Raw genomic sequence first — 72,089 nt, 5'->3', positions numbered from 1 at the left:
GGTGTGGCGAGAGCATAGTATATGCTGCGGGAGAGGGCGAAGCCAGGAAAATGCAACTCAAACAGGAGTTGCACAATGTGCAGAGAGAAAATTTGAGCATAAATGACTACCACATGAAAGTGAAGAAAATTGCAGATGCACTTGCTTCCATTGGGTCGCCAGTGGATGATGACGATTTGGTTTCTGTGACCTTGAATGGTCTAGAAAAGGATTATGCACAGTTCCGGACATCCATTGCCGTCCGTGAAAACTTTCCTGATTTTGAGGAGTTGATTGCTCTTCTAATTTCTGAAGAGCAGAGAAATGGGGGTGCATCTTCTTCAGCAAGAACTTCAAAAGAAACTGTCTTCTACTCAAATGCTGGCAGAGGTAGAGGCAGAGGTAGAGGAGGCCGATCTGCAGGCTGTGGTAGAAATCAGAATATGCAGCAAACACAAGAAAACCAGTCCTATGCAGGAGGACGTGGTAACTCTAGAGGCAGGGGGAGCCAAAGAGGCCGTGGTGGATGGCAGAGAAGCCAAAATGCAAACAGCAATGTTGAATGCTACTATTGTGGCAAAATGGGTCATATGGCTAAAGACTGCTACAAAAAGCAGAATGACATTATGAGTGGAAAATTGCAGCAAGGCAATTATGCATCCTCTAGTAGACAGGGCGATGACAGAAATGAGCTTTTGTTTATGGTGCAGCATATGACAAATTCTGTAACAAGTGCAGAAGAAAGCAATGATGTGTGGTATGTTGACTCGGGTGCGTCAAACCACATGACAGGTCATGCTGAATGGATGCAGGATGCAAGAAAAATGGAAAAACCAGGATTTGTGGAGACTGGTGATGATACTGCACATCCTATTGTGCAGATTGGCAAAATTCCTTTGTCTATGCAGGATGGGAAAAAGAAATACTTATCTGATGTATTTCATGTCCCGAACATCACCAAGAACCTGGTTTCTGTTGGTCAGATGGTTGAGCAGGGCTTGCAGGTCAGATTTAATCCTCATGGATGCTTTGTTGAGGATATGAAAAATAATGGTCGCTTGATAGCAAAAGGAAAGAAGAAGGGCAGGATGTTTACGTTGGATGCAGACATGCCTGAATTGAGTGCAGCAATGTTTGCACATGGGACCGGTGTAGTTGCAGATATTGATATCTGGCACAAACGCATTGGTCACGTTAATATACAGTGACTTAAATCAATGCAAGCCCAAAATATTGTTGCAGGATTGCCTAAATTCAAGGTTGCAGAAATGCACAAGGTTTGTGAAGCCTGTCAATTTGGGAAACAGGCAAGGAAACCTTTTCCTAGGCATGTTCAAGAGGGTAAAAAGCCATTGGAATTAATCCACTCTGATGTGTGGACTACAAAAGCTGCATCTATTGGAGGCTGTCACTATTTTGTCACATTTATTGATGACTTCAGCAGAAAACTGTGGGTGTATTTTATGAAAAAGAAAAGTGAAGTGTTTGGGCACTTCAAAGCTTTCAAAGCTATGGTTGGAAAAGAAACAGGCCTGCAAATAAAATGCCTAAGGTCAAATGGAGGGGGAGAGTACCTCTCAAATGAGTTTGCAAGGTTCTTACAGGAGCATGGTATAAAGCAGCAATATTCATGCAGTCACACCCCACAGCAAAATGGAATTGCAGAAAGAAAAAACAGGCATATTGGAGAGGTGTCTCGGGCTATGCTAAATGAAAAAGATCTACCAGATTATTATTGGGCTGAAGCAGTTGCTACAGCAATCTATATAATGAACAGGACTCCCACTGCAGCAATACATGGCATGACACCAGAGGAGATGTATACTGGTAGGAAACCAGATATTTCTCATTTGAAGATTTTTGGTTGCATTGCTTATGTCCATGTGCCAGATGAGTTGAGGTCCAAGTTGGATCCAAAAGCTGAGAAGTGCGTCTTTATTGGTTATTCTCTGCAGCAGAAAGGGTATAGATGCTATAACCCTTCTACACGTAAGTTCACAGTGAGCACAGATGTTGTTTTTGATGAGATGAGCAGCTGGTATAAACCAGTAAATGTGATGATTGATGTAGATGCACAAAATGGTAATGCTGCACAGAATGCACAGCAGTAATCACAAAATATCAGTGGACCTGGAGTGTCTTCTACCAGTGGTTCACATACTTCGCCATGGACAGGCAGATTGAAATCAGGAGAATCCCCTCAAAGCAATGTAGATAGTGGTACGCAGGTATCACGAAAAGGAAAAGAGAAGGTAGATCAGCCCATGTTTGATGTGAATGCAGGTCACTCTTATGTGGATGGTGAATCCAGTGGCTCAGAACAGAGCATTGATGATGAGTTGGGTATTCCTTCTGTTGTTACACCTGGAGTAAGGAAGACCAGGGATGTTTTGAGAGCACCTGGAAGTGAGCCTATTTTGCGCAGGTCTACCAGGGTTAGGTATCCTGTGGATAGGCTGAAATATGATGGATTTACAGCCATTCACTATGCCTATATGGTCAAAGTGATACAGGAACCAGAACCCACTTCTTTTGAGCAAGCCATGGGAAATGAAAAATGGGAGAAAGCCATGGATGAAGAAATGGATGCCTTGGATGCTAATGTTACATGGGAATTGGTGCCTTTGCCTAAAGGCAAGAATGCAATTGGCTGTAAGTGGGTTTATAAGATCAAGCACAATGCAGATGGTTCTGTGAATAGATACAAGGCAAGATTAGTTGTCAAGGGGTATGCACAGACATATGGCATTGATTATAAAGAAACTTTCAGCCCGGTTGCAAGGATGGCAACCGTAAGAGCAGCCATTGCTATGGCTGCATCAAAGGGATGGTCTTTACATCAGCAGATGGATGTAAAGAATGCCTTCTTGCATGGTGATTTGCAAGAAGAGGCCTTTATGGAGCAGCCAGTAGGTTATGTTCATGCTATTCATCCTGAGTTTGTTTGCAGGTTGAAGAAAGCCTTGTATGGCTTGAAGCAAGCACCTAGAGCATGGTCTGACAAGATAGGACAGTATCTTGTCACTATTGGCTTTCAGATTTCCAAGGCAGATTTCTCACTCTATGTGAGAAAAACAGAGAAAGGGATTATGCTGCTGGTCATTTATGTTGATGATTTGATCATCACAGGTGATAGTGATGAAGATATCCTTCATGTGAAAATGCTATTAAGGCAGAAGTTTGAGATGAAGGATTTGGGAGAGCTGCGTTATTTCTTGGGCATTGAGGTGATTAGATCACCAAGTGGGATACAGCTCTTGCAGAGGCAGTATGGATTGGACATGCTGTCCAAATATGGGATGACAGGCTGTAAGCCTATTTCAGTTCCTTTGGAGCAGAATGTGAAGCTGAGCACAGATGCAAGTGAGCTTCTGGAAGACCCTACTATGTACAGACGCATAGTAGGAAGTTTGATTTACATGACTATTACCAGGCCAAATTTGAGCTATGCTGTTGGGTTGGTAAGTCAGTTTATGCAGGCTCCAAGGAAACCGCATTTGGATGCGGCTAGACGCATACTCAGGTATGTGAAGTCCACATTGCAGTATGGACTATTTTATGAGGCTGGGGTTCAGATACAGTTGCATGGATACACTGATGCTGATTGGGCTGGTAGCATTTCTGATAGACGATCTACCAGTGGATATGTGTTCTCTTTTGGTAGTGCTGCAGTCACTTGGAGCAGCAAGAAACAGCCTACAGTTGCCTTGTCGAGCACAGAGGCTGAGTATAGGGGTGCAGCAATGGCTGCATGTGAGGTAGCTTGGTTGCATAAGCTACTCTATGATATGCAGCAGTCTACAGATGGGCCGGTTGTCATTTATTGTGACAACATGAGCAGTATACACTTGGCAAAGAACCCAGTCTTTCATGCCAGAACAAAGCACATTGAGGTGCATTATCACTATGTGCGGGAGAAGGTTTTACTAGGTCTTATTGATCTAGTTTATGTCAGCACAGAGGATCAGGTAGCTGACATATTCATGAAAGCATTGGGCGCAGAGAAGGTGCGCAAGTTCAGAGACCTGCTTGGTGTGCAGGATTTGGGATTGAGCTCGAGGGGAAGTGTTGAGATATCGAGCTCCACTCGAGATATGCCAGGGTGACCGTTGTGTACTTATGTCACCGACTTGTTAGCTGGAGATGTGGTTGGTACACCGCCCACGAATAATAGCTGGATGACAGCTATCCTTATCTACTATAGTTTGTGGCTCAGCTAGTATGCCACCTTAGTTAGTTGAGTTTGGTTTGAGACCCACATATAGGGTTCTTCTATTTCTTTGTACTAGAGTTCTTTTGGCTTACACAACTAAGAAGAGGAAAACTGTTTTCAGCCTCCACCTTTGTGTGTATTCCCCCATTGTGATTGTGAGAAAGCCTCAAGTGAGACTCCTTCCCTCTCTCCCACAATCTTCACACTAGTGCCTCTAAATCCCACAAGCGTTCCATTGTGCAAGCTTCAAGGTTGTCGTTTTTGTCTAGAAGAACCCTGTGGGTGTCAAGATGAAATTCATAAGGCATGATGGCGGCCTCCGGTCCGGCCTCCGGTCCATAAACCAGCTCAAAGGGTGAATACCCACAAAACTCACCTTGTAAGTAGTTTGATAGGCAAATAAAGAGCTGGAAGTATGTCATCCCAATTTTCTAAAGAACTTAGGCAAAAACGATGCATGATCCGGCACATTGTGCGATTTGAGCTCTCAGTTAGAGCATTGGCATGTGGGTAATAGGCAGATGAAAATTTGTGAACTATTTGTAGCAAGTGAACCAATGCAGCAATGGTGTCATTTAGGAAGTGAGACCCTCTATTACTCATCAACTCAACAAGATAGCCAAACCAAGAGATGATCTGGTCATATAGAAATGTGGCTCCTACCTGGGCTATACACTTCTTGACTACCTTGGCTTCGACCCATTTGGTTCCATAGTCGATGGCAAGGAGAGCATACATGTTCCCTCAGCGTGTGGCAAGAGAGATGGGTCCAATGAAATCCAATCCCCAACGATAGAAGGGGTCCACCAGAGTGAATGGTTTGAGAGGAAGGTACTCACGCCTTGTAGGCTTGGGGCCTACTCATTGACATGAATCACATCAAGTCACATGAGCATGGTAGTCGCAGAAGAGGTTGGGCCACCAAAACCCCATACGCATGATCTTCCGAGTAGTAGCATATGAGGCCATATGCCCTCCACCTATGCCAGTATGTGGCTCTTCAAGAATGGATTGTGTCTCATGGGGAATCACACACCGTCTCAAGATCTGGTCCTTCCCGAGCTTGTACAATTGACTTGCAATCAACTTAAAAGGAGCAGCTTGAAGGATCCGCTTGCGTTTCTCTACTAGAGCCAGACCTAGAGGAAAGCTACCTATTGGACAAGAGGTGTACTTATGTTGGCATACCATGGTGGGAAGTAGCCCACCGCAAACAGGCATTCATCAGGTAGTGCCATCACCCCAAACAAGCCCGCATTGGGTAATTCATCGATGATACCATTGGCTGGTTCCTCAGAATGTAACCTAGATAAGTGGTATGCAGGTTGATGTAGTCTTTCAACCCTCACCACAATGTCGAATTCAAATTCTTGAAAAAGAAGAATCCATCTGCTTAACTAGCCACCAAGGCTTATTCAATAAATACTTAAGAGCTTGATGATCACAAACTTGTTGCCCAAGAGGTAGTGACAATACTTGGTCATGGCATAAACCATGCTATCCCTTTTTGGGGTATTGTAATTGCATTTTGCTCCATTGAGTTGTCCACTGATGAAGTAGATGGGCAAATCAATCTTGGTATCTTGGTTAGGTTGAGCTAGTATAGCACCTATTGCCCACCCACTAGCATCCACATGGACATGAAAAATAACATCCCAATCGGGCTACCTGAGGATGGGGGCCTTCACGAGGTGATGCTTCAGATCATCAAAGGCTAGATGTTGCGGGGTGGCCCAAACAAAAGATTGGTCTTGATGTAGGAGTTCTGTCCGTGCAATAGCAATGTTGGCATAGAAACGTATGAACCTTTGGTAATATCCTACATGCCCTAAGGACTTCACCTCTTTGGGTGTACGAGGGATAGGCAATGAGATGATCACCTCTACCTTTGTGGGGTCCATAGTCATGCCCTCAGCAGAAACAATATGACCAAGGAGAACACCTCGGAGTGCGAGAAAGAAACATTTGTTAGGGATCAAACACAAGTGCACTTCTCTGCACTTATTAAAGACCCATCTCAACTTATGTAGATGATCATTTTGTATGGCCAGATCAAGATGGGAGGCCAATTTACCATTAAAAATAGAGAAATCATCCAGAAATACCTCAAGAAACTTGCTAATATTCTCCTGAAAGAGTTTGGTTACTAGTCATTGAAATGTTGCCGGGGCATTACATAATCCAAAGGGCATCATTTGGTAGGTGTATGTTCCCAATTGAGTGAAAAAGGTAGTCTTGGGCTGATCTTGTTCTTTCACTCGTTGTACCTACTATATCCATCCATGAATGAGTATAAAGCATGTCTTGGCACTGTCTCCAACACTCTATCTATGAAGGGAAGGGGGAACCTATCACGTCATGTTGCAGCATTCAAACTCCAATAGTCAACACATATTCTAAGTTTGCCAGTCTCTCTTTTGGGTACAATGACAATTCTGCTAACCCAATCAGAGTAATCCACTAGGTAGATTAATCCTGCTTGGTCCATTTTTTGTATATCTATGTGGACTACCTTGCCATAGTTGGTATTCATGCGGTGTGGACCTTTAATCATAGGGTCTGCATCTGGATATAAGTCGATGCGATGCTCCATGAAATCAGAGGGCACCCCCTTCAGATCCTTGTAGGACCAAGCAAAGACATCCACAAATTCTTTAAAAGGGTTGGTGACTACTGCAGCTAGAAGATAGTCATGTTCCCAGACCCAAGTGGCTAACTTCAAATGCTAGGGTTGGGGTCCTCAGTCCCAATGTTGAGATACCGCTAGTTCCATGTCTCATCAACAAGGACAATGCATTGGGATGTTGAGGTGGTTCACCCATTCTCAGCCCTGTATGTGCTGGAGTATCTTCAAGGGGAAAGTGCCCCTCCACTTCTCTCAACTAAGATGGGGGTTAAGTAGCTATTGGGTTCTCAAGCATGGATTGAGATGTAGAATCAATAGATGTTATAGATGTATGCCTTCAATGCCTCGGTGCCTATTTCAGCATGCCTCAGTAAGGTGAGCCTTCCACCTCATAAGTGGTTCCCGGAAGGTCTTGAACTAAGGGGGGGTCGGTTTCTGATAAGAAAATGTCAAGCAAGGTGAGATCAGCCATGTCCTCATCTCCGTATCCAGTATGCACCCTTGGTCCCCCCAAGACCTCAAGCTGTTGGTGGTGATTCTCCTCAAGTTAAACAATGTCTATGTCACTTTCTTCTAAATCACTATCACCGTCAGTTTCTTCTTCACTACTATTATTGTCTTCTGTATGACCATCATTGTACTCAGCAGTACCATGGTTGTACACCATAGTACCATCATTGTACTCTAGAGTACCATTGGTGGGTTGTGCAATACCAGCCTCATATACAGTAGATCCATCATTGTATCCTATAGTACTATCAACATCATTTTGACAAATGTCCTCCATGTCGGCCACTGGACGATCATCAATGTTCATTGCAATACCATCATTGTCCTCAGTACGATCAGTGGTGTCCACTGTAGTATCCCTAGTGTCCATTCTATTATACATGTGTGGACTATTGCAAATTCCAAAGGGCATCCTTTCGTAAACTAGTTCAGCTAGACCCTGCACATGTCATTCTGGGTGGACTTTTGATACTGCAAGTAGGTGTTCTTCGGGATCTTCTTGTTGGCATAGTTCCACCATGTTGACAGCTAAGGAGCCCAGGGATCCCATCCAATCCAAAATGATATCTTCCTCGTCTTCTTGATTAGCCCGACCGATCCAACAAGTAGCTCAAGCGTTCAAATCCTTCCAAGGGTGTCTCCTCATTGATATCTTGGTCACCACCCATGGGCCAGTCCCCACAAGTCCAATGCTCCTCTTCAGCTTTGGCTTGTTCTTCAAAATCCTCCTCTCCCAATTCTATTGTTATGTGCCTTGCCTGTCCTATGGCCGTATTTAATTCGAGGGATTTGGATCCAAGGGGCAATCGAACTTCATTAGTTGACCAATCTTGAATGGCTTTTGTGGACTGCAACCATGGCCTACCAAGAAGTAGAGGGTAAGTCTGTTCATTTTTTATCATATCAAGGACAACAAAATTAGAGAGAAAAGTTACTCCGCCAATCTTCATGTGAACACCTTTGACTACACCCATTGGTTTTACTCTACGTTGATCAGCCATGCATACTTGAAAGTGAACATCACTTGTCAACTTCAACCCCAGTTTTTGAAGTGTACCTTTTGGCATAATGTTCTTGGCTGCCTTACCATCAAGGAAGATGTCCTTCAGCTCCACTCCATGGATCTCCACAGTGAGCTTGGGACTTTGTTCACAAGTGAGGGCAACGTAGGCAGAGAAGTGGTCCGGTGTAGACCCATGCTGAGCCGGTAATGTCTCTAGTGCTGGCTCACTCAGAGTAGATCCCTTCTATCGACATCCTAGGAGGTGGTTAAGAAATGTAATGGTCTAATGCTTGATTTGGGGGGACAATAGACAAAGTTATTGTAGAGTGAGGTTGGGCTTGAAACTCATAAGATCTTCAAACAGGGAGTAGTGGTGGACACTAGGATTAGCCTTCTGCAACCTCATCCTCCTAGCCTCTGGCCGAGGGTCACAGCTTACACGAGGATGTCGATGTGTCTAAACTATGAGTCATTGTCTCCCGTGGTTTCTCTTCCATCACCCCTTTCTCTTTTGCATGGGTACAAGACTAGGTCTTGTCCCCATCACCCCTTCTCTATTGAGTGATGTTGGGGACAAAGTGGAAGGACCTACTTGTGCCTCATTCTCCCAGTGCTATCTGAGGGTTGTCACTTCTATTGCAAACCTCACAGTTCTGGACTTGTGGGATGGAAATTGAGGTGTGCTACCTTCATCTTTAGAACTTGTTAGAAGATCTCTTGTGACACTCTTTACCACCTCTTGATACCTCAAAGGCATAGAGAGATCACTCAAGGATGAGGCACTTCAAGAGTTAGTGGTTGACCTTAATGGGGTTGTGTGCCCTTCGAGTTTGTTTCTAAATCACTATCAGGACTAAGCATGGGTGGTCTATTTTTGGGTGTACTGTGTGCCTTGGAGGGAGAGAGTGACCTTGGTGGGGGAACACTTGTCGAACTGATTGGTGCTGAGGTCTCCAATGCATTCGGGTCATTCTTACATTTTTCACCTTTTTTTTGTGACCGTGTCATAGCACCCAACACTGCACCAATCAAATGGGGGTTGTTGCCCTCCCTCGCCACTACTACATCAACCATATTCATTTGGGATGCAGGTTCCACTCTTCCATTGGGACAATCTCTAGTGTAGTGGTAATTTGTGTTGCACTGTGTACAAGAGGGTCCCTCGAACAGTTGTGTACAATTATCTTGGTAGTGGCCATACTCGCCACATTTGTAACATGATGGGTCTTCTAAAGTTTTCACCTTTGCCTACACCTCCACGTCCACCTCAGAAACACCCCTTCGACCACGTTGATAAGGGGGTCCATAGCCACCTCCTGACATAGGTGGTTGGTACGGTGCATAGTAAGGCTGAGGATAGAAATAAGGGGCACCAATTGAATTGGGAACAGGAGCTTGGAAAAAAGGGGGTTTTGGAAGCAATGGAGGTGGCATGATAGGAGGAGAGGTGGCTCAAATGCTCGTGCAAGATGGGGAGCAAAAGGTACTGCTACTGGGCCAGAAGTTATGGGTACCATTCTATTGAGTACAACAACTACAGGTTCCCCCGAGGTATACTCTAGAAGAAGCTTCCTTAATCCTTTGAGGTGCCTACACTTAGAGGCATCCTATCCATGGATCTCTCAAAATGTACAAAATGAGGTAGAACTAGGTACCTGACACTTGGAGGGGCACTCCTAGTAACCATGGTTAGAACCCTTGCATTCTATGCACCAAATACCACTTCGAATCTAGGCCTCAAAGGATGACTGGACATCCACATTTATTCTATCTTTCAGGCCTTCTTTGATTTCTTCTAACTCCTTCTTGAGTTGCTTCCATGTAGATGATCCCTCCTCTCTTGGGAGTTGAGTGGTCGTAGTCGTTGAGAAGAGGCAAAACTTAGTTGTGACTGTTCCATCTTGAGCTTCTTTTAGGAAGTCTTGAAGTGAGGCATGTTCATGGAGTTTATCAACCAGCCTTATAGCAATGGTAGGGGCTAATGCTTTCAAAAACCACCCCTTCATGACAACATCATTAGGTGGCACAGACATCTTTGCCACCAAGACCCTCATCCTTGTGTACTTCTTAGAGATGCTTTCTCTAGGCTTCATGGTGTCAGTGGATAACTCTTGGACAATCATGTGTTGGAATTTTTCCAATTTGAAAGTGCATAAGAATTCCTCCCTTAGGTCTGTCCATGTCTAGAATTGGTCAGGGGGAAATTGACTGTACCATACATCCACGGCATCCTCCAATGACGAGGGGAAGATGTGAAGGAATGCATGCTCATTCTCCACACCTTTAGCTCTACATGCTATGAGAAATTTCATCACATGAGCTTCCACACCCTCATGGAGGTGGCCTTTGAGCTTTTAGTTTTCACGTAGACCTTGTTGATTAGCTCGAGAAGTCTAGCTCTATCTACAAGACTAAGAATGGCCATCCCCACTCGAGAGGCTAGAGCAAATGTAAGAGTTCGAGGGAGTCTCGATGGGGCTATAATGAGTGTGGGTCATCCAAAGGAGGAGACTACACCGACAACATCTCCTATGGAGGACCACAATGGGGAAGTCACTATTGATGTAGCCATAGAGGAAGTGTAGACAGATGGTAGTGCATATGTAGAGGGTCTTGGTTTTGTAGAGGGAAAGGGTGAGAACATAGAAGATGTGGGGGTTAAAGAGGATGGGAGAGCATTTGGGAAAGAGAGGGACAGAGTTGAAGTCATGGATGAGTAGGCAGTAGATAAGGAAGGAGGTGGTGGAAAAGGCAGCACCAATGTGGATGGAAAGGGAAATGAAACCATCATGGCAGGTAAAAGCATGGCCGGAGCAAAAGTAACCCCTAGTGGGATAGATGTGGAAGAAATATTAGCTAGGAGCCCAGAGCTATGCATAACAGATGAGGTAGCAGCTTGTCCAGAGGTCGAGAGGCGGGAGCAAATGGAGTCACCACTATGACAGAAGAGGTGGTTGATGAGAAACCTCTTCTTCTCCCTTGTGTTTGTAGTATTTTGAGCTGCATTGGAGTGGAGTCTCACTCTATTGACAATGAAGATCACTTCGTATTACCTGGCTTGAGTCTCTCTTCTCTTTTCTTTCTTTCAAAGCCTTAAAAGTTCTTTCTATTCAGCCACTCATTGCACACACATGGTCCATCCATTTCTTGAGCCACCAAGGGATTTACTTACCCTATTCTAAGCAAAATCTATGAGTGATGGATCGTTGATAAAGGTGGAGTCTTGAGGGAGCATCCTGCTCAAGTGAAATTAGCATGGGTGGAGGGCAGTTTTCATGATATTTTGACCCCTTGTTAGTTTTTTGCTCATAACTTTTCGCTCATTAGTCCAAGATTGATGAAAATTATATCAGCACGAAGCTCCCTTCAAGGCGCATGTTCTTGCATTATTAGACCTTGAATCAAATACTACAAGAAAAAGTTATAAGTCTCTGTGTTTGATAGTCTATTTTCATGATAGTTTGACCCCCTGTTAGTGTTTTGCTCATAACTTTCCGCTCATTAGTCCAATTTTGATGAAACTTATATCAGCGTGAAGCTCTCTTCAAGATGCATGTCTATGTGTTTTGAGACCTTGAATCAAATGCTACAGCAAAAAGTTATGAGTCTCTATGTTTGATAGTCTATTTTCATGATAGTTTTTACCCCCGTCTAATAAACTGCCCATAACTTTTTAGCCCTTCTTTGTTTCTTATGAAATGTATATGACCACGAAGCCCATATCAAGATGCATCTCTATAGGAGTTTGAATATTTTGTATCATGTCTCTATCAAAAGTTATAGGCCTCTATCTAATGATAGTTTACAAAGTGTTTTGAGCTAAGTGTAAAGGTATCTATGAGGGAGGTGCAATGTTTCCTTGGAACCTACCCATCTGACCCAATCAGCCCCTTCAAGCTCCTCGATATATATCAGTTCATGTCATGTTGAGATGCAAGATCTTATTTCAATAACGTATCACTATTCTCTTTGGTGTAGACCAGCTTGCTGAGAGTATGGCCTCTGCTAATCCTTTCCTTCTCCCTATGCTTGAGTACAACATCACTTGGGATGTTACCATCTTCATTCTCATTTAAGGGACGAAAGTATGGTGTGGTATCTGGGCATAAAAGCGTCTTTTTAATGTCCCTTTATCAATGATTAATACCTTTGTCACTCAGTTTAAAAGCAGTAGGAAGTGAAGAGGTGCGTGAAGTTTATTACCCCCAACTTCATGTCACACCAGCTTTGCCTTTCGCAGTGGCAGAGAACGCAGCATACCCATTGCCACCTCCATCTCAACCTTTAAGCCTCAATTCCTCCTCCATAACTAAAGCATAGAACTCCTCAAATGACAATGGTTGGGGTCTCACCTGAGTGTTAAGTGGTGTTACCAGTCCATCAATCCTTGGTGGACATATCCAGAGACATCCTCTAGAGACACCGCTGAGCTAGCTCTTCGCTAGTCATTTGTATCCCAGCACCAGCCATTTGGTCATGTAGATTTTTGATTCGGATTATGAATGCCTCCGCTGTCTCTTTTTCATTAAAGTTCTTAGCTCCGAACTGATTCTCTAGGTTTTGGATCCTTGTCTGACTCCGTGTCTCATACTGACTCTTCAATATGTTCCAGGCCACAGTTGCCTTAGATATATGTTGAATCAAGGTAAAAACACTATCAGTAGTACTTGTATCCAGGGCACATAGAGCATCTTCATTCCTGCATTTCCAAGCTCATAGAAGGTTGGCATTAGGAGCTATCATACTCCTCGGATTTGCTAGGTCAGGGGTTCCTTGTGGTTCTAGGTCAATCCCCAATACTGTCTCCAAAAGCTCATAGGAATCTAGAATAGCAATAATTTTAAACTTCCACAGAGTATAGTTCATACCATCTAGCTTGCCTTCAGTAAAGGCTGGTGGGTGAATCCTCAGCACCTGGATTGTTGGTGTAGCTAGTGCAACTGCAACTGCTGAACTCGAGTCACTTCTTATTGCCATCACTCTGTATGCTATTGAAGCCTCGCCTCTCTTCTACTCTTTGATCCTAAGAGTCATTTAGGCTCTGATACCATGTTAAATTACATAGCGTAGCGAAACAAAATTTGAACAAAGAATAGAGAGTACACAGCAAAAGGAGGATGGGGCATTGAGCATATCTAACAAAAGATAGCACTTAGGCAAAGGAAGCGATCAATGTTGCCGTGCATTATTTGCTCATGTTGCAAAAGTATTCAGATAATTATGCCTTTGATATTCCATTCTACACCAAAGTATGGTTCCATCATTGGCCAATTAATGGTGCGACCTTCATCCAAAGTGTGTGTATTGGCTTCCCATTTTTTATGTCGTGGAATTGCATAGAACTTGGGATGGGTTCTAAAACATGGAGGTGCACATAGGTACTCTTTCAAGAAGATTACATCAAAGAGCTTGGGACGGCACCAATCAGGTTGTGGATTCAACTTGCTTACTAATTCGATGCTAATGAAGGTTGGTAGGGAAGTTGTCTAGGGTCCACCATCCACCTCGAGTTTTCATATGAGGATATTTGCTCCAAAATTCATTGATGGGGTTACTGACAAATGGTATCTCATCAAAATCATACCCATTATTGGAACTTGGCATGGGAGTGTGAATTGGATTATCTGGATTCTGATATTCAAAATCATATACTGTGTCATTTTCTACTGAGATGGAAGCACAAGTAGTGTCGGAGGTGATGGTGGGGCAAGGAGAGAATCTGGGGACATGGGGAAGAAATATGGAAGAGTATTAGTTGTGGAAGGGGGAGCAGAGTGGAGGGGGGGAAGAATTGGGCAAATAGTTTGAGCAGCTTGGTAATCCTGAAGGGTAGGATTAGCAAGGGAAGGAAAAAAGCTAGGTGTGAGGGGTTTGTAAGTTTGTGACTATTGGGTTAGTTGAAAATGGTGAGAGGCATGAGCAAAGAGATGATGGAAGGAATATATGTTAGGATGGAGCTCGGGGAAGGTTAAGAGGGTGGTAGTAGCAAGGGTAAGTGAGGTTATGAGGTTGGTAGAGAGAGTGGCTAGATATGGGAAGTTGGATGTGAGATAGGCCTTGTCATCTTCCGACACTTCTTTTTGTTGGTGCGATGGGATCATCAGCTACATGGGTGGGATGTCAGTTATGTCATGCCTTGCAAATAATAGTGATGGCCTTTATAGCGATGGCAAAAACCAGCAATAACCCTGAGGGGAGGACTACCCATGAGGCATACATATGCAATGAAAGCATCCGTCCTGAGTGCTATAAACCCAGCATGTATAGATAGGCAGAATATTTTTCTCATCTTTGAACAAGTCTTGGCAAATTATGTGTACAGTTTTGGTCCTTATGGAATGTTCCAATTTGATTGTTGTGTATGAGCGGATATGATCTTGATTTGGAGTTTCTTCCATTGGATAAGCACACGTGCATTGAGGTGATCTTCCACTTACAGAGCAGCCACAAGCTCTTGGTACACCACCGTTGTGCATTGTAGTGGGGCTTCATTGGTGTTGTCTTCCATTGCCTCATTGTTGTGCACTAGCAATTGGAGTTCAAGCTTGGAGATGATTATCTTTTGGGAGTGCATCTCCTCCATTTTTTCTTTGTATTTCTGGTAGATGGATGTGTATGGCTCCTTAAGCTTTTTCATTTGCAAGGTGACCTTTGCCTGTTGAGAAATGTCTTTAGTGGTATTGGACCATTGGTCCAAGACTTGTGCTTATGAAGTGTTGGCCTCTTTAGTGGTAGCAAGTTGGTCCTTTAAGATTTTGCATTCTCTTGTAAGCTCATCAATGCTAAAGGCAGGTGCTACCAAAGATTGTTTCATGTCTTCAAGCTTGTCTTTGAAATCCTGAAGCTCTTCTTCGTTGTGAATTAGAGTGAGTCGAGCTTGTGCCACTACCTCCGTCTACTGAGCATGTGCGAAGGTGAAGGAGTTATAGTAGGTCTGTACGATTGCCATTGCTAGTACTATAGCTCTGTCAATTGTGTTTGACTTTGATGGAGGTTAGAGGTCACATCCCTCACTGCCTTCTCTTGAGCTTGGAGTTGGTTCATGCGTACTTCTACCTCCTTCGCATCTATGTATGCCCAAAGTGCCTTGACCTCTATGGTGATTTCTTGGAATTGGTCTTCGATTTATGTTGCACTCTGTTTGTCCAATTCTCTTGCATATTCTTCCTTGGCCAAGCTAGTGAATAGTTCTAATATTTGGATCATTTGGCTAGCTTGATTTTGGAGAATGACAGACGGTGATGAGGACTGGTGATAGTGCTAATACAAGTGGTGCCCATGTAGCCATCCCGATGATTTTGTAGTACTTGTGGGAGGTTGTTCCAATGGTATTTCAATCACTTGTGTACAATAGTCATACTATTGATCTGGCACTAGCTCCCCTTGTGGCTCATCGACTGGCATGGTGTTAATGGGCAGTTCTAGTGATAATGTAGCCTCAAGCTTTGGTGCCGATCTTTCCTTAGGATTTGGTTGCTACTATTGTTGGAGATATATTGGTTGCAATTGTGCACCGAGCTGTAGCATCTTGTGGGGCGATTCCTCAATTCTGACCTCCAGAATAGGTATTTCTTCTAAGGCATCTACACTTGCCAATGTGATAGTAGGAGAAGTTGGTGATGGCTCCCATACTGGTGAGAAGGAAATGTCCAACTCCTCAATTGGTTTTGGTCACTGGGGCAGAGTCATTTCTCATTCTTATAGCTCTTTTTTTATGATTATAGCCAATAAGTGTGGAATTTTACATTTTGATCTGATGAACCATCTAGTTTTTTTATGAAGAAGATAACTAAGTCCTGGATCCAAAGTCCTGGATCTAGTCTTGCTTTAACTTCCTACTCAGCAAAACAAATGTGCAGAGTGGAAGGGATCGATTCTTGACACACTTAACCCACAGGATTGTGGATAAGAATTGTGCTGTTTCTCTGAGGCGATGGTTAAGGATAGTGCAAAGTACTATGCCGTCCCTATGGATCAGTGTGCCCTTGGCGAGAAAGGTTGTACTTTGAGGTTTGCATCAGCAGGCCATGTAGGGTATTTGGCACCTTGTGTTGGGAGTGAGAAAGCCCTTTGAATGACTATACTATCGATGATAATGCTGAATGGGCTTTGATGTACAGTGATCGTATCGTACTTGCCAACTTGTGCATTGTTGGAGTGGTAAGAATGGAGAAAGTCCCTGATGTATGCGGTCATTGTAGGACTATCCTCCAAGGATTTTAGGCTCTCATGCATACTACATAGACCCCTTTGCTCTAAGTAAGATGTTGCTTCGAACATCATGAACATAACCTGGTGGCCGCTTTCATTTCAGGGGGTGGTCTTCCTGCATGATATCTCCACACCAATCTAGAACAACATCTATTTGAAATAGTGTGGCATCTGGTAAGTCATCTTCTACTCCAGTGGCTTCTTCTCCCGACTTGACACGAGACATGTGATCGGCAATGTAGTGTGGGACCTTTGTGGACCACTATTTTGAAGTTGAATTCTTGAAGCAAGAGGATCCATTTGGTTATTCTTCATGTTGTACATGGACGGTTCGCAAGATAAAGTAATGCTTGATGATCGATGTAGAAGACAAAACCATTTGCCAGTAGATAGTACCAAAATTTCTTAACACTATACACCATTACTAGGGCTTCTCTTTTTGTGGTGGTATAGTTGATCTTTGCATCATTGAGTTGTCGATTGACGAAGTAGAATGGGTAGTCTTTCTTATGTTCACCAGGTTGACAAAGCACACTCCCAATTGCATACTTGGACCCATCAGTATGAACATGAAAATCAAAATCCCAATTGGGAGATATAAGGATGGGTGCTGTGATTAGGCGCCACTTTTAAAGCTCAAAGGCTTGGTTGCACTCTTCTGTCCATAAGAATTCCACTAATAATTTGTAAAGTGGTCTAGCTATCATCGCATACTGCAATATAAATCTTCTATAATAGCCGATATGTCCCATAAAGACCTATATACCTTTGGAATTTGTAGGAGGTGGCCATTCCATGATGATTTTGATTTTGATTTTGTCCATGTCAGTTTTGCAATCCCATGTTGAGAAACGATGTGTCCTAAAACAACTCCGTGGGTGACCATGAACTGGTATTTTGTTGGATTTAGGGAGATGCCATACTCCCTGCATTTGATTAGTATTGATTCAAGACATTTAAGGTGGTCTTTTTTGTTCGAATGGATGCACAAATCATCCAAGAACACCTATAAAAACTTATTCAGAAATGACTTGAAAGCTGTGAACATGACTCGCTAGAATGTGGCCAGGGCATTACAAAGGCCGAATGGCATGACTCTCTATGCAAAAATACCCCACTCTATAGAAAATGTTGTTTTTGATTGGTCTTTAGGAGCAATTTGCACTTGGTTATAGCCACTGAAGCCATCCAAGAAGCTATATATTTCGGAACCTGCCACCTTTTCCAACAATGTTTCTGTTAAGGGTAGGGGATAGTGATCCTAATTGTGGCAGCATTTGCATTCTTTAGGTTTACACATATTCTGAGCTTCTTGTTGCATTTAGGCATAAAGAAGATGGGTGAAACCCAATTAGTGTGCTCTATCTCATAGATGAATCTAGCATCTAGGGGCTTTTCCAGCTCGTCAAAAATGGTGCCATACTTAGGATTTGTGCGATAAGGTCCACATGCCTTAGGGTGAGCACCATCCCTTATAGGTATCGTGTATACTGCCACATCTAGTGAAATTCCTTTCATCTCTTTGTATGACCATGATAGGCAATCATGGTATTCCATTAGGAGTGCTTTGAGTTTGGTTTCATCTTCCTGTCGAAGCTGTTTCCCAATGAAAACCATTTTTTCTTCCTCCCCTTCAAGGGCGAGGTTTATTGTGTGAGTTTTTGCTAGTCCCTCATAGATTGGAGTTTCTCCAATGCTATCGTTTTCTTGAAATTCAGATTCTCTTAGTGGTCTTGGCATTGCTATCGGGACACTGCCACTTGTGTAATTCTTGAAGTACTCCAACACTCCTCGAAGATCGGCCTTTGATGGTGTTGAACTAGCCTGACATGTGCCATGTGTACTAGGTGGCATAGTTTCATTTACCAATTTGTTAGGCTCTTTTTGACTTTCTTTTCTGAAGTTTCTTGATCGAGCTTCATCCACACATGTGGCTTATATTTTTGAAACTTCTTACGTTGGGAACTGTGGGGTAACTTTTCCACTGGTAAGGTGTTCCCAAGTAAGGGTTCATTTGTTGCACATACTCCTTCCAATCCCTCAGGGGACCATTCAAGAGGTGGTGGTTTTGATTAAGGGAGCTGGCTTTGCAAGATACAATTTGACGATCCTCGTTTGGACTCATTCGAATTCATTGAAGTGTTCAGCTTTGGATTTTCTACGATTTCCTCCAACTTTCTTGCGGGATCTTCTATTGTTATTCAAATTTGGAGGTTCAATTTTTGGGAGCTCAACTACCATCAGGGCATGAAGAATGGCTAGGTCATTGTCAAAGATTCGATCTTCAATTTCAGCATTCTCAACCTCAGTTTCAAGGTCCCAAGGAAAATCGGAGTCATCAGGGTATGGGTACCTTCTTCAGGTTCACTATCCCACTCCAGGTCAGCCATAAGAATGGCACCTATAGATCGATTAGTTCTTCATGTGTGAGTGGAGGATCTACCTGTAGTACCTTAGCATCTATCTGTGAGAAGATGGGGTCTAATGAATGGCAGTTGTCGATGGTTGCCAACGTTTGTATCCAGTTATTTACATTGCTTTGTGAATCGCCTACTATGGCATGCTGTTGCAGGGGAGCTGATTTGCTTGAGATTGTCATTGAAGATGTGTCGTCCAATGCTCTAGGCACAATTGGCTTTATAGCTCCTTCCCCACATTCACCCTGACTGCGGTGTCATGATTCTAGATTGTCAGTCTATCAGTTCCCTAGTCATGGAGGACTGATGCTTCCCATAACCAAGGACATCCCAATAAGATTTGATACGATTTTTTGGGAAGATCCAAGATTGTGAATTGAAGGGAAAAGTGCACTCCTGCGACCTTTGTGGACATGCCATTCACTATTCCCAAGGGTTTAGCCCATTAATCATCGGTAAGGCATATGTTGAAATTAGCCTTTTGCATTGGTGGGAGACCCCATTCATCGTAGAACTCCTTTGATAGGACATTTACACCTACTCCACCATCTACTATGGCTTGGACTTCATTATATGCCTTGTGGTTTAAAGGCATAGTAATGTTGCGTAGGTCATCTCTCTCAGCCATCCGCGTAGGGATATCTTCGATGTCGTTCATAGGTGGAGGGGGATTTGTGAGTTCAATCCATCCTTTGAAACTCTCCTAGAGATTGGGACAATTCCATAGGAGGATTCTGATGGGAATTGACACAGGGCAACTCAGGATGCTAGAGAGTGCGGCTCCTTCAAGTTGACATGGCAGTACATTATGTTGTGGAGTCTGTTGTTGGAACAAATGCTCGAGTACACTATCAATACTTTGTGGGGCCAAGTCATGGATTGGGTCTTGAGCTTGTTTCTCAGACTCAAATTGAGCTTGTTTCTCAGCCTCAAATTGAGCTTGTTCCTTTTGTACCCATTGTTGAAGTGCCTGAAAATGAGCCTGCTCCACTTTTGCATTTGGGTATGGAGCTTCTTTTATTTGAGGCTCGGGAGCTAATGTGGATGAGCTTGGCTGCTCATTGCTTGGCGGAGGTGGAGGCACTTGTGCTTTCTTTTTAAGAAGTCGCTTTGGTTGGATTGGAATGTTAGGTTCCTTGGTGGCCTCTTTCTACTGGCATGTAATTACATTCATAGGTTGTGATATTATGCTTGCCAGACCCAGGCTTTGATGATCCACCCCAATGATGTCGATTGGGACATCAGGCTTAACCTCTGTTTGTTGTGGGACCTTATTTTTCATGGGACAGTCTATATTCATCATGGCCATCGATGGCGCAAATATGGCACCACAACCTTGGTGGTGGATTTGCTTGTGCATTGATCTTGGCTCTTAGGATCGAGCACTCATTTGCTATATGATCGGCCATGTAGTGTGGACACCAGACATTTTCTCGCCGTGGATAAGTCTGAGGTGGCGGCTAAGACAAGTGAAGCTTTTGTTCCATGGCTTGCAGCATGTCTTCTTTCAGCTTCATGGTCATGGCCTCTAGGAGATCTTCATTTGATGATTCAAGAGTGGACTTGGATTTTCCCTTTTTAGAGTGCTTATCCCATGCATTGGATCTTCCATCATCACTGTTGTTGTCGGAGTCGGTCATTCCATCCTCGATGTCAATGGCTATCGCACGAGCAGCAGTGAACGTTTCATAGCTGCTAATCTTTTTAATATCCTTCTAGAATTTCTTCCTTAGACTTGCAATGAACCAGGCCGTGAGGTACTTTGCATCGGGGCGTGGGTCACATTTGGTGATTAATCTTTTCATCTTGCCCACGTACGTGCGTACATCTTCTCCAACAGCCTTTTGATCTTGCTTAGTTGTAGAGTGGTATCATCTTGTAGCCTCTCCGTTTGAAAGCGCCTTTTGAATTCTATTTAAAGCAGGTCCCATGTGGCTTGCTCTTCCACTAGAAGGTCCAGGTACCATTCATATGGTTCATCAATTAAGGCCATGGGAAACTAGGCGACCTTGGTTTCATTGGATTGATCTCCACCCGCTCGGTATGCGGCATCAAAATGTTGGAGGAATCGGGCTAGATCTCCCCTACCATTATATTGTGGAAGTTCCAATTTTTCCAAGGGGTGACTGCCTTGATTGTTATTATTTTTGCAATTAAAGAAATTGTCAACCTTTGCATCGAGGTCAATATCCCCATCATCATCCCGCAATGGCGTCCAACCATGTTGGGGCATGGAGTTAAAGGAATTTCTTGAATTTTAGGGGGGGAATCAAGGTAGATGATTGTTAGAGGCAGTGGTTGCAATGGAGTTGTATGCAGATTTGGTGAGCATTCGAGTCGGAGGCATTGGCTGGAGCATAACTGCATGCAGATTGGGTGAGAGTTGCAAAGGATGTCTCTACCACCACAAGTGCAGGTGTTGATGTAGTTTTGTTTGGAGGGTTAGAGTGGTGTTAGTGTTGTAGGTACCGTCATGTTAATAATTTGTCTAAGATTGTCCCACATGTGTAGGGAAATGTGCTAGTGCAGACGGATCGTCAATCAGAGGTCATAGTGTAAAGATATGAGCGAATTAGTGTGAAATTGTGTGCAATGGGCTGGGAAAATGCCCCATAGTGTGGTGTTTTCATGTGTGAAATCTTGGTTCAAACCGTGTCCAGTTTAGGTCCCAAACAGATGAGTTACGATGTGTTGAAGTAGGGGTAAAATTGGCCTTTTTTGTGTGTGTGAGGGGGGCTTGGTCTTAAGGTTTGTGAGTGGACTTTAAGTCCAACTGAGGGGTTTGAACCAGGATAATTCTAGTTAGTCTAACTAACCTATTACCCTAATTGTCCACTATCTAGAGTTAGAGTACTAACTGATGGTCAATTAAGATAACCTGAGCAACTGTAACTAGTCTACCTAGGTTATGCTAACCTAACTGTAACTATAACTAATCAGAGTTAGTTAAACTAACTAGGAGAGGGTTAATGCTAACTAAACCTAGTTCCCTAACCCAACATGTCAGATTAACCTATGTTAAACTAACCTAACCTAACCTAACCAGGTTGAAACTAACCTAGGTTAACAATAACCTAACTATAGTTATTTAGATGATTAGGTTCTTTACACATACCTTCGTATGTTTACTCGTTTCTTGAGATGCTAGTCTCCCTAGTAGCAACACCAAATGTTGGCTCTTTCCCACGGCTTCCACAAGAAGAGCAGGGTTTACTCAATATGCAGGTTCCGAGGCTTTTTGTCACCTACAGATATTTTGGGGTTGTCATTTGTAGTATAGGTGTAGCTTAGGATCTCGATTCGTATTCCAATGAGAGACGTAGGCTTCAGTGTAGTAAGCAAGCATTGTGCATGCATGTGTGAAAGGAACGTGCATCATCATGGTTGAGGTAATGAAGGCTTTCGCCTTCATTGGGGGTTGAGCGGTTCAGGAGAAGTTTAAGGGTTAGAGAGAAGTTCAGGGTTTAGAAGGAGGTTCCAAAGTTTAGAAAGAGGTTCCACGGTTTAGAAGAGGTTCAAGGGTTAGAAGGAGGTTCCAACGTTTAGAGAGAGGTTCCAGAGTTTAAAAGAGGTTCTAGGGTTAGAGGGAGGATCCAAGGTTTAGAGTGGAGTACATGGTGGAGAACTTGTCTCCCTCATAGATCATGGAGGTTAAGGGTTGAGGAACTAAGGGTTTAGGGGGAGCATAGGAGTGGGAGAGGAAGAAGGTGTAAGAGCATGGGGGAAGGAAGAGAGAGGAGGGAGGAGGAGGAGGGAGCAGGAGGAGGAGAAGGGAGGAGGAGGGAGGAGAAGGAGGAGGAGGGAGGATGAGAAGGGAGGAGGAGGAGGAGAAGGGAGGAGGAGGAGGGAGGAGGAGAGGGAGAGGATGGGTTGCAAGGTTGGAGGAGAGGGGAGGAGGAGTTGCAAGGTTAGGACATGCTTTTGGACGTGGAGTGCAAGGAAGCATGGATACTTGAGACAATTGCCTGGAATACCAAAGTAGAACTCAACACAATGCCCTAAAGAGTGTGGGCTTCATTCCATTATGGGGTATTTATACAAGTTGGAGAGCTTCTCTCTCTGCATGTAGGAATCCTAAGACATTCTCTCTCTACAGGTAGAACTTGCATATAGAAGTTGCATGTAGGAGTTGCAAGTTGATGTTGCATGTAGAACATGCATGTAGGAATCGCATGTAGCACTTGCATGTTGAGGATTCCTAAGAGAGATTATTCCTAGCCTTATGCAAGTACAAGCAGAGCTTTGCTGCTACTCTACAAACACATTCTGTACTACCTAAGTTCATGTTCGCAGAGCGACAACATCCTACCATGTTTGAACGTCCGGAGTTGTGCATGACGTTTTGTCTTACTTCTCTATATTGAAGTTTTTTTAAAATCCATTTCATTGAGGGCTTTGCTTGGAAGTATTTCAGCCCCATAATGTTGTGGCACCATCTAGAGCTTTATTTTTCAAAGTCATCAAGTCGAGAGGAGTCTAATAATACACCATACAAAACCCCTAAAATGAGGACTATGGCTGAATAGGTTTATAGAAGGGGGATTCTAGGAAAGGCTTCTAAGCTAGAATTGAAATAAAAGTTAATGGTGATGCTAGTAAAGGAATGTGAAGAAAGCCTTAAGGGTCACAAGAAACTTGTCCAAACCCATATTGGTGCAATCACCTTCACCCTAGAGTTGAATGCATCCTTGAGCACTGCTTGTGTAGAACCACTTGTCATTCCATGTGTGAACTCCAATTCAAGACCGTGATGACTTAGGCATGAGTTACTGCCCTGTTCTATTTTGGCTCTGCTGATGGGATTTGTTGTTGATCTTGATTGGTGTATTGACATTCCCTAACGGTTGTAGCTCCTCTTGCCCTTGGGCTGATGTAGTGATTTACTGAGTGTGCGTTGCTGAGGATCTAAAGAGAACTATTTTCACGTAGTCCTATTTTCACCTAGGACTTCCACATGTGAGCAGCGAGGTAGGACTTCCACATGTTATAACTTTATTGCTCTTTACAGGACACACCTAGACCTAGCACTTGGAATTGAGTTCCTATTCACCTAAATGGCCGTGGTACATATTCTATTTTTTCAACTAAATCTAGTGTACAGTTAGTCATTTGTGGTGTGCTCTCTAGCTGTGCCCTCTCTCCTCATCTCCACTCTTCTCCTCTCCCCTCTTCATATTTTTTCATGGTATTAGAGCTCCCTTGCCTTCCGATGAGGCATTGTGATCCGTACAAGAGAGTGTGAGAGATTTAGAGATTGAGAGATTGAGTGTTCTCTTCCGTGAGAGAAAAAATCCATTCATTGAGAGTTGTTTGAGAGAATTTTCGTCGAATTCTTTTTCATTCCGTCAGTGAGAGTTTTCTAATTGAGAGAGAGAGATTTCAGTTCATTTTGAGAGAATTCATTCTCCGAGTGAGAGAGAGAAAGATGGGTATTTGTCTTGCGAGCTTTGTGAGAGTTTTGAGAGAAGGGTCTCTGCCTTTCTTGGTTTCAATGGAGAAATCAAAAGAGAGAGACCTTCTAAGACTCCTTTGAGAGGAGTTAGAGCCCTAACTTGAAGTCTCTCCTTGCCTCACGGATTAGGCAATATCAAAGTCTCTCCCAAGAGAGAGTATGGATTAAGGCAACTTGGACAGCTTTCAACAGCCGTTGTCCATCATTCTGTAGCTCCAACGACTACAAGTTTACTAAGGAAAATAATGTGGGTATATGAAAGAGAAGACGATGGTGTAAAGTTGGCAGCATCAAACAAGAATGGAGCAAAAGGCTACAGTTTACCTCTGCCTCGCAACTACAGAAAACACCATAGTGCCATAGCTTCCAAAGGCAACATCAACAAGCTTTGACTCGATAGCCCACAACCACCATAAACGACGCTCCAACACGGCCTCTCAACACACGGAGATGGAGGCGAGCCCTCTGCCTTGGTCTCTTTTGTAGTGGGGCTGCCTTTCCTTGCAATGGTCATTGACGTCTGGTCCTTCTTACCCTCGATGTGACCGAAGCTTCTGCCAACAATGTCTCTGTCATCCATCGCCAGCAGCTCCAAAGCCCACCTTACACCTGACTTCCACAACACTCTCCACGACCTGCAGCCCACTGATGGGCTCAGCTCTTGCTCTCCAAACCAAATGATTCCATCCCTAGCTCAGTAGCTTCATCAATCGTGAATAAAGGCAAACACGACTCTCCACATGCATTAGCAGTTCAATGTAGCAATCTACACTATCACTGGATCGAAAGCCAAAACAGTAGCAATAGCCTCAACTAGTCAACACTCAGACATCCATCTCCATCCAACTGCGCTCAGCAACTAAGCTCCCCAACGAATAGCTAAAACAGAGCCTCGACCAAGCGACTATTCCTCAACGCCTCCGCCAACGAGCTCCAAGGCATTGTTTCCAAGCCTCTCCAATTCCTTGCAGTCGACAGAAAAGATGATAGAATCTTGAAGATTTCGTAAGAATCTTTCCCAGATTTTGGTTCACTACAACTTGACACGTGGCCTTATCTCCTTATCTGCCATGTTAGCCCCGCTTGCCACATCAGCTGTCTCTCGCGCTTGCCATCTCAGTAGCCTCATGCACTTGCCACATCACCTTATCTACCACATCACCTTGCCAACTCAATAGGCCACATCATCATTGCCACATCACCTTGCTGACATCATCATCAGTGCCACCTCAGCTATCCAATCAGCACTTACCTCTACAGGCACACACAGTGCTGCACAATCACTTCATGTGACCACTCCTGCCACCTCAACACAAGGCTTCACAGGCACACCTCTTGCTAGGCACAGTGCCACATCATCATTGCATGTGACTCACAGTGACACATCATCATTGAGCACATTTGCACTTCTTTTGCCCCTCCACCTAGATCAAGTCATATCTCTTGGTCCCAAAAGAATTTGAGGGTGCTCCAAAAAGGAAAGTCACTCGTTTTTTCGTGCTCTATGCGCTCGTTACATCATGTGCCTATTTCAATGCAAGTTACACTCACATTTGAGCCTCATCGACAAAACCACTTCCTTCATTCACATTTGCCTCTACATCGACGCATCTGACCCAGCACTTAAAAAGAACAAAAGAAAAGGAATTATTTGATGTTCTTTTATCGATCAACAGTTGGTATAGATCTAGATCAGAGTAGACTAGATCGCCATAGAGGGGATGCTTCGAATTTCCCCAAGTTGCCAATCTAAGCCATGCTCAAAATTCCCGACTAGTACCTACTCGGACTCAGTCCATATGCTCACATACGGTTTCACATCATTACATTACCTGAAACCTTATGTTCATCAGTTCATTGAGCAGACTTTAGCATTCAGAGGCATTGCATATTGTTTCAATGGGCAGATAGCATTTGACTTCACACACACATGCCACCATTGTTAAGCCTATTCAGCTATCTCACGACATCGTGCACATCATTTCAGCCTTGTAAAGCCTCTTGGCTATTCCCGGCATCATTGCCACAAGCCTTGTAATACAGATCAAATTTTATATATTGCAATCCTATCTTCACCGACGGTACAAAGATTTCGCTTGGCATAGTTAGTGTATTTGCAGTTGATTCATATAGAGATTTTCACGACACTTTTGAGTACATTTCTTGCACCATGTCTACGACTAGCAACCTCAATCTGGAGGCATCTGCTAGGTTAGACAACTTCAATTATGGTACATGGAAATACCGAATGGAGACCATTCTTGTACTTCAGGACAAATGGGAGTATGTCGATGGGTCTACATGTAGATCATTGGCCGATCCAGCCACAAGTAGCTCTACTCCATCTGTTGTTAAAGCACCAACAACGGGATCTACAACGGCATCTACAACTACACAAATAGTTTTCGCACTAGTAGCAGATCCTACCATTGCCCGAGCTTAGGCAGAATGGGATAAGAAAGACAAGTATGCCTATCACATGATCAAGTAGAATGTGCAAGATGTCATGCTAGGACAGTTCAACACAATCAAGACATCAAAAGAAGCATGGGATATGTTTGCAGCTCTCTACGAGTCCAAGAACACATCCAGGATTCTCACCCTGAGAAACTAGATCAACTAGAGTTTCCACAACAGTAGCGAAACTGGTCATGCTTATGTACTCCGCATAAAAGACTACAACAATCAACTTGCAACAGTAGGAGAGACTATGAACCCTGCAGAAATGGTTCAAGCCGTTATGAATAGACTAGGAGAGGGATACAAAATCTAGTCCAGAGTGTTTCCATACAACGGCAAATTTCGACACTGGAAGAACTTCAGTTAGTTCTACTTAGTGAAGGACTCAGGACTCAAGCTATTCAAGCACATAAAGGTCATTCTAATGATTAGGCATTCACAACTTCACATAAGCAGAGGTAGATCATATTAGAAAAGTAATCATCATCAGCAACAAAATCCAAGTCAGCATCAACATCATCATCATCCTCAGCAACATCAAAATCAGCAAAAGAGGAAATCATTCCAACCGAGGAAGATTCCAAGGACGAGGGAATGCATCCACCAATCTATCAAACATTCAATCCGAGGCAGAGGAAATCATCATGGTGGGCATTCTAGTCACAGTCATTTTGCAAATGAACATGGGAATATGTTTCTTGCAAGCGAGGAAATGCATCAAACTGATACAGTGTACTCAGACGTGTACTCAGACACTGATTTTAATCCCAAATAGGATTTCAGCTATCAAGTTGACCAAGTGGAACAGGATCCTTGGTACATCGATAGCGGTGCATCATCTCACATGACAAATCATCAGGAATGGTTCACAGAAATGAAGCCATTAGAAGGACATAAAAATGTCATCTACATAGCAAACAATACACCGAATCTAGTTCAAGGGACAGGCGTTATCCCTATGAACAATTTCACTGGTATAAAAGGATTAGTGAAAGATGTGCTCTATGTTCCGAAGCTCAGCAAGAACCTTTTGTCAATAGGTCAAATGATGGAACACAATTACAAAGTCATCTTCGATGATGATGAATGCACTATCAGAGACAAATCCAAAAGATGTCAGCTAGTAGCAAAAGGTGTCAAGGAAGGATGCTTATACAAATAACATTAATAGAGGTGCCGTCTATGGATTGAATTTCAAAATCACTTACTTGAAGGTGTACCTGGCCAAGATGCTTTAATGTGTCCTAGGAGATGAGGTTGTGGCCTGCTCACCCATCTACCTTGGGCTGCATTCAGCATGTTGCACCTACTGACGTTAGCTCTACCCAAAGTTGAGATGGAGTGGTATCTATCTCATTAGGATCAAGGTCATTGTCAATTCCTAAGTCGATTTGACTAGGTAGTACCACTCATGGTGTAAAAAGGTGTAATGGAGCTAAGTTCTTCATCATCAAGGTACATCGTCTAAGTGCCCTCAATAGTTGGTGGATCTATTGCCACCAGTGTATGCATCCAATCATGTGCATCTTCTAGTTCTAGTAACAGGGCACACCACAGTTCATCAAGACTCTTCTCACTATCCTCTTTCTCATATTTTTCAACCAGCTTTATTGGCACAGACCTATCGGTGGTATCCAACTTAGCTGTGCAAATAGATTTGCCGACATAGTGTGAGCCTTCCATGTTCGGAGATCAACCCTCACCGATTGCCGATCTTTCCTTAGATAAATGTTGTTGGAGTGCCTCAATCCTACCATACGTAAGAAAGTTCTTCCTAGAATAGCCTCATACCTAGGGTTATTTTGGAAATCCATTACAACAAGGCACACCCAATATGTGAGACTACAGGTTTTTATTTTAATGTCCTTGAGTACTCCTATGGGATGAGCCATGCCTCCATCAGCTAACTTAACTACCAAGGAAGTACTCTCTTAGATGGGGCTTTCCCACTTTTCCCAGCATTGTTTCGTGATGATGCTAACACCTGCTCCTCTGTCTAAGATTGCCATAGCTTTCTTATCATGAAAGGACATGGGTATCACTGCATTCAAGTCATCACTCTCAAAATATTGGCCCAATTTGTTGACTGGCACCCTTGGAAGGTCTTGAGCATGATTGGGGGACTTAACATTATCAGGATTTGTGGGTTGGGGTGTCACTATTTGCCCATTCATCCAATCTGAGGTCTCTCCATAGAATAGGATTACCCCGTAATAATGTTGCGATGGGTATCTTGATCTCAGTGGACAGGAATGAGGCTAATCTTGCGATGTCGCGAGGACCAGTGATAAATTCCATGCCTATCAATTTAGACTCTTCTAAGCCATATAAGGTCATGTTGTCATCCTCCTTTAGTTGTTGCAAGGTAGGGTCTTCTTCAAACATCCGTTGCATTAGGGTGGATCCCTCTATTGAAGGGCATGACACGCCTTCTTCCTCTACCCTTTCAGGTATTTGCAAGGCTTTTGAAGCTCTCATATCTAGGATGAATTGTATCAGTACTCTTGCTTGCCTTGAGACTCTGTTGAAATTCCTCTTGGCACTTGTGTACCAATTTATGCACCTCGCTGAGACCTTGTTTCCCCACCCATGGGTTGGGATATTCACCATGACCCTTAGGTGTTGTGGCTTAGCCATGAATTGAAGCCGTTATCGATGCCTCATTTGCCTCATGCGAGTGGTTGTTGCTATTACCATTTGAGAGAGTATCATCATAGGAAGATGATGTTGGTAGGGAGGTTGTATCTTCATCCGACCCATCTCAGATGATGACCCTGTTTTTCCCCTTCCAAATCTTCATTGCACCCTTGGTGCTTACTCGTGCTGATTTAGTTGCATCTCTAGGTTGTGACATGCTAGCTTTATCCCTTTTGGCTTGTCTGCGAAGCTCTTTACTAAGGGCTTTAGCTTGCAACCTCGTGATTACAGTCAAGGATACTGATGACACTTGGCCTCTCTCAAGGCTTAACAAGTTAAGGCTTGTGGACTTAGATGGCCTTCTCATCGAGCAATCCTTAAAAAGATGGTCCACACCACACCCCGTGCATAATGGCGATGGTGTATTAGATACTGGTGGACACGAGATTGGCTGCTTAGATTGCCCCTTATATGGACACTCATTGGTTGGGTGTCGCCCTTGGCACATATGGCATTGAATGGGTTGTGTCTTGGTCAAGTTTATATATCCCATTTTTTGAGGAATCGGTGCCGTCTAGTAGATCGGAATGTGTTGGTCACCTTGTATAATGTAGTGACTTATAATGCTAGACCGATTTGCATTATCACCATTTTGGGGATAGTTGTGTCCATTGAAGGTAGGTATGGGGTCTCCCCAATCACTAGGTATCTCCACCAATACTTGATTCAGGGGAGTAATTCGTGGAGATGTGGTTGAGGTCCCAATACTGGTGGGGGTAATGGAATATTTTGAGCCCTAAATTGCCCTTGATTGGCTGATGTGGCTCCTTGTATTGCCAATTGTTCCTGATTGGGTGGATTGGGCAGTGCAGGCAATGGTAGATGCGGCCTTTGTTGATACATCGGTTGAGGAATCACCCTAGGATAATGACATTGGGATGTGTCATGATTCCCCAACGAGCACAATGGGCATAGTAGAGTGTTGGCTTGGCTCTAAGACAAGGGCATTTCTGAGTGGGATCATTTCCAGTGCACACCCCACACCATATGTTATCTCTTTGTGGAAAGACATGGGGGTTGCTAGGAGCATCTTTTGGTGCTTCTATATTCCATTGTTGGCTCAACTAGTTTAATACATCTGTAGCCAACTCTTCCATGTTGAACACTTTGGGTGTCATGCTTGCATCCCTAGTTGCTTCTGAGGTTGAAGCTTGTACTATTTGGTACATATCAGAGGAAGCTCCCTCATGTTATCCCGTAAGCGTATCGCTGTCTTGCTGCATAGCTAAAACAATGTGGGATTCATAGCAAACAAATGATCATGCAGCTTAGGATCTCATAGCCCTATGAGGAAGCGTGGCAGAAGCTGCACATCACTCATCCTCTCATGGGGTTCACATCGTGAGTTTAGATGTTTAATCCTTGTGATGTAGTCTCTTAAGGACTTAGTGTCCTTCTGCTTCACCTCATAAAACTGGTTAAGCGGGCTCCACTTGGGACCACTAGGGGGAAACCCCACAATGAAGGATTTATGCAATGTGTCCCAATTTATCTTCTCCTCAGGTTTTAAGGCTCTAAACCATTGTCCAACCTTGCCATCAAGACTCAAGCTAAAAGCATTGACCTTGTCTAGATCCCCAATATCACCAAAGGTCTCACAGATTTGTTCAAATCTCTCAACATGGGAGACTAGGTCTCCTTCTCCTACAAACTTGGGGATTAGCTTAGAGATTATGATAGGCTTGCTCCTTGAGGGATTGGTATCCCATCCTGGAAACATTGGTGGTGGAGCGGCGGCCCCCCTTCCTAGTGCTTGCACTAGGATTCTCATAGCTTCATTTGTAAGGACCATTTGTGATAGAGGAGGAGGTTGTGGAAGGGTGGGCGCGATGTCCCATACATTGGTGGTCCTGATGAAGGGTTCCATGGATTGGATGGCACAAGGTTGGGATGGGAGGATCTAGGCCCACTAGGCATTGGCATTGTGACTTGGGTCAGGTTGGGCCTAGCAGAGGTTGGACTGGAGGTCCTCTAGGCAGTGGTATGTTCCCTGCAGGCATAGGCCTATATGGAGCACTTCTTAAGTAGGGAATATCTCCCATGCTTTGCTACCAAGGAGGCATCACAGGGGATTCTGAGGTGTAGGGCCTTAATTGTGAGCCTTCAAGGTTACTCCTCTGCCCCCTTTGCTCTAGATTTTGAGCCCCTTGTGAGGATGTGGGTCCAAATCCCTCCACCAAGTCTGTCAATCCAAACCTTCCCATGATATTGGAAAAGGTTTCCCTTAATGTAGTTGCTCCTCTAGATGGGGTAGGAGAGTGGAGATCAATGGGGATGGAGTCTAGAGCTACTGAGGCTCTAACATTGTAGGGCTCACCCATATCTCTATCCTGACTCATGGACTCTTTCGAATTGGATAATTCAGCTCGTGGTGGTTCTTGCAATGAGTGAGAACCGACTTTTGAGCATACTGACCCTGAGGATGCTAAGGTAGGTATGGAGATCGACAAGATGGTATTTGAGACATTGCCTTTAGGCTCATGGTGAGCTTGTAGGACTCTTCTTGATCTCAACTGCATGGGTTAGTATGTGCAGTTGATGCCCCAATTCTAGATTAAGTCCTCCTTGATGCAAGGTCAAGGGGCGGTAGCCCCTTGTGGCTTCCCTGGTGGGAAGTTAAAGCGACGACCAGTGGAATAGAGTTAAAGCAACGACCAACGGGATAGAGCTATGGCAACAATCGATGGGATAGAGTTATGGCGACGACCCGTGGGGATAGGGCTAAAGCAACGACCGACGAGATAGCCTTATAGCACTGGGTCAACACAAGTTTGACCGACAGGATAGAGCTATGGCAACGATCCGTGGGGATAGCAAGTCGGCGGGATAGAGCTAAGGCAACGGCCGACGGGATAGCAAGTTAGCGGGATAGAGCTATGGCAACGACCCGTGGGGAAAGGGCTAAAGCAACGACTAGCGGGATAGCCTTATGGCATCGGGTCAATGCAAGTTTGACTGACAGGATAGCTGACTGAGAGTAATTAATTAGGACGGCGGGTTAGGTACTGACATTTGTCAGGTTGACGGGATAGGGGGAGAACTCAACTTGGTATTGAGCCTCTCGTAATTGCGCACAACCTTCGACACTAAGGAAGGAACTCAACTTGGTGATCAGCTCTAGCACACTGAGAGCATGCGTCAATGTGCTGGAGCTCACCACCATATTGAGTTCCCTATCTGCTATCGAATGTTGTGCTCGATTGAGCTCACCTCAGTAACGACTGGTGGAATAGGAAGTCGACAGGATAACGCTAAGGCACTAGGTCAATGCAAGTTTGACCAATGAGATACGGTTATGTCATCGGGTCAACGCAAGTTTGACCGATGGGATACGATTATGGCATCGGTCAGTGGGATAGCGCTATTGCGTCGACCCGTGGGGATAGGAACACGTAGTTTCGCCGACTAGTTTTTGATGATTTGTGAAGATTTGGAAGTTTTTGTTCATGTTTTTTTGTGATGGGGGGATGCAGTTTTACCACACAAAACCACTTTAAAATTCAGCAAGATTCATCATTTTTTGTTGTTTTTTGTGTGTTTAGACCTCATACACTCCTTAGCAATCTTACAAACTATCTTCCTACCAACTCAAAACACTAAAAAGTATAAAAAACAAGCTTCAAATGCTCCAAAATGACATTCAAACCAAAAAAACAGTTTTCCTACTTTTTGTCCAAACCTCTCACTTCCTCCCTCTCTTTTCTCCTACAACTCCACTAACAAGCTCCAAGTTAGGCTTGAAGACTTGTGCAATGGGTAGATATCGAAGGAAGACAAGTGCAAATGCAAAAGCATACCTTCATTCCCCGACAGCAATGCAAAAAATGTTATGGGTCTCAATGGTGACTCATGTGTCGTGAGGATGTTGAAGATATGCTGATAAAGTCTCCACTCCTAGCTACTCCTTATGGGAGCAATGCATAGCACGAATCGTCTGCAAGTGTCACTCAAGTGACCTCTAGATTGTTGCAATGTCTTTCCATGCGAGAAAGAGGGAAGGGGGAGAGGGGAGAAGGAGAGGAGAAGGAGAGGAGAAGGAGAGAGGAAGAGGAGAGTGAAGGGGGATGGAGTGGCAAACACAAGGGCACTACAATGGAAACAAGAGAACACCCAAAACACTCTCTTGGAAGAGAAAAGGGAGCAGTATTCAAACTTGTGCAAACAACAATGAAGACCAAAGTCAACCATTTGGCCTTTTATACAAGTCACCTTTTGAAGGGAGGGCCAACCCTAATCTCTTTATACCACTCTCCCTTCTCATTCTTTTACCATCCTCTTGGGCCCATCTAGCTCCAAGACACCATCCTAGCTCTACGGACTTGCCATTGTCCATCAAATCACATCACTTAACCAACAGTGGCGTATTGTTAACCAATCTATTAACAAGGAGAAAAACTCGCCACCAGGGGCCCATATGTTCATTGAACGCAAATCTGGGCTCATGTGGGAGGTGCATCTAGGAGGAGGGTCAAGCATGGGTTTAGGGGGGGGGGGGATGGTTTGGGTGGTCCCTAGTGTAAGGGAAACAACCAATAGAGGCTCTTGGGAAGCTTATGTGGACCTTTGGCTGATCCTTTCATTACTATCCAGTCATTTAAGCTATAGGTGCAAGGGATCCACTCATCTAATGCATTTCTGGTTTTTGTGGAAGACACAAGAGGTGATATCATTGCATGATCTTGTAACCTTGCTCCTCACCATGCTTGCATAGGTTGCAACCGCAAGAATGGGACTCCTACACATGGCAATGCACCTCCAACAGAGGAACAAAAGAGGGAGAGGGAGAGGGAGAGGGATAGAGCAGCACCAACAGAGGCACAGGAGAGAGAGAGAGAGAGAGAGAGAGAGAGAGAGAGAGGACGGGTGGAAGGTTTACAACAAATGGAAGAGAGAGAGGAGGTGCAACAAGTAGGCCAGAGCAAGAGGGAGAAGAGAAAGAGGAGGAAGAGGGCAAATGCTGAGGGAGGGCAGTCTCAAATATAAAAAATGGAGGGAATGGTAGGCTGGACTAGAATAGTGGGGAAGAAAAACTCACCACTAAGGGCCCACAAGCTCATTGAAAGAAGATTTGGGCTCATGTGTGGGAGGTGCACCTGGGAGGAGGGTCGAAATGGGTGAAGGGGGGGAGAGATTGTTTGGGTGGTCCCTGGTGTAAGGGGAACAACCAATAAGAGCTCTTTACAGGCCTGCCCACCCTCCACCTCAACATAGCATTGCCCCATATCTTCAAGCACTCTCATTGGTACACCTCAAATCCCTCTCTGATCCCTTAAAATTAGGAAACACTAATTGGAGGCCCTTTTTAGACACCATTTCTCCCCTAATGCCTTTGGTTTAATTAGTGATAGGGTGATGATCCATTACCACATCATAAGGCTCTTGAAGGAAGATAAGTACTTTCAACTTATAGGTGGACATACTTCATAAAACATTGATTGAAGTTATCAAGAAAATGTTTTCTTTTTTTTTTCCTTTTAAAAAAAGTAAATGCCAGCTATATTATATATCATAAGGGGGGTCAGTCCCAAAAAAAGACCCTACACAAAAATTGGCTCATATAGAGGAGTAAATCAGCTCCCAAGAGTCATGCAAGATCTTATCTCGAGTAATGCCATACTGACCACTGGGTTGGATAAACGTCTTCTTGCCTTCGAGAATCAGCAATCGGTGAATGTTTATATGTCATTCTAGTTTTATATGGCTTGAAAAGATGAATGTCCCTATGAGACCAATGGGTGGATGGATGGGGTTACCATGTGAGGGGGAGAGGCCATTTGGATGATATGGATGGGGTGAAGGCAAAGAAGAAGAGTCTGTTTGCATACAATTTCTCGCGGGAGGTGGATGGGAAATGATAAGAACGAGGAGTCAAGGACAAGGGGTGAACAGCGAGGGTGAGGAAAACGAGGAAGGGGAGGGAAGCTTAGAATAGAAGGGAAGGTAGAGGGAAAGGAAGAGGAGGACCAAATGTAGAGGAGAGGCTAAATGTGGAGGGAAGGATAGGGAGAAATTGGCGACCATGCAACGTAATTGGAGGCGGCGTGAAGGAGGAATCGCCAAATCGCCAAATCGCCATAGGTCCTCTCAGCTTCATTCGAATCATCCTCGCCACCCTGCACACTGCACTGTCTGTCCATCCCTTCCCACTTTGCAGACACCGCATGATCTCTCCTTCGCCTCTCCATCGCTCTCCCACCTCCTGCCTCCTGCAAAAGCCCCCTGCCACCCCCCCGGCGAGCTCTCCCATGCCGATTAAGGATCGCCCGATGGAACCTGTCTTCTCCAGTACTGCCCGTATCTCCCCCCTTCAATACTCACTACCCCGACTCGCATCCCTCAGGCGCGGTTTTTGGGCGCATTATTGCCACCACGCGTCGTCTCAGATGTCCCTTTACTCTCCGCTGCCGCTGCACCCAGCAACTCCGGCAACGTCAGGCTCTTACCCAGCTCGATGATGTCGTGGGTCCGTCTCTACTAGCGGCCTCACGGCGAAGCGTTCTTTAGAGGCGGCTGCGGTGTCTACTGTGAAGACAATGCAGCGGGAACACTCTTCTAAAGCTCTAAAAGATTTCAAGAATTGACGGCACGTGGCGATAAACTATTCTTGTCTCGATGCGATTCTGTTTTGCGATTTTGGTATTGGTTAACATATGGAGCGTCGCAAGCTGCGCGCGCATTCTCACTGAAAGGCTCTCGGCTTCTTCGGAAAATGAGGTACTCTTGTCCTTGGTATATACATTTACAATTCCCTGCAGGTTCGTTGTGAATCTGGGCGAAAAGCTGATGCGAAAAATGCGCTCAACACTGAATAGGATTTAAGAAGCTGGTAAAATTTTTATCTAAAAAGATCGTGGCCTAGGAAGGAGCACCATACCGATGTGAACTTAATAAAAACTTGGCCGTCATAGCAGCAGCAGACCAGCGCGACAGGAGTGTCTGCAAGACGTATTAGATTATAATCTAACTTCACGTCCAGGGGTCTCCTACGTTAACCATTCCCTAGTCTTGCGTGCAACTCAGTACAGCTGATACGTAGCATAGACGTATCCTTCCGTTTGATAACCTACTCCTGAATTCTGATTGGTTCAAAGCCCCTCTGAAATGTGCATTTGGATCTGAAGCTAATTTCACTAGGCATCTGACGTTCTCCATATGTTTTTAGTTAGACCGTTTCAAATCTCGGTTAGCCATGGAAGAAGAATCTCTCTTGTGAAAATGCATTATTAAGCCAGCCAATTTTCCCTTTATGTCGGCACATAAAATAACTTCTGGGCTGCCTTCGGATTGTATACTTGCGTGTGCACCAGATCATATAATGTGTCTACTTTGTAACCTTCAAGAGGTGCTTTATCCCAGGATTGATAGTGACATCCTAAAAAACCAGCCTCCCATTTCTATTTGTATCGATGACAGCCATAACCAGACCCTCTGCCTCTCTCCATTGACAGTCTGGAGGGAAACGACACCGTGACTCCCATTTCTCTCCATAAAGTAGTAGCGAAAACCGAGGGCTGTTGTTTTCCACATTTTCAAAAGAGCAACCCATTGCATATCCTCGAAACAAATGTGCAAGATTGTCTTAAAAAACAATTTGCATTTGTGGCTCCCATCCAAAGAGTGAACCAAAGCCCATGGTTGATAAAAGTGTTTAGCCATTTAACTAATATATAGTCCAAAAGCCAGGATACTTGAAGGGGTATGAAAGTGTCTCTCTCCAACTCGGCCTTTTCCAAAAGCCAACTCAATTGTCATGCACCATGATCGACTATGTGATCACTACTGTCCACGGACCATGATGCAGTTCTTGCCTTTTGATAGTGAGAAGTGCAGCGTAAATGTGCAGGAGTGGAGAGAGAGAGAGAGCCAACCTCACACACATCAAACGAGAAAGGAGAGAAAGATGAGAAAAACTGCAAGTGATCTCACGCCAAAACCCCACCAACTGCTGGGGAAAAACCTTTGCTATAGACGCTCAATACTGCTCCACAATGAGATGCACAAAACTGCTCAATTGCACCAGACTGAGATGCCAAACAAGGAGTGAGGGGGGGCCTATGTATAGCCCTTCACCCTCCTCCAGTCAGCTCCCTAACAGGGCCGACCCCTACAGCTCGTGGGGGCAGGGCACACAACCCCATAAATGGGCTCCTCCCCCAACCAATGCACAGGCTGGTGGGCTGACCCCACACTCTGCATAACAGGGGCTGCTGTGCAGCCCTATAGAGGCTGCCTGACTGCCCACAAACAGGCCGACTAGGGGGCCGAATCCCTACCCTAGAGGCCAACTGCCACAAGGCCCTATAAGGGCTGCGTACCCAGCCATAAGGTGCTGACCTCCTGCCCCAACCAAGCCAACAGCAGTTTCTAGGTGGCTGACCCCACCTCTGCCTACGTAGGCTCCTGGGGGGGGCTGGACTCCTGTATATATGCTTCCCCAAAGGTGACCACACAGGCACGCCACATACGCACCTCCATATGAGCTGCCACATGGCATATGAACCAGCCTACAAGGGCCTTGGTAGGCATGATCTGCCCTATGCTACTCTACCCTCACGAGGGGTGGGCACACCCACAACAAGGCCCTCTAAACTAGCCTAGCACTGGGTGGGCACACCCACAAGCAAGGCCCTCTCTCTCTAAGGTGACAACAGGAGATGTTGACCTCCAACACCCCCTCTCAGCTCCTGGATGGAACACAGAAGGGAGCTAGGTGTGCCACTGGAACAACTGGAGGAATCCATCGCGTGATGCTCCATTGCGATAGACCGCTGCAAGTATTGCCGAAGCAGCCCCCTCTTGGGATTGACTGCCTCAGCACGATCACTGGAAACCTAGTGCTATTGTTCCCAAGCCATAGGTGTGAGATACACTCCTCTGGTACGGTACTAGTACAATAAGTTATCTGGTGCAACAATCCAACTGCTGGTATTGGTACATCACTCCAACAGAAGGTACTGGAACAATAATCCAATTGATACTGCCCCTGGTGCAAGGTCTGCTTCCCTGCATGGGCATTGTATCTCAGAGCTAGACAGCACCCTCTGAAGCCCCCTCTCAAAACCAAACTGGTACACTGTCGCTAGATCGATGAACGTTAGTGCTCCAATGCAATGGGCATATAACAGCTCACAAGGATCAATATCAACTGTGTTTGGATTTCCGCACTTGACCCATCCGGATCTCCATCAGCTCATTAGACAATAGCTGTGGAAGGGGAGAGTGAGAGCACACCGACACACACAAGCAGGATAAGACACAAGAAGTGTGGGGATAAAACGTATGTGTGTACCTCCCCTAGCACACAGTCAACCTTTTATATGAAAGGATAAGGTTACAACACTAAGTACGGTGTACTTAGTGTACTTAACAAATAAAGTACTAAGTGTACTAACTGTACTTGGGTGGCCATAGTGCCTTTACCCCAACAACCTCCCACTTAAAGGCAATATGCCCTCAAGTAAAAATAAATGAGGCTCAACCTATACCCATCAACTGTCGGCAATGTGCAAACCGCTCTGCAGGCAAGCCTTTTGTCAACAGATCTGCTGGATTATCGTCTGTGTGAATCTTGACAAGCTGAATCAGCTTATCATCTATCGCCTCCCTGATGAAGTGATACTTCACATCAATGTGCTTTGTCTTTGCATGAAAGACAGGATTGTGTGCCAACTGAATAGCACTCTGACTGTCACAATGCAACAATGGAATATCACCTGTAATGCCCAAGTCTCCCACTAGCCGAGATAACCATAAGGCCTCCTTGCATGCCTCTGTGGCTGCAATATATTCAGCTTCCGTAGTAGACAAGGCTATGCACTGCTGCATCCTTGACATCCATGACACTGCACCTCCAGTGAATGTATAAACATAACCGGTAGTATACTTCTGGTTATCGGGATGACCAGCAAAATCTGAATCCACATAACCATGCACCTTTGCATCTCGCTTGCCAAAGCATATGCACAACTCCTGTGTGCCCTTCAGGTATCTCATGATACCTTTCACTGCATTCCAATGCTTCTTGCCAGGATTTGCCATATACCTGCTAACCACTCCCACTGCAAACGCAATATCAGGTCTGGTAGCAACCATGGCATACATGAGACTGCCACAAGCTGAAGCATACAGAATCTTGGCCATTTCAGCCCTATCAGCATCAGAGTGTGGGCTGTCCATTGCACTGAGTTTCACATACGGAGGCAATGGAGAACTAAGGGTCTTCCCCCCCTCCATATGAAACCTGTGCAATACTTTGCCAATATATTCGGTCTGAGACAAATATAACAAACGCTATCCCCTGTCTCTCCGTATCCGCATTCCCAGTATGTGATTTGCATCACCAAGGTCCTTCATATCAAAGGCCTCATGCAATCTTTTCTTAAGGTCATCAAGCTCCTTACGAGCTCTACCAGCAATAAGCATGTCATCCACATATAAAATGAGAATGATTAAGCTGCCATTTGCAGCCCTTTTGGTATATAAGCAGTGATCGTCATCACTTCTCCTGAAACCTTGGGACTTCATGAAGGTATCAAATTTCATATACCATTCCCTTGGTGCCTGTTTCAGCCCGGAAAGGCTCTTTTTAAGCTTGCATACAAGTGACTCCTTGCCCTTGACTGCAAATCCTTCTGGCTGCTGCATGTAGATCTCCTCATGAAGATCACCGTGAAGAAAGGCTGTCTTCACATCCATTTGGCATAATTCCAAATTCTCACATGCAACCAAAGCAAGTACAATCCTGAGTGTGGTCATCTTAACCACTGGAGAAAAGATCTCATCAAAATCAACACCATACTCTTGCTTAAAGCCCTTGGCAACCAACCTGGCTTTATACCTTGGCTTAGCTCCAAGTGTGACTTTCAATCTATACACCCACTTGCATGGCAGTACTTTCATGCCCTTAGGCAACTGCACCAATTCCCAAGTACCATTTTTATGGAGACTGTCCATTTCAGACTTCATGGCTAGTTCCCATAGCCTTTTATCATGCATTTGCACGGCTTCCTTGTAACAGGAAGGTTCTCCACAATCTGTAAGCATAATAAAATCTGCTCCTGGAACAAATCTGTCTGGCGGTTTCATTTGTCTAGTGGACCTTCGGACCCATTGGTCTTGCTGTCCAACTTGCTGCTCACCTAAAACAGGTTGCTGTTCTAGTAGATCAGGCTGCAGAATTATGCCTGGGAGGTCTTCCAAAGGTGGCATGTCCCGTAGTACATCTTCCGCCACTGCGGGCTGTCCATTTGGACCTGCTGCAGCATCATGCATTGGCTGATTACGCTGCTGTTGTGGCTGATTTGCAGCCTGCCTGAATTGTACAGGATGTCCCGAGTCATCAATGTCAACCTCTGAAGCATCAGAAGGCTTATCTGCTGCCTTAAACATACATGACTCATCAAATAAGACATAATTGCTGCGTATTAGCTTCTTATTCACAGGATCCCATAGGCGGTAACCCATCTCACCACTGTCACCATATCCAAGAAAAATGCATTTAAGAGACTTAGGATCAAGCTTGCTGCGATTTTCTCTGCGTATATGCACGTACGCAGTGCAGCCAAAGACCCTCAAGTGCTTATAGGAAGGAGGTTTTCCTGTCCAAAGCTCCTCTGGCACTCTGCCATCTAGTCTTTTATTTGGTGACCTATTGATGAGGTGTACTGCTGTTTTTACAGCTTCAGCCCAAAATCCATGAGGTAAAGCAGCATGTGACATCATATAGCGAGACTTTTCCTGTATGGTTCTATTCATACGCTCTGCAGTGCCATTTTGCGCTGGACTGTAAGGAGCAGTGAGTTCTCTTTTAATACCTCTAGCATCACAAAATGCATTGAATGCATTAGACATATACTCCCCACCGTTATCTGACCGCAAAGCCTTCAGTGTTCTGCCTGTTTGGTTCTCAACCATAGCAAGCCATTTCTGGAACACTGGAAAGACATCACTCTTCAATCGAAGAGGATACACCCACACCTTCCTTGTGGAATCATCTATAAATGTGACAAAGTACCGTGCACCTCCAAGTGAAGGACTAGGCATCTCACACACGTCTGTATGCACAAGCTCAAGTTGAGCATCTTTATGTCCTAATCTCCTTTTATGAGGACACTGTAACTGTCTACCATATATGCAGTGCTCACAAAACTTTAAATCAGAAAATTTAAGAGACGGTAAGTAGCCAAGGCGAGCCAATTGCTCCATTCCACTTATGCTCATATGTCCCATCCGGCTATGCCACATAGAAATATTCGGCAGCTCGGTGGCATGAATATCAGCATGATTACATACTTTAGCATGAAGAGTATACATTGTGTCAACCTTAGAGCCTCTGGCAACAACCAGGGCACCTTTGGTGACCTTCCAGAAACCATGACCAAAGCTGGTCACAAAACCTTCGTCATCCAACATGCCAGTAGAAATCAGATTTTTCTTGACTTCGGGTACATGCCTAACATTGTGAAGCATAAGCTGAGTACCATCAGCAAATACAAGCCTGACATCTCCAACACCAACAATACTGCATGCATGATTATCCCCTAGAAAAACGACTCCATTACTGCCTGGTGCATATCTTACAAACAATTCTTTGTAAGGTGTAACATGGAATGAGGCACCTGAGTCAATGATCCAAGAGTGCATGTCTGCAAAATCTCCTGCATGGAGAGAATGAGCATCCAAAGTAGAGAGAAATAGAACCTCTCCCTCACTGTCATAACCGTGTGTAGAATGAAGCTCTTCAATCTTTACACTGCTCTTGCCATTGCTTACTGGTACAATTGCTTTTGCATCTGACGCATCAGTGTTTTTGGCTTTGTCTCTCTTATCATTTTTCAGTTTAAAGCACTGCTTTTTGGTATGTCCCTTCTTGCCACAGTAGTAGCACTCGACATCTTTGTTGGAGCGGGACTTGCTCCTCCCTTTTCCCCTTTCCTGAGATTTGCCTCTTTGCTGACTACTCCCCCTTGCATTTAAGGCATTGTTAGGCTTTACTGCATCTTGAGCTTTCAGCTTCTGCTCTTCTTGCAAAATCAGCCCTGTGATATCTGAAAAACTTATGAAAGTGTTTGCATTTGTTACAGCTGTGGTGAATGTATCCCAACTTTCAGGCAGAGAGATCAAGAGTGCCATACCCTTGGTTTCCTCATCCACCACATATTTTTGATTTGCAAGTTGAGTGACAATTGAATTAAACTCATTGAGATGTGCATCCATGGAGGTCCCTTCCTTCATCTTCAGATTGAAGAACTTGCGCAGCCAATATATCTTTGTGGCTACACTCTGCTGCTCATATGTGTCCTGTAGCTTTTTCCACACACCCCAGGCTGTTTTTTCACCATCCACATTCCAAACAACACTCTCATGGAGTGACAATTCAATTATGGACTTTGCTGACAGATCAGCTAGTGCCCAAGCATCATCAGATGTGCCAGTGGGCTTCACACCTTTGTGTATAATAGGAGCATGAAACTGCCTGAGAATTAGCACATTCAGGACCATCTTTTTCCACATTGGGTAGTTAGCAGCACCCTGCAACTTGGGTGCCTGCAACTTAGTTAGCCATTACAATCAGCACGAAATATAACCCACACTTGGGTGCCTGACTCCCTGCAAACTAAGTGCACAGATGCACTTGTAGTTGTGCTCAAAAGTTAATTCCTGCAATTTTCTCCCACTTAACAGTAAATACTGTCTGTTTCCTGCCGGCTGCAGATCCAGAAAAGCAATACTTAATGCATTAATTGATGCTCTGTAGTATGTAGTACAGTACAGCAGTACCTTGATTTGACACAATGTATGTCCCTGCTGTAACAGTGAAAACAGCACTGTTTTATGCACTTTAAACTTCAGTAAAATGACTGTTTACAGTCCAAAAATTGACTCCGGACAGTACCCGACTGTACTTTCTAGTACAGCAACAGAAATTGACTGTATAACTGTCCAAAACTGTCAGAATTAGACTTTCTCTTGCCTCTATAACTGTGTTACACAGTTTAGAACTTGAATGAGGCAAAAGCCCCTTGACTGGAAGCCAATTTTGAGGATTTTAGTGCATACACCGCTTTCCCAAAGCTCCAATGATCACATAAAGCATCTAGGTGTTTCCCCCAACACTGATATGCATAACAATGTCAAAAGCCCCAAATTTGACTAAAGTCAAACTTGGTCAAAATTGACCAAATCTGTAACAAATGTGAATGTACTTTCAGCAACAAATTACAGCATTTGTCCCACGCACAATAGCATCAAAAGCCCCTTGAATTGACAGCACATTCCGTGCATTAACACAGTAAATGGCATCAATCTGCTATTGCTCATAAGGCATGTGACTGCACGTCCATTGACTTGCATCCAGTAGCATATGCTGCATGTATCTACACAGATCTGACCAATGCATACATAGTGCCAACACTGTGTACAATCACTGGCCAAGTGATAAGACCTGTCTCGAAATCAGGGCGAAGACTCTTGGCGGGAGGCGGGAAATGTGCGTTTGCTTCGCAAGATCAGGTAGGAGACGATGATGGCAGAGCTGCGGGCGCATGTGGCGCTGATGGAGGTGCTGGTGGCCTTGGCCCTGGCTGGCGCCGCCTGGCTTGCTGCTGGTGGCGCCGATGGCGTCGCTGGTGGCCTTGGCCTTGGCTGGCGTCGGTGGCCTTGGCGCTGGCGTCGCCGGTGGCCTTGGCCCTGGCAACGAACGGCCTCAAAGGCTGCTAGCGTAGCGCTAGTAGCTGAAGGCGCGCTGACGGCGCTGTGTGCAGGTTGCCGCTGCTATCGCCGCTGCCTAGCGATGGCAGTGCTGCTGACGGCCTAGCAATGGCTGTTGCGCTAGCGATGGCTATTGGTAAGACCCACGTTTGGGCAAACACACGAATAGGCAGCTGCTGGATAGGCGAGGATAGGGAGAGTGGCTCTGATACCAGTTGTGGAAGGGGAGAGTGAGAGCACACCGACACACACAAGCAGGATAAGATACAAGAAGTGTGGGGATAAAACGTATGTGTGTACCTCCCCTAGCACACAGTCAACCTTTTATATGAAAGGATAAGGTTACAACACTAAGTAAGTGTACTTAACAAATAAAGTACTAAGTGTACTAACTGTACTTGGGTGGCCATAGTGCCTTTACCCCAACAATAGCTGCAGCAGAACACTAGGAGACCCCCTCTCTGGATTGGACAAGTCATAATGTCCAAACAAAAGACATACTGCTACCTGAGTCAACGGGAACAACTCCTCGTGGCTTGAGGTCATGCCTGAAAGCTTGCCTCGGTGAAAGACTCCCTTCCTACTGCACATGACTGGCAGATACTGCTGCCACAAACAAGCAAGCAATCCTTCAGATGGATTCAAAAAGCCTGTTGGCAGTGCATCCTACCTTGTGCTACTAGAAGGCTGAGGTATACGTTGTAGCCGCGGCTCAGCAGCGGTAACACTGTCCAACTGATTACTGGTCCCTTCACTGTTCCTTTCAGGACACTGCCACCAATAGTGACCTTTCTGGCCACATCGGTTACATGTGCATGATGCTTTCCGTTCCTTGGCTGTCAGCTGCTTCCGTTCTTTCTACTCAGCTGCCAAAGCCTTAGGCCTCTCATAGGTACGATCTACAAACCTCTCCTCCTGGTCAAGAACCATCGAGACCAGTTCTTCCCAGGTCAACGCATTCATCCTTCCACTTGTTATGAAGGACCAATACAAGGCACCATACTGAGAGGATGACTGGGACAGTAGAGTTATGACCATATCCTCGGACGATATCTGTGTCCCTACCTGGAGGATCTCCTGTAACTTGTTAATGTGCTTCCGCATCGATGAAGACTTCTTATCCAACAATCTCAATTGGACTTCGAGGGAAACCCTCTTCATGGGAGAGTTCAATTATACAGGGACGTCAAGTGCTCCCAGATACTCTTTGCCACCGTCATGTGCTTCACATGATTAATCACCTGAGGAGTACCGTTAAGAAATCTAAACGACCTTACCCTTGCATTGACACGGCCCCAAAGTTGAGACATGTTCTCGGCCTCCTCTGCTCCAAGATGCCAAGGTTGGATGCAAGGGGATGAGGTCGTGCAACTCCCACCAATAGGAAATCTGGAAAACCGTACGATTGTAAGACAAACTCCATCATGACCCGCCAGACTCCGTAATTGAGTCCATCCAACTAACGGTCGATTGGGAATGTGGGTAAAACTGGAATTTTTTTCTTGTTCTCTGCCATCTCGGGCAAAGTCGCCATATCAGATTGAAGAGGTAATGAAACTGAGAAGAGAGAGTGGAGGAGAGAAGGGGATGGACGGAAAGAAGGGGAGGAGGGGCTGGATATGGTGATGAAGAGGTTGTGAGCCTACAAGACTTTACTTCGCTGTCCCGCCATTTAGAAAACCTCCCTTCGACTCTGAAAACACCCTTCAAAGTCTGCGTACCTTCCTTGACTCCCAGACAGTCCACACCTCTCACAATCTTCCTCACGAGCACCTCCGAACAATAGCCCTATACCTCCTTTCTATGTGCTGGCTCAACACTCCCTCAACGCCTCGGGTCTCTAGCCAACCATGGCTCCGATACCATGTGAGAAGTATTAAAATGGCAGCGGAAGATGCAAACAAACTGAAATTATAGAGCCATACAGAGAACACTAGAGATAACAAAATGTACCACCACTGATCTGCTGTAAATCAGCCCTTAAACCAGGGCAGCAACTGAAATACAAGATATCTTGAATAAGATAAGAAAACAGGAGCTGCAGGAGAGGCTGAACTGAAGCAGAGAAAAAGGGGGGAACACAAGAAAGCTGAAGCCTGAGAGCACGGAGGCAGGAGAAGCCTGAAACGAAGAGGCAGGGGCCTGGAGTGAAGAGGCTAGAAGAGCCTGAACTGAGGAGGCAAGAGCCTAGAGAAGAGGAGGCTGAAGGAGCCTGGGTGAAGAGGCAGGAACCTTGGAACAAGGGAACTGTAGAGGCCTGGAGCGGGGAGGCAAGAGCCTTGAAGAGGCAAGATCTGCTGCGGGAGTGTGGGCAGCCAACTGAGCAGCTGAGAGGGGGCTCTGAGGGGATGGTCAGGAGCAGGCTGTATGCTGGAGCCTTGAGGAGCTGCAAGAAGTGATAGAGGAAATGAAGGGAAGGAGGCCCTTTTATAGGGCAGGCCAAGGGGGGGAGTCGGCCAGTTTGGCTGGACCGACCAGCCTGGTCGGTCAGGCCAACTGGGCCGACCAGCTGGTCGGCCAGCCTACCCCCTCTGGCCCCCCTTGCTGCATGGGGGCTGGTCGGTTGGCCACGCCTGGAGATGCTGAATCTCAACACTCCCTCTCAGCTCCAGGGTGTGGCACAAGACCCAGAGAGCTGGTATGACGTTGGAGAAGGGGAGGAGAAACAGATTTGGTAAATATGTCGGCGACGTTGTCGGAAGTGGTGCTGAAGAGGAGCACAATGGTACCGTCAAGAACCTTCTCTCGCGTGTAGTGGTACTGAATTTCAATGTGTTTTGTCCGAGCATGAAAGACCGGATTGCGAGCAAGGGCAATACAGCTTTGATTGTCACAAAAAAGTGTGGTAGAAGTGGATTGCTGAAAACCACAATCGAGAAGAAGGCGCCGAAGCCACACAGCCTCACAGGTGGCACTACACATAGCCCGATACTCAGCCTCGGTGGAAGATAGGGCGACCGTGGGTTGGCGTTTACTGGACCAGGAGATAGCCGCAGAGCCAAAGGAGAAAACATAGCCCGTGGTAGAGCGGCGAGAATCGGGGTCGCCAGCCCAATCGGAGTCACTCCAACCTCGGAGAGTGAGCGGGGAAGGAGAGGAACCACCGGCAGCATAAAAGAGCCCGAAAGTAGAGGTCCCCTGAAGATAGCGGAGGAGACGTCGAGCAGCTTGCCAATGAGAAAGCGAAGGGGTTTGCATGAAGGTACTGAGGGTGCCGACAGAGAAGCCGAGATCCAGTCGAGTGTTAAGTAGCCAAAGAAGAGATCCAACAAGCTGGCGGTAGAGGGAGGCATCAGGATAAGCAGTGGACCTAGAAGCAGAGAGTTTAGCGTTGGGATCCATGGGAGAGGTGATGGGCCGACAGTCAGCCATGTGGAAAGTTTCGAGGAGCTCTTGAACATAGCGATGCTGAGAGACAAAATACCCCCTCTTAGTCTGCCAAATCTCAAGACCCAAGAAAAAATGGAGAAGGCCCATATCCGTCATCTCAAATTCAGTTTGAAGAGCAACTTTAATGGCAAGGATATGATTGGTATGACTCCCGGTGAGGATTAAATCATCCACATAAAGAATGATGAAGGTATGAAGCTGTCCTTCATGAAAAAGATAAAGATTGGGATCAGCCAGAGAGCGAAGAAGTCCTTGGCGGCAGAAGAAGGTATCAATACGCTGATTCCAGGCCCGAGGAGCTTGCTTGAGACCGTAGAGAGCCTTGCGAAGGCGACAGACCATGAAAGGAGAACGAGAATTAATGAAGCCGGGCGGCTGATCCACATATACCTCTTCATGAAGATCACCATTCAAAAATGCAGATTTGACGTCCATTTGAAAGATGGGCCACTGATGGTGGGCGGCAAGAGCGAGGATCGTGCGGATGGTGCTCATCCGGGCAGTAGGTGCAAAGGTCTCTCCATAGTCGATGCCGGGTCGTTGGGCATAGCCTTTAGCCACCAGCCGAGCTTTATACTTGTCGACAGAATCATCAGAGGCATATTTTGTTTTGAAAATCCACCGGACACCAATGACGGAACGATGTGAGGGACGAGGGACAAGGTCCCAGGTGTGGTTCCGAAGAAGAGCATGAATTTCCGCTTCCATAGCCTGTTTCCAATGAGGCTGGGCCAAAGCCTGAGGAACGGTAGTGGGCTCACGAGTGGCGAGGATGCGAGACATAAGGGCATAATTGACATGAAGGGGATCAGAAGAGGACGGTGGGAGATGGCGATGAGAGCGACGAGGTCCATCATCAGGGGGTGGTTCGGAGTAGGGATCCTCAAGACCGGAGGAGCGGAGAGTATCAATGAGCCATCGCGGAACACGTACCGAGCGGGGTTCCAAAGGAGGAGCAGACGAGGGTGGAGCCGGAGAAGGAGGCGGAGGAGAGAGAATAGGAGGTGATGTACCGGGGAACGAGGCAGGTGGAGGGAGAGAGGGCTCCGGGGCATCGGACGGATCTCCAAGAACAGGAGGAGAGTCGGAGGATGTCGGAAGGACCTGCTCGTCGAAAAGAACATCCCTGCTCACGGAGATAATGCGGCGGCGAGGATCATAGAGGCGATAGCCAGTGGAGACGGAGTTGTAGCCTACGAACAAGAGCTTGTGGGACTTAGGATCAAGCTTTCCACGATCAGATTTAGGAATATGAACATAAGCATCACAGCCAAATACCCGAAAATGGGAAACATCGGGCTTAGATCCATAGTAAGCCTGATAAGGGGTCATGCCTGGGACTGCTGATGTCGGAGAGCGGTTAAGAGTATGGATGGCGGTCATCATGGCCTCGGCCCAAAGAGACTGAGGGAGTTGACTGTGAGTGAGCATGGTCCGAGCCATTTCAACACCGGTACGATGTTTACGTTCAACCACACCATTATCAGAAGGGGTACCTGTGTTGGCAAATTCCCGTTTGACACCATGACTACTCAAGAACCGATCAAACTCGAGAGAGGTGAATTCACCACCTTTATCAGCACGAAGAATTTTGAGGGAGTGATTGGATTCTTTTTCCACCATGGCTAGCCAGGTCTGGAAACGACTGAAAGCCAGATCCTTGTGGGAAAGAAAATAGATCCAAGAGTAGCGACTGAAATCATCAACAAGGAGCATGTAGTACGAGGCTCCCCCAAGGGACATAATCTGCATAGGGCCACATAGGTCGAGGTGAACAAGACCAAGCGGAACAGTGGCACGGCGAGAGGCATGATGAGCGAACGGCTCGCGATGTTGTTTGCCCAATATGCAAGAGGGACAGAGACCTTGGCGAGTGCCGACGTTAGGGAGGCCGAGGACAAGCTGATCACGGAAAGCACGATGAAGAGCATCAATGTGTAAATGACCAAACCGATAATGCCAAAGGTCGCCAAGAGAGGTTCCTGTAAGGGAGGGAAGGGCAACAAGCTTGTAGATACCATTAGTAGAATGGCCGGTCCAAACCGGCTGTCTGGTGGCACGATCGCGGATGGTGACAGAGGCTGCTTCAAACTCAACTTTCATATTGTTTTGACAAATCTGATGAACCGAAAGGAGATGAATGCCGAGAGACGGAACATAAAGAACACGAGAAGAGTGTTTACCCCCTTTGCCATCAGGAATAATATCAAGAGAGCCCTCTGAATGAACAGGAATAGAGTGCTTATCGCCGATGCAGACACGACCAGAATGAGGAGTGAGATCCTGGAGCAGTGAGGAGGGGGTCATATGCCGAGAGGCCCCACTATCAACAATCCATTCACGAGCATCGGAGCTATGGAGAGCCAATGACTCTGCTGCAGGAAGGGGGACCGAATTCAAGAGCTCAAGGTGAACAAATGCAGGAGTAGGGGTAAGGGAAGCATCAGCCGCAGCGGCCAGAGGTGCGTCAGCTCGTTTGTGTTTGCGGTATGGACAATTGCGCCAATAATGGCCAGGAGTGCCACAGTGATTGCAATTACCTTTGGGAGCAGGACGGTCACTGGAGGGAGCTGAAGGAGATGAGTTATTGGCAGAGGACGGGGCATTCTTGGATCGTGATTTGGGACGATGGGCCACAAGAGCCTCAGAAGAACCGTCAGAGGTTTTAGTGAACTGTTCCTCCTGATCCATCATCATGGGGACAAGTTCCTCCCAAGTGATGGTGCTGAGGCGGCCAGAGGTAATAAGAGAAGAATAGAATGCTGCATATCGACTGTCAGTAATAACATGAGATAAGAGAGTAATAGCCATATCTTCGGAGGAGATAGCCTTGCCTGCATGGAGGATGTCCTGATGCATGCTCTGCATTTTGTTGATGTGGTCCCGTATGGAAGGAGAAGTAGTTGGATCGAGGCGACGAAGCTGAACTTCCAAGGAAATACGTTTCATGGGAGTGACGCGAAGATACATGCCATCAAGAAATTCCCAAATAGCACGTGACTAAGTAAGATGCTTGATATGATTGAGAACCCCTGGTTGACAATTGAGAAAGATGAACGAGCGTACACGAGCATTCAATTTATCCCAGATAAGAGAAGCATGTGGCTCCTCCTCAGGTGACGGACGAGGGATCCCGGGATCAACAAACTCAGCAAGATCATAAGATTCCAATACAGAGGCCATCTGAATTTTCCAAAGAGAATAATTGGTCCCATCTAACTGCCGAGCATCTGGAAATGTAGGAAGAGTGGGAATACGTACAGGCTTGTCAGACTCTTGAAAGAAACTGGACATAGGGGATACGCGAAGATCCGGAGTAGAATCCTTTGTTTCATCAGCCATGACTGAAAACAGGGAATGGACAGCAACAAGGGGCTGAAGAGAACGGGGCTGGTGAAAAGATCAAGGTCTAGAACAGGGCCAATCTCAACAATCGAACCCAAAGATCAAGAGCCAATAAGTTCTGCCAGAAACCCCTGAATAAAGTCGTACGGGTGAAGACGGGAGCCGACCCGATGCGCGATGAAGGAAGGGGGGGAGAGGCTCTTGATGAAGCAGTAGGCTGCTATTGATAGCCCGCGGTACGCGAGAAAAAAAAAATAGGGAGGGGAGAAGAGAGCTCTGTAGTCAGTGGGAAGGAGAGTTGCTGACGAGGACAAACTTCTTCAACTTCATCAATATAGAAGTTTCCAGATCAGAGAGTAACCTGGTGCTCTGATACCATATTAAAATGGCAGCGGAAGATGCAAACAAACTGAAATTATAGAGCCATACAGAGAACACTAGAGATAACAAAATGTACCACCACTGATCTGCTGTAAATCAGCCCTTAAACCAGGGCAGCAACTGAAATACAAGATATCTTGAATAAGATAAGAAAACAGGAGCTGCAGGAGAGGCTGAACTGAAGCAGAGAAAAAGGGGGGAACACAAGAAAGCTGAAGCCTGAGAGCACGGAGGCAGGAGAAGCCTGAAACGAAGAGGCAGGGGCTTGGAGTGAAGAGGCTAGAGGAGCCTGAACTGAGGAGGCAAGAGCCTAGAGAAGAGGAGGCTGAAGGAGCCTGGGTGAAGAGGCAGGAACCTTGGAACAAGGGAACTGTAGAGGCCTGGAGCGGGGAGGCAAGAGCCCTGAAGAGGCAAGATCTGCTGCGGGAGTGTGGGCAGCCAACTGAGCAGCTGAGAGGGGGCTCTGAGGGGATGGTCAGGAGCAGGCTGTATGCTGGAGCCTTGAGGAGCTGCAAGAAGTGATAGAGGAAATGAAGGGAAGGAGGCCCTTTTATAGGGCAGGCCAAGGGGGGGAGTCGGCCAGTTTGGCTGGACCGACCAGCCTGGTCGGTCAGGCCAACTGGGCCGACCAGCTGGTCGGCCAGCCTACCCCCTCTGGCCCCCCTTGCTGCATGGGGGCTGGTCGGCTGGCCACGCCTGGAGATGCTGAATCTCAACAAGAAGTGCAGCATAAATGAACGGGAGTGAAGAGAGAGAGAGAGAGAGAGCCAACCTCACACACACCAAACAAGAAAGGAGAGAAAGATGAGAGAAACTGCAAGTGATCTCAGGCCAAAACCCCACCAACTGCTAGGGGAAAACCTCTGCTATAGATGCTCAATTCTGCTCCACGATGAGATGCACAAAACTTCTCAAGTTCACCAGACTGAGATGCCAAACAAGGAGTGAGGGGGGGGCTGTATATATCCCCTCCCCCTCCTCCTGTCGGCTCCCTAACAGGGCCGATCCCTGCCCTAGATGGGCCGACCCCTACAGCCCATGGGGGCTGGGCACAAGGGCCTATAAATGGGCTCCTCCCCCAACCTATGTACAGCCTAGCATCAGTGGCTTTCAATGTGGATCGCTTCTTTAGAAGTCAAATTAATTTGAGAAAGGAGAGGCAGAATAGGCAGCAGCAAAGGCCCAACGGTCAGCCGGCATTCCATGTTGGAACTATAAGGTCAATGCCTCAACTCTAAGCCTCCAAATGAGGAGAGCTCAAGGGCTTGATATCTCAGGATGTATAAGGGTAGATGGTGCATCAGTAAGGAAATGTGCTGAGGCTGCCATATGGGCAGCAAGATGGCTGCCACATCGACAGCAGACAGAAAATCTTGTTAGTGTTGATTTGGGGCAGCCACATGGGCCACCCACACCATCGGTGGCTGCTGTATGAGGGCACAAGAGCTGCAGCAGTGCGCAGCAAGAGAGAAGGCACCTGAGCTGGTACAGAAGGTGCTATGGAAGGTATAGAGCCAGCACATGGAGCAGGTCGGCAGTCAGAACACGTCTGCGCAGGATCTGGAAGGTGCTATGGAAGGTACGGAGCCAGCACATGGAGCAGGTTGGCAGTCAGAACATGTCTGCGCAGGATCTGGTACAGCAGTTACTAAGGTGCAAGGGTTGCCAGGTCGACAGCAGGGTCGATGGCACAGATTTGACAGTACATCCTGTGTGTTCTCTCTATCTGAAGTGTTCTCTCTATACATACAAGCACACAGAGTGAGTTGGCATTCAAAGTTTTCATTGTGATATGTCAAGAATTTCTTTATTCCACTTTGTAAGGGTTGGCTGTAGTCAGATATCCTTTTTCCCAACATTCCATCCTCCAGAAGTGCTTTCATGCACTGGACCAGAGGCATCAGCAAGGAGCACGAAAGGCACCAGCCCTCAGCTCTTGTGAAGAGCTCATATAAGAGTGGGTTCTCGGTCAGAGAGTGTTGGGGCTCCTCCCTAAGCTAGTGAAGACCTTGCTTGAGAAGCACGCAACATACAGCAGGAGTGAGCAGAAGGTTTCTTATTTTAAAAGAAGTGAACAGAAGGTTGGGCAACAGTACATGCCCTGAGATCTAGCACGAGTGGAGCAGCATCCAGCTGTCCACGTAGTGTACATTGTGAGTGCTCTTTTGTATCTGTTTTGGTTCTTTCAGTGGGCATTTCTATTCAGTTATCGGTTGCCATACCTCGCAGTCTACTTCGGACCTGCGCATGGAGTTAATTCAAGTACATATGTGCACATGTTGAGTAGGATCTAGATCTCAGGTGTGATCTCATGGTCGATTTGATTTTCCACTTAGTATTGTGGTTTGGGCATGACTTTCCAGAAAGGCCTACCTATCATGATCTCTACTAGGCTCCTAGTTATGGAATTGATTGAGACCATTCAGTAAATTGGGTAGGCTTTTCAATTTCAAAACTAGGGTTTTTGTGAAAATTTAGCCAAAGGAGTTCCTACTCCTTCAGAGATCTTCATTTGGCTGATTGGAACTGTTTGGATGAGTTTTGATTGAAAATTGGATCAAATTTGAGACATAAGACTCAGCTAAAATTGTGACGTGACAGTGATACCATGTCGAGAAATCTCCCTCAATTCGATACCATGTAGGAGAATCGAAGCATGTCTCAACATTAGCTCAGAGACCACAAGTCCAACCTCCACCAAATCTGGTAGAGTGCATGTACAGGATTGGTGTTTCTTCATTTTGATTGCAAATTGGCACTAAGATCAGCAAATTGGCACAAACTGCCTAACATATTTCAGTCTCAAATACCATGATGTACAAAATTTTCAATTTTGACGTTGCCAATTTTTCGATCCGAGTAAGGCTGACATGTGCCAATTCATTCTTGGATCAACTTTCCATGAAATAATTTTGCACGGAGGTGGACCCATAGGCTCAAGATGAAATGCTCCAAGTTCGAAATGAAAATTATAAGAAATTCTCATGATTTAGAAGTTGTCATAGCATTTGTTTAAGCATATTTTCCAGCCGAGGGATTTATCTCCATAGTTGAAGCTACAACTGGTAGCATAGTTCATCCCAAGACATGCATAAAAAATATGAAATAGGAACAATGCATCCAGTTATTTGAGTCATGGGCTGGGCTTACACAGGAACATGTGCGGGCTGAAAATGCAACAGACTTGGAGTAGCCTCCTTGTTTTAGAGCCTGAGCAATGGGCTCAGCCAACTTGTATTCAATTCAATGGTAGATAGTTGATGTACAATGAAGGACATGATGTTCTTTTACAGTTTTGAGACAAACCATGAAACAGTGTCTATCCATATGGGATTATTACAATTCCATAGTGACGCATGGGATTCCTAAAGAAGCCTAGACTTGGCTTCCTATTAACTCCACCAAAACCATCCAATTATACAAATGGGCCATTAATCTTGATCTACCTAACAAGACACACTAACTATAGTAAACTGAGTAACTAGCCTTTTCTACACAAGTTGTAAAGTCTTATTGATTATCAGTGGTTTTCAAATGTTTATAGAGCTTTGCTAAAGTTATTATATAGTTCTTAACATGTTCGAAACAGGAGGGAGGTGAGCTTCCAGAATCCAAATATGAACATCTTCCAAATGACCAAAATGTCAAACCTCTAGATTTGAATATGAACCGGAAGCCCCTTTACACTGAATCGAACCTTCTTCTCATTATTGTTAGAGTTAAAGAGAGATTTAAACCAATCCCAATGTCTTCTAGCCTTAGGACAGCTTACATCCAATGAAAGATGCCTTTGGGGGCATTCTGCAATGGTGCAGTTGGGCCAGGACTTGTTTTGTGCTGTTAGGTAGAAATAGCTTTCCAAGACACAAGCCAAAGGAAGCTATTTATCTTGGGGGGGTTATGCTTCTCCAAATTACCTTACTGAGGGATGTAGCATCATTTCCTAATGCACCTCCAACATACCAGTGGCTCTTCTTAAGCAGCTAGAGGTAAGCCCCACAACCATGAAATAGTTCTTTAATCACTTTCAACTATGCTAGGACCTTGTGATCTTGCTTGGAGAGCCAGCCATCCATGACTCTAAAGAGAGCTAATCATTGTAATTGAGCCTGAACTATTCTTTGGCTTCCTCCCAAGACAGTATCTTTTCTTGGATATGCCCAACCGACTCCATCTCTTCCCTAAGTGCAATGCTTATTAGGGTATCCCTCCAGTCTCAAGCAAGGGAGAAAGATAAAACTCTTTGGCGGACCATCCGCTCCCAGAGCCTTACCGTTCTTGAGCATGTTGCGGCCTTTCATTTTCCTCATCCGTAACGAGGGAAGGGATGCACTCTGCCCTGTTTCTACCTTTCAAGGAGTAGAGCTTTCTCTCAGAATCGTTTCTTTGTCACTCTATAAGGAGACCATGCTAATTATTATGTCTGCTCATCAAGATGTACTTTTCTTTGTACCGCAGGAATTTAAATGGAAACATTTTTCTAAGCTTATCCTCCCACCTCTTGAGCTTTGTGAACAAAGGGGGTTTTTAATTGGATTTACTCCTCTATCATTCTTTGTATTCCTTCCATTCTCGGACATCTGCTGATCCCCTCAATATTCACATCCCACCACTGGATTAAGCCGTTCCACTTGTTGGAGGGCTGCCAAATCTAGCAAAGACCTCCCAGTTTTTCAAAGAGAGAGATTAAGTCCATTTGTTTTGTCGAATCTGTCCTTGTCCTTATTCTCGCCCAAGTCGACTGGTCCTCAGGTTAGTCACCATGGTAATCTTGCCATTTCATGAGGAATAACATCAATCCAACTAGGCCGTAATTCTATTGAAGCACCAGGGTAATCTTACCATTCCACGAGGAATAACATCAATCCAACTTGGCTGTAATTCTATTGAAGCCTCTTTATACTCCTTTAGGTTTCATTTGTTAACCAGACTGGTCTAGTGATTGAGCTCCTCCCTTTCCAGGATTTTGGTGTGCCTATCGACTTTGTCCCTTTGAGACTCTACCATATTGAAATCTCCTAGTAAGATGACTTGTTTGGCCGTTGGTATCATGCTCAAATTTTTAACAACAGAGAGCTGGATGTTTTCTCTCATTTGGAGAGTAGATGTTAATGATCTAACAATATTTTGGTGGCTCTTCCTTATCTGACAATATTTTGTCGGCTCTTCCATCGATTACAATGTGGGGGCAAGGGCATATATTGCTCCTAGTCCAACTGACCGAAACCCCTCTCATAGCCTTGTCAATGTTCCTGCATATGGCTTGTTTATGACTAACTTCTTGACTTGATTATTTCCCAGCTTGGTTTCTTGAAGGCACACAACATCTACCATACACTCTCTGATGGCGATTGCAGCCCGCTGGCCTTTAGGCCCTCTTGTACTCTCGTTTTCAAGCAATATAACTAGCACTACTTTTTGCGAAAAAAAATACACTCTCTGATGAAATTAAACCCCAGACAAAAGGTTAGAATGTACCAATATGGTCATAGTAGAAGTTTCCTTCTACATAAAAGCTGGTCCTGAACAAAGCTTGGAAAAGCACGTGCATTAAATAAAGCCACTCAAAGCAATATTGCAGCATGAACCCGGCTCCACCGAGCTTGGCCCCCTAACAAGCCACCAGTTTGCTTGCAACCAAAACAGTGATCTATGTTTAGCCAGTGTCTACCATCATGTAAAATGCTCTAACATTAGCAACCATCATAAGCCTTGCTTCCTCACAAGCTTGAGAAGAGAGCTTTGCTACCCCTGGAGTGCATTGGCCAAGAGCAGCAAGCTACTACCATGAACAAAAGCCAACACCCTACTTAAGTTTAGTAGCCAATGTGCTGTATACCAGACGAGCACACCTAAATCTCAAGAAACACAGTCCTCTGCCTCATTCATTTTGAGCAGCCAAAAGCTTAGTAGCGTATCATTCTTGGGCAAACAGTAAGAATAAACATCACAACTAGCGCTTCACCTTGCTCCAGTTAAAGAGCTGAAGTGGACAATGTGAAACGCTAAGGGTACAACAAAAAGGAAGGGTTTAAGAAGATCTGGATGAGGAGAGAGAAACAAGGGTGGGGCCATTGTTGACTGACTGTTGCTCAGCTCTGTACCTGCTTTGAGCTCCCAGAAGCTATACTTACACATTGTAGTAAGCCCTTGTGGCCCATCCTCATGCGCTAAAATGAATTTTGCTCATCTTTTCTCTGTGACGGGGCAAACATTTTTTGAAGACAAAAGAAATATTGTCTCCTTGACTTTTCTCATGCATTTAAAAACAAAATAGTTTGAAAGAAGAAATAAAAAGTAAATGCATTACTTTGATTTTCCAAAACAGATTGACGTGCCCCTACAATGAAAATCTTGAAGAAAGCACAAAAAAAAAGGCATACTAGTTGTCTGTGTAAAGTGAAATGATAGGTTGCTGAACTTTGATTGAGATCGAATTTCCCGAACACTACATGACAATATTCTGATCGAAGAACCTTCTTATAGTACCTTTAGAGCTTCTTGCTCAGATAATGGAATGTTGAAACGGTTTAAAACTGTTAACAATCACAAAATGAAACGTGTTTTTCTTGATCTTGCATCTAGGCGATTAAAACTACAGAGAAGGGCTAAGCGGTCACCTTTCCGTGATCTTCAGGGTAAGTATTGGTCTCATTTTAGCTAAGAACAACAAAAATTGAGTCCACAGTAACGGGCTTGCAAAGGCTTACATTAGATAGGAAGTGAACAAAATCTGAGCACTATTCTGTCCGAGTATGTAATAGGTGAAACCAATAGCAGGGTATATTGATGTCTCAGGCCCTAGCCTCGTCTCACATCTAGACAAAGTGTGAAATAATCACTTCTCGATAAGACTTAAAACGCAAAGCCGCAATCTCTGTAAAAAGGGCATCATGGTCACAAAGACATGCCAGGAAAAACAGGCTGATGACCCCCAAGAGCGCTTATCGACAGACTCCAGAGTTCGCCATTTTGAGGAGTGTGAAAATTACAATTATCTATAGAAATCGACATTCATGGCCAAAAGTACCTGCTACTTTTAGTATAGTATTGTATGTACACACCCCTAATTCTTTCTCTTACGTTCTCTTTTTACAAGCTCGTGAAGTCCAAAAAATATGACAAGATCTGAAGAACATATATAATATATATGGCATTGTGTGTGTGTGTGTATGAAATTTTATATATATATATATATAGAGAGAGAGAGAGAAGAAGAAGAAGAAGAAGAAGAAGAATATATTATCGTCCTCTGAAGACCAAAACCGGCCTATGGGACCTGGGCAATACAATATCACAAGTACATGAAAGCTCCTCCCGAAGATGGGAGGGTGGAAAGAGAAACCACCTTCTAGGATTCAGGTGGATTCCTATGCTTGAAGAGCTTATACACAAATGTTCCTAAAGCTGAAGGTGACCCTTTATGCAGCAAATCAGCCAGTTTGTTATGTCCCTCAAGGAGGTGATTGAACTCTTCCCTAATGTGTGCATAGTGAGGGCATATCATTACCATGTGTTCTTCTGTTTCAACCATACCTTGATCACATAGTTGGCATATTCTACTCTCCCTTGGCATCTTTCTCCATCCCCCTGTTTCTATTTGCAGCTGGTGTGATCGGGTGCGAAGTGAGGCTAAAGCCCTCCGTTTATGCACTGCTATAGGTGTACATATGTACTTCTGCGTTGTTGTCTCCCTTCCTGTATAAATTGACCAATATTCGGGGTTGATATATGTGCGATAGTACTCAAATTTATCTTTGTTTTCTGCTGTTTGCCATTTCCTGTGTAGTGCATTCAGCAGGTCATAATGAAAAGCCTCTTCATCAATCTCCTCCGAAGAATAGTTTAAATACTCTTCTACTTCCCACTTCTTGAACCATTTTTTTAGGTCCTGTGCCCATCCGGATGTCAAAATCTTGCCCTTGTTTGTCTTTTGAAGCTTCTGACTTTCATTCCATGCTCTCTTTGGTAGCCTTTCATTATCCATGCACTTGACCTTTGTGATGTATCTGAGTACTCTCTTCAGAGCATGTAGCTCTATGGGTATACATCCTGTCTCTAGGAGTAACAAAGAGTATGGTGTAGTAGCCTTGATGCCCAGGTGCCTCCTAATGAAAGACTTTTGCATTTTCTCTATCTCATTCCACGTTGATGGAGATATACTCCCACCCCATACCTCTACTCCGTAGAGTACTGTCTGTATCACATATGCCCCAAAGATCATATTTCGTACTTGCCACCTTCTCGTATTGCTATTGAGAGAGAGAGAGAGAGAGAGAGAGAGTCCCACACAATCAGTGGAGAGGCAGTTTGACTGCCTATTTTCCCGTGCTGATACGGATGTGAAAACCTTAGCCGCTCATATTATATTTGACACTCCCAGTTTGAGACTATTGATCTAATTTCTGATCTCTATACGTGTTTATGTGAATGTGGCAGGTCAGAAATCCAACTAACCATGCACTTGATCCTGGAGGAACTAGAAGGACTACAATGGGCCTGCCAGCCCAAAAAAAATCGCATAGCACATTTGACTTCGAAGATTATGGCATTATCAAGGCACCACCCAGATTGCCGCCTGCTGAACATGGGCCTGTAGTGTACTTTCGGTCACCAAGGCGGATGCCAAGTCCACCTGGTTTGCGTCCCCGAGTGAAGCCACCCCCTTTTTTACAACAGACGGAAGCACCATTGGAGTCGCAAGATCCACTACCAGCCTCAATACCTCAGACAGTGGCATCTCCGATGTTGGCACAGTCCCAGAGACTTGCACCAGTGCCTTAGAGTTCCCAACAGTTGTCAAAATCCACTGTCAAAGTAATCTTTTATTGGTACATATTTTAAAGACAATCTAACAGCGATTCTCGAAGTACCTCAAGATTCACCTGTTCTGTACCTTGGAAGATCTTCGACCAACAAACCTTTGAAGGGTTTCAGGATAGTTTATCATTTCTACTTGTTCTGTAACAGAGAAACACGTATGTTTTTTTCCTTTGAGAATTTTGTTTGTTTAAAAAGTAATTATATGTTTTTTTTTGGCGTGAAAAACATAACTGTATTAAGGAAAAAAAAAGGTTGAACTTTGTTCAATTGGCCTGCCTTGGAGATGTACATGGTGTTTTGAATCTATTTATTTTTCGCCCTTGATGTGGTGGTTCTAGTTATCTGGTTTCTGGGCACTCATTCATTTGTCTCCCCGTGCTTATGCTGTAGGAAATGGTGATGTAAGTGCAAGAGTGGTTGGACCAATATATGAAGTTTGTTCCAAGTGTCAGTTCTTTATTTGAAGCAGTTGTCCATAAGCGTGCTCCCATGGATTGTTGTCGGCATGTGGATGACTTGTGTCATTTGTTTTGTTTGCATGAACTGCATGAGTTTTCTCATGTCAGTGGAATGGCAGCGGTAGTCTATATTAAAGTCTCCCACAGTGTACACTTGTGTTTTTTCGGGTATATTCTTTTCGATTTCTTGTACCATCTCCAAGAGAATCGAGATTCTTGTGGTTGGTCCCTTGTAAACATTTATTATCGCCAATTGGGGTTTCTCTCGTGTAGCTAGTATTGCCAGAAGGCATTCACTCCCATGCCCGCTCATTGAGAGACTGTATGCTTCATGCAAGGTGTTTGCGAAGTATGTAGCTAGGCCAAGCGCAATTGTTGTAGCGGTACGGGTTAGCCCTTGCAATTGCAAGTTTGTTGTTGTTTTTACGTGGGTCTCTTGCAAACATAGCATCGTGGTGTCTAGAAGGAACGATGTTTTCAAAATGTCTTCTTTGTGGCTTGCAAAGAAGCGTGTGTTTAGGCTCCGCCAAAGTTTGGTTCTTGTGCTCACTGTTTGATGATGCTGTCTCCTCAAAACACCATGCACGTTTTGCCCTTAGTAGTTGTATCTCTTGCAAAGCAATCTTGTTTACCTTGATGTTCCTTTTTTGCACCTCTTCAACAAGGTATAGTTGTGTTGGGTCTCGCACCCTTCACAACGTGGTGTATACTAGGCCGTGTGTTTGAATGTTTCACGGGTTGAATGCTAGAGAAAACGTGGTCAGCCTGTGGGAGCGGTGTATTGTTCGGGCGGAAGCTAGTTGAATAGAAAAATGTGTCCTCGTGGCACTGTTGGTTGTTGCCAATTTGAAACTCTCTAGTGATTTAAAATAGTGGCATCCAACTGATCAGTGTGCATGTTGTACATTTTTTTGTATTCATTGTGTTTGCTTTTCTGTCGGTGAGTTCCACCCAAACCACTCCCTTTTTTTTGCTTGTGTCAGGTCCTTTGAAAATTCCATCAGCTCCATTAACTATTTAGCACCGATGTCGAAGTTCCCTGAACATATTGCAATAATCATTCTTGGCTTTAGCTTTAGCTCCGCTTGAAGTCCATCAGTTTTCTTTGCATCAGTTGGGATTGTGATTTTCTTGTTGCATGTTTTGTGTTTGTGGTCAACAGTTGGCAGAACGTGTGGTTTCCCATGCATTGTTTCATACATGTAGTCGTCGTGTTTGTCCTTTGCTCTATTTGTGTAGAACAGGTGGGGTATATTTTGTTTTGTTGGAATGGGTCTTTTGTACAAGTAGTTCAGAACGGCAATGTCCTCATCTGTTTGTTCCCCAATCTGTATTTTGTTTAGGAGTTCCAAGAAAGCTCTTGGTTGTTATCTCATAGGATTCCTGAGTTTGACATAGTGAATGTGTGTTGTCCACAACAAGGGTCCAGTATTAATGTTTGTCTCAGTTGTTGGGAGAAGACCCAGGAGTCCTTTATCATGCATGCTTTGCAAAGGTCTCCCAATAGCAAAATATCAACACATCCGAATGGTATGTTGTGGTTGTGTTTAATTTCATGCCCTAGGGTGCCAACTCCCTCTAGTAAGAAAACCTATCAAAATCTTGAGTATGAGATGAATTTAACAATATTCTATGAGTAGAAATTATTCAAATTAACATAGTTGTTTTCTACACTAAAAAAGCTTCAAATATGTCTTTACATCTTAAAATGTAGGTAATACGTGAAAAAGCTACATTAATTGGAAAGAAGATAATGTATTTTTTGTTTTATCCTCCCTTATTCAAAAGACCTCTCTCCTTGGGTCTCACATATTATGAAAAATATGTGCAAATCCTAAAATCTTGCATATTTTTTAAGCTATATATCTTATATTTTATGGGAGAGGTGACATCAAATTTTCATATATTTCCTTTGTATATTTAAAAATTTTAAAGAAAATCCATGCATATTATATATGGACCTTGGCCCCCTATCCCTTGGATTTTGGATGAGGGTAGTAACATATTACATATTGAGTTGGTACCCTAGGTTTCATGCATGTGCATGTCTGCTGCCTCGAGCTCTCACCGTGGAGATTTCATCAATGAGCAGGAGCTCCACATTCATGCATTGGGCAGAAGCTTGTCTACAGAGAGTGTTGTGTACATGTTCGATATTAATGGTAAGTGCAGTGCTGCATGTATTGTGCTTCCTTCTATCCCTTGTTGCCTTTCCTGTGTATGCTAGTAGAAGCACTCTTGGGAGTTCACTATTACTTCTTTCCCTATGGGAGTACAGATGTTGAAGTGCCTGCACAATGAGCACGGCCATGAATGTTTTTTCGAAACCTGCATTGCCAGATAAGAATATGTGTACCTTTTCGTTTGGCCTCAGTCTTTTCTTTAGCATGATGTCATCCAATATTGCACGCTGTTCAGTGTTTGCTTATCGATACATTTTGTAGTACATATCGTTTGGTAGCACATTGTTTGGTTGTTGGTAGTTTTGATGAGTTGGGCCATGATTCTTTGCTGTGTGAATCTCCCTCCCGATGTCGAACTTCTCGGACTCTGTAGTTCTTGTTGTTGTACTTGAAGTTGTGTTTCCAGCTTCGCAATTGTTGCTTTCGGGGATTTCATTGAAGTCTAAGCTGAATGTGGAATTTTTTTTGTTATTCACGACTGTTTGCTTGTTTGCGGCGTATTTGTCATGCCATGTCGACTCTCCCTCCTCGAGCAAATGCTTGGCTTTTTGAAATGGCAGGTACAAAAGGCATTTCTCCCGGTAATGATCCTCTGGCTTTGTTTTCTTGTTGTAGTTGTTAAATCTGATTACTCTAGATCATTTTATTTGCTTCCTAATGCTGTTTCTATAGTTAAATTGGCCGGCGAAGCTAGTGAGGCATGCTTCTTTTAGTGCTGCACTACGTTTGATGTATCTAGAGACAATGTCATCGAAGAAGATATCTATGCTTCCTAGGTCCAAATTTTAAAGCTCACATTGCCTATATTTGCTTCCCACAATTTTAAAATTCTTGGGTTGAAGTTGTTTGTGTGTATGTATTTTGGCTCCCTCTATAAGAACAATGTTGGTTCCTTGATGCTGCTTTAGTGCAAGAGTGTACTCTTTAATTGCCATGCAAATGTTTGAAAGAAATGTGTTGAAATCCAACAGCAGGGTTTTTTTGTCCAGCAAAAATCTGTGCACTTTCTTGAAGTTTTTTTTGTGCATCTGTTGCCTTGGGCCATTTTGAAGGGGGTTTAAGATCTGGGTTGCTCCTAATGGAGGCCGCAAACAAACAAAGTCCCTATACCCTATTCTGGACTATCAAAGTTGCTCTATATTTGTGTCGATGAGTGTGACTAGTTTTTGCTTTCAGGTGGAAGCCTTGCAATTGTGCCTTTCTCATTCTAACCCAGCTTGACGACATAATTTGGTGCACAAGTATTTTCATTGTTTTGAAGAATAAGTTTTGAATAGAGAAAGCAAAACGGCGGTCCTCATTTCTAATTTCTCATTTTGGAATGTCCTGATAGGTTGTGTTTGGATGTACATTGTAGCTTCTTTCTTGGCCAAAGAGAAGTGTTGGAAACCCTAGCTCTTCACAATTCTTGTCGTAGAACAGGCTAAGTGGTTTAAACCCTTCCGAAGGGGCGATCACTATTTTTTTGTCTTCATAATCGACTACCTACTATGATGTGTATACCTAGTGGAAAAATGTGTCTGTCCTGTCAGTGTCTTCCACGTGTTCCTCTTGATTACCCTCCCCCCTTTCACTCAGCTCCACCTCACCCCTTGCACGTTGTCAATATGCCCCTGGACCTTGTTTTGTTTTTAAACGGGCTTTCCAATAGCTCATGCAACGCACTCATGGTGATGTTTGGTCATATAAGGCCGCTGGTGTAGTTGTGGTTGTATCGTAGTCGGCGTTTTATGGCGGCTGTAACTATTGCACTGTCATTAATGAACTTGGGCAGCAACGTTTGAGCTCTTTCCACATCCCCAAACACATTTATGACACTACTGTGCAAGCCCAAATAGCCTTCATATGTAAGTTGGAAAATTTGTGCAAAAGGTATTCTTATGGAGACCAGTCTTTCCTCAACTTTGTTTAATAAAGATGTGAACTTTGTGCTATTTGCAAGTTTCATATTTTCAGTACAAAATTTAAGAGTTTTTTGTTTGGTGATGCGATTGTGGCAAAGAGAGAAAAAGTGTTGCCCCTCTTTTGTCTTGGTTTTCCTCCACAACCCCTCTTGGTGCGTTCGTACTAGCCTAGTCTATCACTTAATAAGCATAAAGATCACGGAGGATCAAACCAAGTACGGAAAGCCATGGGGAGAGAGACATGAAGTATGAAAGACTCAATCTATTGTAATGTGTGTACTCAAAAATACATGATAGGCCTCTTATATAGAGAGTGCCCTTTGAATAGTCAACACTTGTGGGATCCTCTGATCCACATCCCTCCTTGTGGATATCCTTCATCCACATCCCCACATCATGTAGTCCACATCCTAGGGTGGCTACTTTAATTCTTTCCTATACCATACCTTAGCCTTTAATCTATGTGCTCATGGCACCATATCTCAACACCTCCCCTTGGTGCCATGATCCATTGGCTACTGCAAGGTGCTCAGATGTGAGTTTTACATTCCATCACCTCCCCTTAGTGCATACATTGCTACGTAAGGTGGTCAAGTGTGGCTTTGACATGTCAATGCCGGAGCTCCTTAGGTCTTGTAGATATGAACTAAGGGATGTTGTTAAGGGGGTAAGCACAAGCTAGGGTGGGTAGATTCGAACGATTTGAAGAAAGAGAAGAACTTTTACAAGGAGAATCCAGATGCATTTGACTTCCACAACTAGTTGCATTCAAAGAGCTGACATTTAATTCCTTCCTAAACTTAATCAAAGAGATTTAGTGTGGTATCTTGTTAGCGTGCATGTTTCTATTGCGAAGCAAGGAGATCCCTTACCCAGCCTAGACTGAGCCACTCCAAAGATGCTTAATGTGGCAATCAGAGAGTGCATGCACCCCATCGACCACATTGTTAGTCGAGGGGATGTGACAGCTCAGCGAGAAGACAGTCATTGACCCATCTCGATGGAAATTTGATCGGCTTCATTAGTCACAAAATGTTCGGGCTTCAAATCCTCCAATATGTAAGTTTGCAGATAGTCCAAGCCATATGTCCTCATGGAAGAACACCTCTACAATAGAGAAATGATACCTAGGGATTTATCAGCTAAAGATGGGCAAGTTAAAGAATATTTCTACCAAATCGTATGTTGCAAACTATTGTGAGGTTTTTAATGTCATTGATCCATTGATGTTCGTGCCCTCTACAAGGAGACAACTCATTAATGTATCGAGTCCTCTCGGAGGAGATAGCTCATTTGCTAGAGAACTTGGACAAGTTTCTACCTCAACATTGGCAATTAGTTTATCTCCAAGGCAAATAAGAGGTCCTCGATCCCTATCCTCAATTAGTAGGAACCCCAAACCAAACCCATAAAAGGCTTCTAATAGGAAGGTAGTTGAGGAGTTCATTGATCGTGATACCTATGAGGAGCACTCTTGATTTAGGCAAAGAAGGCTTAGAAAAGGGAGGCTATATGAGAACAACTCAGCAACTCCACCCCTTGTATAAATTCCAGTCCAGAAGTCATTAGAGGAACCCCATGTGGCATCCTCGTGTGTGAGGTGTACCAATAAGGTGGTCTAGGCTCCACTAATGAAGGAATACCATTCTCAACACATCGTATCTCCTAATCTAGCAATCTCCCTAAGCATTTCAGATATGCTAATGCTTTGATTGCCCCCTTTTCTTTCCATGTAGATCATCTAGAGATCAAGAGCAGTAGTTTGAGGTTTGAGGGATCAAGCAATGGCACCAAGGATGTGAGAGACTATTTTCCCAAAGCGCACAAATCTCTTGTGCTCCATTGAAATAGCCATGAAGGATAAGTGCTAGAAATCCAAGACAATGGATTTGCAAGAAGCGTCTCTTATCTAGGATTTTCACATAGTGACCTCTAAATACAAAAAGGCATATTTAACAATGGAGAGGCACTCAAAGGGTTGCAAAAAGGTGGATAGATTGGACCAAGGAGGCTTGCATAGTACTGAGCAACCACAATCATTTGCAGCATAGAGACAACACAAAGCTAACTCAAAAAGCCTACATGTACAAGGAGTCGTCTGATGAAGGGTATGCATGAGCTAATGCCATGGAAGAGGAGCTATTTTATTGCAATCAAAGGATTTCAACATGCAACAATCATATGCACGACCTCTAAAAAGAATATGATAAAAACCTTGAAGTGCTCCTAGAACTCAAGAGATACAAGAAGGCACTCGAAACTGAGTTTAAAGCTCAAAATTGGACGTGCATAGGTGCTCAAAGAAAACTTCAGACAAAACTTCAGGCAGCCTAATAGGAAACCCACTCAAACCAAACATGATGGAGAGGACATAATTGATCAAGAGAGGGAGCTACATAACTGATCGAGAGAGGGAGTTTGTAGTCAGATGTATGCCACATGTAAGTTTTTAACCTTTCTACTTAATTTGGGTATTTATGATCACAATCACTACAAAATGCATCCTCATTATTTTCATCATGTTCTTTCGTAGTACAAAAAGTACACTGCATTGTGGTCACATGGACAACATTTTTGTGTGGAATGCATCGATTCAAGAAGAGTCACAGATGATTGTGGAGTCATGGCTAACTTTGTACAAGATAGCCATGTTTTGAATTGATAGGAAGTCATGGCTAACTTTGTACAAGATAGCCATTTTTTTAATGTTTGCAGTGTTTTGAATTGAGAGGAAGCTAGTTTAGAGGATTGCTAAGGTGTGTGTGATAGAAAACTCCAACAAAAACACCCAAAAATGAAGAGGGAAGCTCAAATTCAAAGTGGTTTTTGAGTGTTGACAGGCCCACATGTAGAAATCTCTCATTTGTGCACCAAAAGTTGATGTTTTTTACTCTTTTTTGCTAACTGTGTAGGTAGTTTAGGTGGTGTATAGTACCCACAAACACTCAAAGCTGGAACAAAACTCAAAAATCATCACAATTCACCAAACAGAGGTCAGAAAAATTCATGTTCTCAAACCTCTCCTATCTCCATGGGTCATCGCTTTAGTGCTATCTCCATGACCCATCGCCTTAGCAATACCCCCACAATCGAACATGTGTTGACCCAGTGGCTTAGCTCTTATCCCCACGACCTGACAACCTTAATTAATATGTGTCAAAATCGGTTATCCCATTGGTCTGACAAGTGTTGACCCGTGGCCTTGAGCCTATGCGCACGACCCGTCAGCTTACGGTCAACCCTATGACCATTGCCATACTACATCCCTCCAAGATAGCTAGCCCACTGACCATCACTTAAAGTCTATCCATACACCCATCAGCTTATAGCTAACCCTCTGACCATCACCATATTTGCATCCCGTTGACTTGATCATCCAGTCGCCCGTTGCTTTAGCGCTAACCCCACGATCATGGGCATACTATCCTCACCCCAACCCAATGCACCTTGACTATTTACCTTGTGAGGAGGGAAGTGGCATCATAAGTCACTACCTCCTATATGAGGATCAACATGTCCCAGTGTTCCAGACAGCGTCATGACCACGAGGGCAAGAGACATGGACTCCATCATTGCAAAGGACCCCGATCCAATGCTATACTTACCAAGGTCCACACAGGGCAAGTGAAAAACCATCTAAGAAAAGAAGGAAATACAAGAGGTCTAGGAAGATCAAGTCTTCCAAGACCAAGGAATTCAAAGATGGAGGTAATCTATCAAGTTTATGACCTATAATGGACAATATGGTCATAAAAGCAGTTTGATGCTACATTTGGTTCTTTTTTTTTCAGAATCCTCCAAGTTGAGAATGGTCAGTTTGCACTTGATAGCAACAACTAGTGCATGGTGGAGTGCAAGATTACCATGCTCACCCACTTTAAGCCTGAGTTTGCAACAGCTTGATCTTCTATTTCACTTAATAGTTTGCCTAGATCTTGTAGCCCTATGATTTTCAACCTAGGGTGACTCTACTAATCGATGGGATGTGGAAAAGAAGTCGCCATTTCGCCATGGCAAGCTCTGCAAGCTGAAATGAAGCTTGGGCCTGTTCTACTCTCATATCAAAACCAAAAATGGGACTTTGAGGGAGGTTGGTAGAACATTCATCTATCCAACAGTTGCTAGGGAAGGGTAAATTGAAGGCGAGTGTTCACAAGGTTGCTACTTGCGGGTCTTGAGTGGAGTGTGTAGAAAGCCTAGGATTGAGTGCACAAACATTGAGAAATTCATGCTGTGAGGACAAGAAACAACTAAAGCAATTGATCGATGTTGCAACTTACTACAAGAAATATTTTCAAGTCACTACAGATGACTGGAACAGTTTGTGGGCATGCTTGAAGACCAGAGAGTAGATTGTAGAGAGTATTCAAGTAGTAACTTGGCTAATTTCTGATAGCCAATGTCTGACACACACTGGGAAAGAAGTCATAGATACATGGCCAGACCGATACCCTTGGGTCCCTCAAAACACTAGAATCTTCACCATGATGAAACACAAAAAGGAGACACCAAGATCCAACTAATATCCCAAACAAGATCCAAACAAGATCCCACGGAGCCTTAGTATACCAAGACCAACTTATTATGCATAACCACTTGTTGAAAACCCTCCACAATGTGATCCTCAACAAAATCTTCAAAAATAAGTAACCAACCAACACCATGAAAACATTGTGTATACATGCATTCAAGAATCACCCTTGTCACAATTGGAAGTGCACATAACAGCTTCAAGACATTATACTCTTCATCATTTGCATAGCAAAGCATTGAAAATCACCACTCCACTGTTATAGTCAAAAACTACCCAAAGACTCAACTCTTCTTCACACTAAGCTACCAGTGCATGAAACAATCCTCAATCTATCATTGTGCCTACTGACGGCATTGTTGATTGACCAACATATTCAAGAGTGCAAACATAAAGGATATGATCATGATGACCGTGTGAATAGCTTGAGCATCACCTTCACAATCTTCTAGTTCTCTTGAACGGGCTACAATCTCTTCTAATGGAGTTCTTCCATGCATCTTCTTTATCACATCAGAAAACACATGCCTATACTAGGCATAACATGCAATCAAGTACACCTGAGACCATTTAGTAAGGTGGGATGAATCCAATACTAAATATACTCGACGTCTCCACCATTAGATGTGACATGAAGTTGGGGGTAATAAACTAGACTTATGCCCAGATACCACACCATACTTTCCTCCCTTAGATGAGAATGAAGATGGTAACATCCCAAGTGATGTTGTACTCAAGCATAGAGAGAAGGAAAGGATCAACAGAGGCCATAATCTCAGCAAGCTGGTCTGCACCAAAGAGAAGAGCAATACGTTGTTGAAATAAGATCTTGCAGCTCAACATGACATGAACTAATATATATTGAGGAGCTTGAAGGGGCTAAATGGGTCAAATGGGTAGATTTTGAGGAAACATTGCACCCCCTTCATAGATACCTTTACACTTAGCTCAAAACACTCTACAAGCTATCATTAGACACAGAGGCCTATAACTTTTGATATAGACATGATACCAAAGATTCAAACATATATAAAGATGCACCTTGAGATGGGCTTCATGTTGATATACATTTCGTAAGAAACAAAGAAGCGGCCAGAAAGTTATGGGTAGTTTACTAGACAGGGGTAAAAACTATCATGAAAATAGGCTATCAAACACAAAGACTCATAACTCTTTGTTGTAGCATTTTATTTAAGTTCTAATAACACAAAGACATGTAGCTTGAAGAGAGCTTCGTGCTAATATAAGTTTCATCAAAATCGAACTAACGAGCGGAAAGTTATGAGCAAAACACTAATAGGGGGTCAAACTATCATGAAAATAGACTATCAAATACATAATCATAACTTTTTGGTGTAGTATTTGATTCAGCTTCTAATAACAAAAAAACATACATCTTGAAGAGAGCTTCGTACTAATATAAGTTTCATCAAAATCGGACTAACGAGCAGAAAGTTGTGAGTAAAACACTAATAGGGGTTCAAACTATCATGAAAACTACCTTCCACCCATGCTAATTTCACTTGAGCAGGATGCTCCCTCAAGACTCCCTTTATCAACAATCCACCACTCATAGATTTTGCCTAGAATAGGGTAAGTAACTCTTTTGGAGGCTTGAGAAATGGATGGACCATGTGTGTGCAATGAGGAGCCGAATAGAAAGAACTTTTAAGGCTTTGAAAGAAAGAAAAGGGAAGAGAGACTCAAGAGAGGGAATACGAAGTGATCTTCATTGTCAATAGAGTGAGATTCCACTCCAATGCAACTCAACAAACTATAAACATAAGGGAGAAGAAGAGATTTCATATGTACAAGAGGGAGTGGAAGCTCTAAGACTACTCATAGAGAGAGAGAATAAACTAGAGAAAACTATATAAGAGAATATCTATAAGAGGGAGAGAAGGCTCATGGAAGAGGCTTGAGGAGACTAGAGCTACAGCAACATGAGGCCTAATGGTGGAAGAGATGATGAACAAAGGAGAGGAGGGCTCCTTTTATAGAGATTTTGTCACTCTCCTTCACCCATTTATAATTGCTGCCTATAGATTCCTTTCCCCATCAATCACATAAGCCCGTATATCACCATCCATGTCCTTTTTGGCTACTCTTGCCATTGTCCTATCAAAAGACGCTCAAGACTCTTAAAATATTGAGAAAGTCAAGAGTCTCCCCACATGGAGCCCATGGGCACCCTCTCTTTTCCATATGCCCACATCCTCCTTATTTCACATGGGAATTCTAGAAGGATTCCTCTTGACTCCACACTCCTCCACATGCCTTCTATTAGATATCAATGCTCCACTCTCGTGTAACTACGCGGGAACTAGGTAACTCTACTTGTAAGCCTGCCACATGAGGAGAAGGCATTTGAGTAGCTCGGTTATCCGATAGGTCCTAGTTTAGACACCAGATGGGAGCCATGTGTGGCCTGATGGCTGGACGGATTCCGATAGAGTTGGCACATCGTCAACAAGGCTACATGCAAGTGCAGGAAGGCATCCCTTGACTAACCGCACTGAGGGTAGACGAAGCATTTCTCAGGGCAGCCCACTCTCAGGTTGCAGGGCCCGTTTGGAGCCTCACATGATCCCAGATGGCTCTAGGCCGAATGGATACCATAGGTTAGTTGCTCTATTTTGCACACCGATTCTATCGTATGGTCGGTGGCCTATTTTGAGACCGACCCCCAGTCGACCGTTTTGGGCGGATTGGGTCGGTCACCCAATTGAGCCTAACCGACTTCAACTGGTGGCTATATAAAGCAAGCCTGTGAAGCCCATTTCATCACTAGCTACAG

General features: G+C 44.5%; 1 protein-coding gene across 1 annotated transcript; it reads left to right on the top strand.

Moving 5' to 3' along the window:
• The first annotated feature begins 35,937 nt into the window (after nt 1–35,937).
• On the top strand, nt 35,938–60,177 carry LOC147881457 (uncharacterized). Its single transcript, XM_087402393.1, has 2 exons — nt 35,938–36,282; nt 59,833–60,177. Exons 1-2 carry the CDS (start codon nt 36,181–36,183, stop codon nt 60,175–60,177), a joined length of 447 nt encoding a protein of 148 aa, XP_087258519.1. The 5' UTR covers nt 35,938–36,180.
• The last annotated feature ends 11,912 nt before the right edge of the window (nt 60,178–72,089 follow it).

The sequence above is a fragment of the Dipteris shenzhenensis genome, chromosome 31 (assembly GCF_047967505.1).
Source record: "Dipteris shenzhenensis isolate YYH24624 ecotype China chromosome 31, Dip_SZ_1.0, whole genome shotgun sequence".
NCBI lineage: Eukaryota > Viridiplantae > Streptophyta > Polypodiopsida > Gleicheniales > Dipteridaceae > Dipteris > Dipteris shenzhenensis.
Note: the sequence above shows the minus strand (reverse complement) of the source record. Positions and strands in the feature narration are given on the sequence as shown.

What these genes read in the sequence shown, in the direction of transcription:
- LOC147881457 (XM_087402393.1), top strand. Translation starts at nt 36,181, where the DNA reads ATGCGATTCTGTTTTGCGATTTTGGTATTGGTTAACATATGGAGCGTC. An exon ending in CGGCTTCTTCGGAAAATGAG is followed by an intron (nt 36,283 to 59,832) that starts GTACTCTTGTCC and finishes TGAATGTGGCAG; the next exon opens with GTCAGAAATCCAACTAACCA.